General features: G+C 43.1%; 1 protein-coding gene and 1 long non-coding RNA gene across 6 annotated transcripts; one reads left to right on the top strand and one right to left on the bottom strand.

The window, feature by feature from the left end:
- Window positions 1-7,472: 7,472 nt before the first annotated feature.
- On the top strand, window positions 7,473-57,346 carry PLAT (plasminogen activator, tissue type). 5 transcript variants are annotated; one of them, XM_087875800.1, is made up of 18 exons: window positions 8,459-8,680; window positions 8,799-8,865; window positions 9,143-9,266; window positions 17,496-17,613; window positions 25,880-26,157; window positions 39,119-39,214; window positions 40,353-40,404; window positions 42,537-42,674; window positions 43,645-43,758; window positions 45,236-45,410; window positions 46,467-46,558; window positions 47,797-47,968; window positions 48,670-48,755; window positions 50,269-50,458; window positions 51,185-51,324; window positions 51,529-51,669; window positions 54,196-54,344; window positions 55,645-57,346. In XM_087875800.1, exons 6-18 carry the CDS (start codon window positions 39,149-39,151, stop codon window positions 55,801-55,803), a joined length of 1,674 nt encoding a protein of 557 aa, XP_087731926.1. In that variant the 5' UTR covers window positions 8,459-8,680; window positions 8,799-8,865; window positions 9,143-9,266; window positions 17,496-17,613; window positions 25,880-26,157; window positions 39,119-39,148; the 3' UTR covers window positions 55,804-57,346. The 5 variants fall into 5 exon arrangements, with proteins under 5 accessions (XP_087731927.1, XP_034291085.2, XP_034291086.2 ...); XM_087875801.1 differs by having other exon boundaries at window positions 7,473-8,865; window positions 9,143-9,257; window positions 25,880-26,153; XM_034435194.3 differs by having other exon boundaries at window positions 7,473-8,865; window positions 9,143-9,257.
- Window positions 15,028-26,022, bottom strand: LOC148112457 (uncharacterized). The gene is made up of 2 exons (XR_015729385.1): window positions 24,866-26,022; window positions 15,028-18,891 (listed from the first exon to the last, which is right to left on the bottom strand). It is a non-coding gene; the product is annotated as an uncharacterized LOC148112457 (long non-coding RNA).
- Window positions 57,347-62,125: the final 4,779 nt, after the last annotated feature.

Raw genomic sequence — 62,125 nt, 5'->3', positions numbered from 1 at the left:
CCACCCCCCAAAAGCATTCTGGGACTTAAATGTGACCCTCTTTCTCTAGGAATCCAGAAGTAGAGGTAGCAACCCTTCAGATTCCGATCAGCACATATCTTATGCAGTTGTCTTCCTTGATTCTTTTTTATTTTAATAATTTTCCATTCTACTCATCCGTTTAATGCCTTCCACTCTGAATAGGTTCTTATTAAGGGTAAGCGGGAACCACCCATCCCATTGTTCTGCCTTATCCTCTCAAGTTGCTTCTGATGTCATTGTGTTTGCTGCAGAGCTTCTCCAGCCTTCTTACCAGCTGCAATGTGGGTGCTCATCCGCCAGCTGGCACTCTTGCACCCTTCCAGGGGCTCCAAATTAAACACGCTAAGGATTTTGATCTTTTTAAGCTCTTCCCAATTCTTCTGATTTCATCATAAATGGCCTCCCTGCAAATGCATTGAAACAGGAAGGAAAAGAGAATATATAAAAACAAAGCACTTTCTCAAACTTTGCAGTTTCTAAAATTTGCTCAAATGTCAGGTAAAAACAGTTTTAACAGACTGCCATACAGAAGACCGTTTCTAAGACAATCTCTGTAAAGACATTTTTGGAAATATCTGTAGACCAAAGAATTGGAAGATCATTATTTATTATGAAGGACTAATGGATTTTTTAAAAATATAGTAAAGACCCAGAATTATATACTATAAATACAAGCTTGGTTCATAAATGATTCTAAAGTATATGGTTTAATTTTGGCTTAGTATGTTGCATGAATCCAGTCACTGTGGTTTGTAAACTATAATTTATGGTTTACTATGTGGTGCTAAGGATGGTCTAGTGAAATTTCAGTATTTTTGTGATATTCTAAAGACTGGATGAGTCACTCTGTGAGGAAGATGGGCACTTTAATAACAAAATAGCAGAATAACAGAATCAGAAGGGATGTTGGAAGTCTTCTAGTCCAACCCACTGCTCAAGCCCTCTACACCATTTCAGACAAATGGTTGTCCAAGCTCTTCTTAAAAGCCTCCAACGATGAAGCATTCACAACTTCTGGAGGCCAGTTGTTCCACTGATTAATTGTTCTAACTATCAGGAAATTTCTCCTTAATTCCAGGTTGCTTCTCTCCTTGATTAGTTTCCATCCATTGTTTCTTGTCCTGCCTTCAGGTGCTTTGGAGAATAGGTTGTTCCCCTCTTCTCTGTGACAGACCCTCAAATATTGGAAGACTGTTATCATGTCACTCCAGTCCTTGCTTCTCTTCACTAGACTAGACTTTTATTCAGTTCCTGCTTTCTAAACCCGCTAAATAAATAAAGTACCAAATGGCTGGAGGAGGACAAATGTTTCTAATTCCAAAAGGGGACATTCTAGAAAAGATTCTCCTGCAAAATGATTACATTCATCACAAGTTGATCCATTAAGTTGCATTTCTAATGCAATATATATCATAAAACAGTGCTACTGTTGTGAAAAAAATATCACAGAGCTGGTGGGAAGACCTCTTTTCAGCTGTATATTTAAAACAAAAATGTTTTCCTGGTTTGAAAATGACAACAATTTAAGATGAAAAGTAAACTATTCACAGAATTATATTCTCCCATTATATGTCTTTCCTATTATTCATATACCAATTTGTGCCCAATCTGAACAATTGGTGTAACCAGAGTGAGGTTGAGAAAATAAATCCCAATTCTATTGGTCAGCATTCAAAAATCAAACATGGTAGATTTTGATCTCACATTCTTTCCCACTTTAGCTCCTTTCCCTTCTCCTGAACTCTGAATCCAGAAAAAAATTTTTTGAGTTCAAACAGTCCACAATTTACGACCATAATTGAAGCCAAAATTTCTGTTGGTAAGTGAGACATTTGTTGAGTTCTGCCCCATTTTACAATCTTTCTTGCCAGTTGTTAAATAATTCACTGCATTTCTAATTTCTCTATTAGAGAAAGTAAGATTATGAATGTTAGTATTGAAAATAGAGATGTATATAACTATCATCACAATAATCGATAAAAATGTAAATAATCTAAGAAGAAACTTAGTTAAAGCTTTTTGGTTATATTATTATTATTGCTATTATATTATTATTCTTATTAGTTTGTGTGTTAATATTTACTATCACCCTTTCTCTGGTCTTTTTTATTTGTAAACAGTATACCCTGACAATGCACTGTATTCAAAAATGTTTATGAATAAAATTTAAAAATAAATAAATAAATGATTCACTGTAGTTGTTAAGTTAGAAACATAGTTGTTAAGTGAATCAGGCTTCCCCACTGACTTGTTAGAAGGTCACAAAAGATGACCACATGACCCGGGACACTGCAACTGTCATAAAAAAGAACCAGTTGCCAAATATCTAAGTTTTGACCATGTGACTATGGGGATGCTGCAACTGTCATAAGTGTGAAAAATGGTCATTAGTGACTTTTTCAGTGGTATTGTAACTTTGAGCAGCCACTAAATGAACTGTTGTAAATCGAGGACTACCTGTACCAGAATAGCATGGAACTTATTGTCCTGTGTGACTGCCCAGGTGTTCTTGGCTATAATCTTTCAACGCAAGCTATGTCAGCCAGCAATGACAGGCACTGACATTCATCCCCATCTATAGCATCATCCTGTCATAATTTAGTCACCAGGGAATTTTATTAGGGAGTGGAAGTGTATTTTTATTGGCACTATTAAATTATCCCTGCCTCTACCGCAAATGGAAATATCGTCAAATCACTTGGTAGATTCAGTTGTATTTTTTGCCCATCCCTAGTCTCGAGGAATAATATGGGCCCCTTTTAAGACCTTAAGAGGCTCTGTAGCTGAATATTTATTTGATTTTCTCCACTTCTCCGTATATTGGTCAATGCCTGTTTTTCCTTTTATTTTTGCCTTTTGAATCCAGTGGCCAAATGAATGGAAGCATGAAGTAGGAAAACTCAGAATACAGAACTAATTTGTGAGGTTATTTTTTAACTGAGCAGAGTGCCTGCCTTAAGTCTCAGTTTATTGGATCATTTCATGCTTTCTTTGGGGTGGGGGCAGTGGTGGGATTCAGCCAGTTCGCACCACTTCGGGAGAACCGGTTGTTAACTTCCTGAGCAGTTTGGTGAACAGGTTGTTGGAAGAAACTATTAGGGCAGAGAACCGGTTGTTAAATTATTTGAATCCCACCACTGGGTTGGGGGCTTCCATGTTTGGGGCCCAGACAAATTGTCCCGTAGGCCCTTCATCTCAGGCCTTTTTTCTTTTTTTTTTTTAATTTGATTTATATGCCGCCCTTCTCCGGAGACTCAGGGCGGCTTACAATGCGTTAAGCAATAGCCTTCATACTTTTGTATATTTTTATACAAAGTCAGCTTATTGCCCCCACAAACTGGGTCCTCATTTCACCTACCTTAGAAAGGATGGAAGGCTGAGTCAACCTTGAGCCTTGGAGAGATTCGAACCAGCAGAAATTGCAGGCAGCTGTGTTAATAACAGAGTGCGTAGACCACTGTACTATCAAGGCTCTTGTATCTATGATGTGCAATCCCATGCCCTTTTTCAGTGTTTTGCCTGGCCTTTTTTTCCTTGTTTATGTTGTTCCTAGAAATTAGCTAGTGGTCCCAAACGCAGCATCTGAAACTACAGTGCTCCATTGTCCTTAGTTTCAAAAGGTTTTATTTTACACCCCTGGTTGGTTGATTAATTCTTTCATTAACTGAACTGAGTGACTCAGTCCTAGCGTAAAAGCACTACGATAAACGAAGAAAACCGACACTGAGGAAAAGCATAACTTTAGATCCCCGTCAGTTGCAAGTCATGAATCTAATTACAGAGTGAGTAGTCACCAAGGGACCGGAACTTATTGGGTAAATTATTTTGATAAGTTCCTGAGCTTTGGGAAACGCTGGCTGGATTGAAGAATTGCTTGGAATATAGGAAGTGAAATAGGAAACTAGAGTTTTATCGTTTTTCTTTCCGTATCAAAAATGTTAACCTGATAATGAGAGCATTAGTGTTTTAGAATCCCAAGAGTAGATTTCTCCATCCTGTACAGGTAGTCCTTGACTTAGGACCACAACAGAGCCCCAAATTTCTGTTGCTAAGGGAGACATTTATTAAGTGAATTTTGCCCCATTTTATTACCTTTTTTGCCACAGCTGCTGAGTGAATCACTGCAAGTTAGTAACATGGTTGTTAAGTGAATCTGGCTTTCCCCCATTGACTTTGTTTGGTCAGAAGGTTGCCAAAGGTAATCACTTGACCTGGGGACACTGCACCAGTTGCCAAGTGTCTGAAATTTGTTCATGTGATCATGGGGATGCTGCAATAATATGTGAAAAATGATCATGAGTCACTTTTTTCATTGCCGTTCTAACTTTGAACAGTCACTAAAATAATCTGTTTTTAAATCAAGGACTGTACATTCTGCAGGTGATGGAAAACTCCCCTGACTTCAAGAGCTGGTTCCAATTAAACACCAGGAACAGGGGACCTGTATCCCATCAGATGTTGCTCAACTTCAATTGTCAGAATCTTTCCCCATTAATGATACTGTCTGAGTCTGCAATGCATTTGACTCAGGAATATCTGGAATGCTCCCTCGTTCCGGAGGGAAAAAAAATTAGATTTGTCATACAGTATTTTATCTGGAATAATGTGCCAGATGACAGTTCCAAAGGATGACAGGACTTTCTTGGGGTTTTTTTCCTTGCAAACATTTTGCTTCTCATCCAAGAAGTTTCTTCAGTTCAGTTTTCAAGGGACCCAAGAAAGTTGCCTTTTGGAAAAACACCTTTGGGACAACTTTGACCTGGATGATTGAGAATCTCCATAGACATTTGTGCCATACAGTATCAGAAAAACTGGTGTTTATTTTGCTTTTGTTTGTTTATATTCTTAGTTGTTCGCTAAGTTATTGGCTGCATTGACACTTTTTAACCTGGTTACCGATTTAACTCATTGGCTGGGCTTGCACAAAGCACTTAACAGTCTGAATTCACAAACTATGCCAGGGGTCTGCAACCTTAAGCACTCAAAGAGCCATTTGGACCCGTTTCCCACAGAAAAGAAAACACCGGGAGCCACAAAACCCTTCCCGTGCCTGACTATTTCTTGAGCAGCCACAAAACTAGCATATGTAATTGAATTCAATGTTCTGTTTTCTTCTGAAACTTTTCTTTTCTTGGCCTACCAGGGATTGGAAAGCTCAATAAATCATGTGCCAGCGGGTGTTGCACATTGATGGTTGTGACACATATTTTGAGTGACAGGGAGCCGCAGCAGAGGGGTGAAATAGCCACATGCGGCTCCATAGCCGCAGGTTGCTGATCCCTGAACTATGCTAAGCCATGAATAAAAGAAAACCAAAGTAAAGAAAACCCCACTGTGCTTAAAATTAATCCAGCCTGGCATATTTAGGCATGCAGTTCCAGTTCCTTTAACTGATCTGATTAAGCATGTTAACACTTCTGTCTATATCCCACTTTTCATTTGAGATTGGACACTCAGGGCAGCTTAGATGCTAAAACAAAAACTTAGATCTGATAAAGAAGCTTATTTGATTCTTTATACATACAGAACTATAGAACCAGAATGGGGAAATGCTAACCTGCAGGCAAGATCCATCTCATAGTGTTCCTTCCTTATATTCCCCAACATAGCAGATTGCCTTAAGAAGAAATACTAGGGGGGAAAATGTACAAATATACTTTCAGAAAACCTAGTTGCTGTGTGGGAGATTTTGAGGGCTATTGCATTGTCCCCCTGCCTCCAAATTTCTCATGCAATAATTATTATTTTTATTCTAAATTACTTTGAATTTTTAAAAATTGACACAGTCCAGGTACTCCTCAATTTATGATCACAATTGAGTCCAAAATTTCATTCCTAAGCAAGACAGTTGTTAAGTGGGTTTTGCCCAATTTTGCGCCCTTTCTTGCCACAAATCTTAAGTAAATCGCTGCAGTTGTTAAAGTGAATCTGGTTTCAAGCACTGACTATGCTTGGCAGTAGGTCCCAAAATGGAATCACATGAATCCGGGACACTGTGTCATAAATATGAGTCAGTTGCCCAGCGAGTTTTGATCACATGCCTATGGGGATGTTGCAATGGTCGTAAATGTGAAAAGCGGTCAGATTTTCCAGTGCCGTTGTAACTTCAAACTGTCACTAAATGAATGGTCGTAATTCAGTGAACACCTTTATACAAATGAAAGGAAAAGAGAAAGAAAGAGAAAAGTGGGAAGTGGAGACAGAAAGTATGGTGTGAGTGGATGGCAGATTAATGAAGTGTGTGAATAGGATGTGTGTGTAAGAAAAAGAGTGCAGGGAGGGCTCCATTCCATCGCACCGTTGGTATGTAGCCTCCAACTGGTTAACCCCCTGAAAGGAATGCAGTTCCTCGGGTGAGAAGGACGAGGAATTTTCTTACCCCTCCAATGGACTTTGGAATCATTCTAGTTTTTCTGCCTCCTAGTAATTGCTACCATCCTGGGGTAGGATAACGGCATAGTTATCTTTGTCAATAATTCCAAAAGCATGTGCTGGCACGGAGAAGCCTACAGCTTGGCTCCTGCCTGCCAGAAATTGCAGGAATGTCTCTAATTAGATGGTTGATCGGGGTGGGGGTGGGTGGGAGTTTGACCCTTGGCTTTGGCTGCTATGGGAAGGAGTTGTTGAAATAAGAAAATGGGAGAGAGGTGCAGAAGAAAGAAGCCGAGAATATAAATGTCAACTCTCCAACTCAAACTTGGCAGAGGGCTCAGCACTGGCAGCTAAATAAGAATCCTTAATCCCTTCTCAGAAGCAGTCTCACTGATAAGAGAACACAGTTATTTCTTATACCTACTCTGGATGAAATTGGGTGTTTTAAGTCTATTTCCAATGGCTTAGAGAACACCTTGCGATGTGCTTTCTAAGGCTTAATAGAACATTGAATAATAGGGCTGGAAAGAGGTCATCTAGCCCAACCCTGTGCCCAAGGCAGCAGGCCTTATAACATCCAGGTCAAATGGCTGTCCAGTCTCTTCTTGAAAACCTCCAGCGATGGAGTACCCACAATTCCAGGAGGCAAATTATGCCATTGATGAATTGTTCTCACTGTCAAGGTATTTCTCCTTAGTTCAGAGCTGGATTATAACTCTGAGAATCGCTAGCTAGCAAAGCCAATGATGATGGTGCATAATAATTATGGGAGTTCAAATCCAATAGAGCTGGAGAGAGAGGCATTTGTTTGAGAAGTAGCATCTTGGTACTTCTTTCAGTAAAACTGCATGTCTCATACAATTAGTGCCTATGACATGACTAGTCCTGTTGGTAACAATTGAGAACATCCTAACATTCCAGTGCAATCTCTGTTAAAGTACAAAAAGTTAACACACAGTGCCACGGCTTCAGGAAACTCTTCGTGTACCCCTTCCTACCTCCACTTCCGCTTTTTAGACTATTCACTGTGCTGATGTGTCACTCTGAGCACACATACAATGGCAAGTCATGGCTCCAAATTTTGGGGGTGTAGGGATGTTACCTGCACAATATCCTGTTCTCTTCTATGAAATTGCAATGATTATTTGACTGGATCATCAGATTAGAAGCAAAGGTCACAATGCAGAACTTGGCTAATATTTTCTAAATTAAATACGGATGAACTAGTCTAGTTCAGAAGAAGGACTAGGGGGAGAAATGATAGCAGTATTCCAGTATTTGAAGTGGGGGTCAAGTTGTTTTTTCAAAGCACCAGAAGGCAAGACAGAAAAGAAACAATGAATGGAAACTAATCAAGGAGAGAAGAAACCTGAAATTAAGGAGAAAATTCCTAACAGTGGGAACAATTAATCAGTGGTTCAACTTTTCCCCAGAGGTTTTGGATGCTTCATCACTGGAGGCTTTTAAGAAGAGACTGGACAGCCACTTATCTACAATGGTATAGGGTCTCCTGCTCGAGCTGGGGATTGGATTAGAAAATCTCCAAGAACCCTTCCAACTCTGTTATTCTGTGTTCTCTCTATGACCTTGATCGATACAATAACAGAGTGAGTAGAGGAAAAGTTTAACCTCCCCACTTTAACACTCTGAATTGATTAAAAACTGAGCACTGGTTTCTTTCCAGTTACAAATATTGAAAGATATGTTGATGCAACTTCTACATCATAACCAGTTTAACCCTCATATATTCATTGATTCTTTACTGATTGTATTAATGTTGCATATAGCTTGGGACTGGATTACTTATGAGACCATCTCTCTCTCTAAATGTATCTACACATCCTATTAAATCTGGCAGGAGAAATATGTTTTGGGTCCTGTCCATCTGTGGGCGTCGTGGTGGCTCAGCGTTTAAGACACTGGGCTTGTTGGCTAGAAAGCTGGCAGCCCAGGTTTGAGACTGTTGTCCTTGTCCTAGCTCCTGCCAACCTAGCAGTTGCGAGTAGATAAATAGGTACCATTTTGGTGGGAAGGTAACAGTGCTCTGTGATGTCATGCTGGCCACATGACCGTGGAAATGTCTTCAGACAGTGCTGGCTCAAATGGCCTTGAAATGGAGATGAGCACCGCCCCCTACAGTTGGCAACGACTTGCAGAATTAAATCCGCAGGGACACCTTTACCTGTCCGTCTGGCAAGATCCAGTAAGAGATCCTGGCCATCATTTCTCTGGAAAACAAGCTGCAGGCCTTCCATATATCTGAACATGTAGTTTTGGTCCTGGAGATGTGGGTCAGCCCATTTCATGATTGTATTAATTTTTAATTGTTCCTGGTAGTTGTTTTCCTGGCTGCTGTTTATGTTCTTTGTAAACTCATTATATTGTTTTTATTCTGTCTTTGTTAGCTGCCCGGAGTCATATAACTGAGATGGATGGCCATAAAAAATAAATATAAAATAAATTCAAGAAAATGTAAGTTTCAAGCAACTTGTACATGTATACATCTGAACTAGACTCTGTTGTTTCTCTGTGTCACATAATATGTATATGCATAATTTTGTATTTATTTATTCTGTCATGGTTATGTAGTGTATATTGGGGGTGGTGACCCTTTGAGAGTTGTATGCAATGAAATTTCATTTTAATTTTGCTGATTAGTGTACATTCAAAGAGAGAATAGAGTTATTCTATTCTATTTTATTCTAACTTAAAATTTTCATTTTATATTGATTTGAAACATAAAATTAAGTGTGAAGAAACTGAGAGTTGAGGTGAACCGGATTCAGGATCATCCAGTGATGCAAACGTTTGCTGTATCTGCTCTTCCCAGAATGAACATTGACAAGGAACAAATAACAAAATGGGTGTGTGTGGTAAGAACATTTTTTCGGATGTGTCTGTCTGTATCTGCCCGGGAAATGCCCTATGAGATGCTCTGTGTTGCAGAGATAAAAGTGTTTGATATCATCCAACTTCATTATGGAAAGAGAACTTCTGAAAATATCACAGATTACGTAGTTCTAAATTATGTGTTTCTTTAGTATCTCTTCTGAATTGGGAATAGAGTCATGGAAATTTTATAGCGCTTGGTAGTGATGAAACCGATTAGAATAAAGTACATTTGTGGGCAACTAATAATTTCCTTGGTTCTGTTTTTACAAAAAGCAGATCGGAAATAAGCAATAAAATCCAACAATGCCGCCAAGTGTTTCAGCTATAAACTCTTTAATTTAAAATACGCCTGTTCTGGAACAGTTTACCATTCTAGATTGCTGCCCTGTTTTCATCCCTCTGACACATTACAGGGTGACTTAGACATTGCCTGTGCAATTGGAATGGGATTTTTTTTACGTTCTTACGTAAAATGGCTGATAGAGAGGATTGGCCAACTTCACTGCCTATTTTCTCCATCATAAAGTACTGTATACGCTTTAATCAACGTAGCTCTATCCTGGACCTTTGTCTAGAATGATCTTCTTAAGTCAACATGGCCATTGGGATGAGGTGTGCAGTCCAAAACATCCAGAAGCCACCAATTTGGAGATTATTGAGGTGCAATGTGAATTCATATTGAATTTCCAGGGGAATGCCTATGCTCTTTTGTTGCGGCAAATGTAAAAAGGACCTAAAAGGTAAAGGATAAAGATTTTCCCCTGCCCAGTCATGTCCAACTCTAGAGAGAAGTACTCTTCTCCGTCTGCACCTGACAGACCCCTCTCCCAATTAATGAGACAAGTATAGAATAGAGTAACAGATTTGGAAGGGACTTTGTAGGTCATCTAGTCTAACCCCCCACTGCCCATGCAGGAGACCCTACACCACTTAAAAGTAAAAGTGAGGATGGGAAAATTCATATCTTCAAACTTGGAAGATTCTTCAATGAGCCTTAGATAAAATAGAATTAGCTCAACTGGTTATATTTCCTGTTTGGTCTACCTGGCTGGACTTTTCCGTTTGAAGTTGGGTGACCACCCATTAGGGATGCTGACAGGAATGTCCACAGGGACAGGTTAAAGAATGGCAGCTATAGTCATGCCATCAAAGCCCCACCCCTTTTTAAAAAATGCTGCATGCTGCACAATGGATTTCCTGCATCGATACGGTCTCAGAATAGCTACGCAAACCACTGTTTTGACTATGATTTTGTCCAGCAGTATTTAGGAAACTATCCTTGACTCTTAGTTGATAACAAACTTTAATTGTGGACATGACATACGTACCTTACTCCTTGTGTTATCAACATCTGCCAGTTGCAGGCTCTCTTATTTCTCTTGAAAATTCCGTAATTCTAACATTTTAAAATCTGCTTTATCTGTTCCTTGTACGCTGACCTTTTTCATAAGTAGTATTGAAAACATTTGTGGGAAGTGGGGTATCTCTCGTTGTTTATTCTACAGTTTTAAGTCAGAGATGTTTCAGTTAGCCAAACAATTTATCTTCAAATCTCAGCTAACCTCAAACAGATGTGCAATCACTGTCCATTAGATGCATCAACCACATTTGGCAATGTTCTGTGCCTTTCTAGAAAGCATTGCTTTGTGACTTCTATCACAATGATACAAGAGAAACCCAAGGACTGACGTGGGTAAAACTTTAGAAGAGTAGATATGAAAGGTTTGCCCTTTTTAGAGATTCACCAGGATTTCTTTCTAGCAAATGCTGGTGTGTGAAGTTGCCAATGTGGGATGTTTCAGTTTTTCCTGACGGCAAGACCCTTTTTCTCCTGGACTTCCTTGGATGAACAACTAAATTATACTTTTGGCATATACAAATTGTGGTCTAGGCTGAATCAGGCTTCCTGTCATACTGATGAAGTTACCGTTACAATAATGATTTCATCAGCAAAAATGTAGATTAAAAAATAAGGGCTAAACAAGGAGTTTTTTATGCAGTTCTAGACACAATACAGGAATAGCTGCCCAAGAAAATTTAGATGAAAATCGAGGCTTTCTTGTACACTTGTTGCTGTATTTTCATTATGTAGGAAAAATAATTTCAGAACGTTCCCGTATTTCCCAATAAAATATCATTAAAGACTTTTTATCTCTGTGGTTGAGCTTGGCAATAGATGGTTCTGGAGGCTAAAACAACAACGGTTGCAGGAATTGGGTGTGTCTAGTCTAATGAAAAGAAGGACCAGGGGCAACATGATAGCAGTCTTCCAATCTCTCAGGGGCTGCCACAAAGAAGAGGGACTCAAGCTATTCTCCAAAGCACCTGAGGGTAGGACAAGAAGCTGGTCCTGATGATGGAAACTCATCAAGGAGAGAAGCAATCTGGAATTAAGAAGGAAGTTCCTAACTGTGCGAATAATTAGAATAGAATAGAATAGAATAGAATAGAATAGAATAGAATAGAATAGAATAGAACAGAGAATGAAGTAGAGTAGAGTAGAGTAGAGTAGAATAGAATAGGAAATAGAATAGAATAGAATAGAATAGAATAGAATAGAATAGAATAGAATAGAATAGAATTAACCAGTGGAATGGCTTACCTCCAGAAGTTGTGGGTGCTCCATCACTGGAAGCTTTTAAGAAGAGATTGGCCAGTCACGTGTCTGAAATGATACAGATATAGGGTCTCCTACTTGAGCAGTGGGTTAGACTACATGACCTCCGAGGTCCATTCTGACTCTGATCTGTTGTGTGAGTTGGTGCCAGGATTTATATAAACCACTGAAATGAATTCAAGTATTAATCCATTTTTAAATGGTTGAAGTCTGGCAAGATCCCATACAAAAGCACATTTTCACACACACACACAGATTGCCCGTTAGAACTGATTGGTACTGGATTTTTTTTAAAAAATGATTTTACTGGTTGACTTTCATAGTTCTAAAAATGATTTTATATGCCTTTTAGAATAGAATAGAATAGAATTTTTTATTGGCCAGGTGTGATTGGACACACAAGGAATTTAATGTTCAATTGGCAGCCTCCAAGAGTTGGCTAAAAGATGGGTGGCTATATCAATGTATGTATGTATGTATGTATGTATGTATATATGTATGTATGTATGTATGTGCATGTATGCATGTATGTATGCATCCATCCATCTATCTATCTATCTATCTATCTATCTATCTATCAACCAACCTAAGTAGCAAATAACAATACAAGTATGAAACATGTTCTAAGGACTATGAGCATGTCTTTAAAATCATCTTTTAACATTACTTTTTAAATCAGAAATCCAGTATCATGTTTATTTCCAAAATGCCTTTAAACCTCATATGGGCCCCCTCGCACAATGTAGGTAATAAAAATGGCATTTGGCTGCAGCTCAGTGTTTTGATTGGAACGGCCCAGGGAAAAAGACTCCAATTACTAATTTTACAGCATTTCTTGGCACAGCTTATCCATACAGCTTTTTAGATAATACAGTGCAGATCCCAATTTTGCAGCAGGCCAGCTTTTTAACCTCTCCATCTTTTATTGTCATGGCCACTTCCCTTACAGATTTTAGACAGATTGTTTGCATGCTACAGTTGTTGGTTTTGCATATATTTTTTTTCCTTTATGCAGGTGAAAAATTAAAATAAAAACAGTGTATGGCATTGTGTACGATATTAAGCCATAATGGTGGCTTAGCATATTGCACTAAGGTAGAAGCAAAGGAATCTCATCAGATGGCGGCTCAAAAATTAAGCAGTTCAGTACTTAGAACACAGAATGATCATAGGGCTGGAAGGGAACTCAGAGGTCTTCTAGTCCAACCCCTGTTCAAGGCAGGAGACCTTATACCATCTCGGACAAATGATTGTCCAATCTTTTCTTGAAAACATCCAGCAGTGGAGCACCCACGATTCTGGGAGGCAAGCTGTTCCATTGATTAATTGTTATAACCATCAGGAAATTCCTCCTTAGTTCTAAATTGTATCTCTCCTTGATACGTTTCCATCTGTTACTTCTGTCCTGCCTTCAGGTGCTTTGGAAACCCACCCTGTCTTCTTTGTGACAGCCTGTTAAATAGTGGAAGACTGCTATCATGTGCCCCACAGTCCTTCTCTGCGTTAGACTAGACATACCCAGTTCCTGCAACCATTCTTCATATGTTTTAGCCTCCAGTCCCCTAATCATCTTTGTTGCTCTTCTCTGCACTCTTTCCAGAGTCTCCACATCTTTTTTATAATAAGGTGACCAAAACTGGATGCAATATTCCAAGTGTGGCCACACTAGTGCAGTGCAGGACGGTAGCATCACTTCTCATGATCTTGATGCCATCCCTTTGTTGATGCTGCCTAGGACTTTCTGAATGTTCTTCCATTAGAATTTCACCCATTCCCTACTCAGTTTCCCAGCCTTCGTCTTATCAACGAACCCATTTCATAATCAGTATCATAATGTGGAGAGAAAAACCCTGTTTAATTTCATCACTTTTGTAAGCAATGCACATTTTAAAAGCCAAACTGCTTGCACAGAAATTTTGAAACATTTAACAGTATTTGTCCACCCTGCCCCACCCTCATTCCCTAGAAATATTAAAAACTATCCAGGGGAAAACAGAGATAGGGAGAAGGTTTGGCCATTGCATGCTCACTGAATGAGATAGTTGACCCAGCTGGTGTGATATAACACCCCCAGCACACAATAAATTCACAAGGTTTCCTTTGGAAGAATAGCTGTTGATTCAAAATCAGATTAACTGGATGAGCAGCTTTGAAATACGTTTCAATATTAATCCTCAGAACAAAACAAAGAAGCAGATTTTTTAAAAGGATAGGTGTGACAAATATTTCTAGGATATGGAGAACATATTGTATGAACATTGTTTCCCCATTTCCCCATTACTTCAGAGTCACTCCTGTCCTACAAAGTTATTTTTGTAGTTTACCTTATTTACTTATTATTTATTTACTTTTATTTCAAATCTACCTAATTGCAAAGCAACTCATAGCAAATAATTCCGTGTTTAGATTCTACATTAGCGTAAAATCCTTGTAAAATAACAGTTCTATAACTTACGTATGAGAAATCAGGAATCAGTTCATTGCAAATAAGTGTCCTCCCACAATCTATCCGTGGAAAACTATTTTTTCTGTCTGTCATGTTTTTTTTAAAAAATAGTTGCTAGATTTGTGGTGGTTCCAAAACAGGAAAATAAAAAATATTACTGAAGCTAACAAAGCTTCTTTTTATCACAATATAGTAATGTCTGGTTTCTTAGGTTCAGAATTAACCATAGAACGTAGAATAATAGAATTGGAAAGGACTTGGAGGTCTTCTAATCCAACCCCCTGATCAAGCAGGAGACCCTACACCATTTCCGACAGATGGCAGTCCAGTCTCTTTTTGAAAGCCTCCAGTGATGGAGCTCCCACAACTTCTGAAGGCAACTTCTGTTCCATGGGTTGATAGTTCTCACTGTCAGAAAATTCCTCCTTATTTCCAGGTTGCTTTTCTCCTTGTTTAGTTCCATTCATTGTTACTTGTCTTGCCTTTTAGTGCTTCTTGGGCATTAAACTACTTGTGTGCAGGATTTCAACAATAATCTAATTTTCTTTAAATTTTTTATTTTTTTCTGTGTGTTTATTGTAAAAGTTTCATGGTTAATTTACAAAGACATGGTTCTTTTTTTGCTTCAAACCTTAAAAGAAAAATATAATCATGAATCAAAAGACTGTGATTTTGATAATTTATCTTGGGCAACAGATTTATTTGAGATTTACATACCTTCTTATTACAGTTAAGCATAAATATGTCAAGATGCAAGTCCTAGCCATGATTAAGCATGACTAAGAATAGTGTATATGTTTAGTAAAATAGACATTTTCCTGGTTAGTACAATTTCTGGCTACAGATGTGGAGCTGAGTGTTTAAAAGATTTGGAAAGCAGCCATACATCTGCAGGTTAACCCATCAAGAAAATGGTTCAAAGCAGTTTGCTCACTAATGAGCTTTTTCAAAGTAGACAATCATTAGGAACTAGGGCTCCTAATGGGAATTTGGGAACGTTTGGTGAGGTCTCATTGCCAAACACTGGCCACAAGAGTTGCTGCTCAAAATGGCTGACCTAATGGCCACCACTAGTAACAAAATCTCTACTTAAACCCTTTTATGACTTGTGGACTTCAACTCCCAGAATTCCTGAGCCAGCCACGCTCATGGGAGTTGAAATCCACAAGTCCAAAATGGGCCACGGTTCCCCACCCCTGATTTAAGGAAGGCAAGCCAGTCTTCCTGCATATTCTTGGATACCGAGCTGGACTTTTGGAGGTACCAAAATCATTGCTTTAAGAAGCTGTTGCTTTATCTTTGCAGCATATCACTTTCCAAGTCAATCCGTTTTATGAAAACCATTTTATTTAATATAGAGCGGGACAGGGAACTTGGTAGGCACCAAGAAAGATATGTAGGAAACGTTAAACCCTGCTTACTGTCCCAGTCAATTTTATTCTGCAGGCAGGAATTGGATCTGCCATTATGAAGATCCTCACATATTTGGAGATTCAAAAGATGCATCCTAGAAAAAGCTTTACAGATACAATCAGTCAAATTGGCAACACAATCAACCTTTCAATGATGTTAAAGCATTTAACTGAGCAAAGATGTGAAATGTGTTTCCTCAAAGTGTTTTTCCATATTTATATCCCAAAGGTGCTTTTTCCAAAAGGCAACTGGACTTTCTTGGTTTTTTTTCCCTTTGAAAACATTTTGCTTCTCATCCAAAAAGTTTTTTCAGTTAATTTTGGAAAAAGCATCTTTGAGACAATCATGACCAGGATGATTGAGAATCTCTATGGACATTTTTCCACATTTACTTTTGCACCGTACTTAATATGGCCTTTGTCTCAACCCTCATCTGTATTTTTCATCAAGAACTGTTGTAGGTCAGAAAAGTTTAAATGTGTAAAATTAAGCCTTCAATGGGGCCAGAGGCATCACAGCTTCATTCAGACATGAAGCTCAAAAGGTGTTTTGGAGCCAATCTCCTCTGGCTCTGCTTGTATAAGTTTAACCAGGTCAAGCAAATACCTAGCGACAACATTTGCAATCACAATTTAGTACTAGCCTTGTGGCTTTGTACGTTGTGCAAATCCAGCCTATTCAGTTAGCATATGGTTTGGTGTTCAACCAAAACACATTTTGTTCAAAAATGTGTCAGGCTGTTGTTTGAATGTAGCATATTGATGGCTAAACAGAACTTTGGAGGAAAGCCAGCATGCTGTTATAAACAATAATATTATAAATACAAAAAAACCTATTTGTTTTTATTCAAGTGATATTGGAATGCTTGGAATCCTCTGAAGCCAGAATAAACCATGTTAGGTTAGCAGCAGATAAATGCTTGCTTGAGGCTTGCTTGAGCCACAGGGGATAATGGGGTGCAGTGATGGTACTGGTGAAGGAGAACCAGCATTTGGGTAATATCCTAACTGCCCCAAAATGCTGCTTCTCCTTCTGTCACTACCATCACTCCCTCCCCATATTATAGGGTTCATATCCCATTTTAAAGTTTAATGATATATTTTCAAGAGGGAAAAAAAATATGCTGCCCAAAACTGGACAGTTGCTATTGAATTTCAGCAGTTAGTTTTGTGTGGGGAGTCATAAAAAGGAAATTTGGGGCTACTGCCAATTCTGTTTGTAATCCAAAATATTTTCAGTTAAGGAGAAAGACAACTCAGCTTTCCCTATATTTATTTGGGAAAGAAATCTGTATCTGTTTCGTTACAGATACACCCAAACCCACCTACCCACCCACAAACACACACATAAATCCTTGTATTTATCTGTGTGCAGTTGTCAAAGAGTGCGTGAACAAATCCACTTAGTTTTCATGAAAAAAGTTTTCAGAAGTGGGCTGCCATTGCCTCCCTCCTAGGGCTGAGAGTGAGTGGCCCAAGGTCACCCAGCTGTACTTGTGCCCAAGGTGAAACTAGAACTCACAGTCTCCAGGTTTTTAGGCTGATGCCTTAATCACTATACCAAACTGGCTTATATAACATAAATGTACTGTATATGTTTATAAATATTAAGTGGAGCATATATGATATATTTGTTGAGGTTTAAGAGATGGCTTCTGTTCAGTGCTCCTTTTGGCTAAATTCACAAAACATCACTATCCAATCAATTGATACAATCCGTTTTCTGGATTTGCAGAATACAAGAAAGCACAAAGAGATCAACTGGATCGTGGGCTTCTGCGACACGAAACAAAAAGCTGGGTTTGTGGATGCAACTTCTAGATCTTGACCTGACCCGTGTTTAACAACACTGTGTGAGCACTGTCCGTTGTTTTATTCTCGTTTTGTCTCTAATAAATAAGTACCATTGGGTTTCTACAGTGGGACAAATATTTATGTATCGTATGGAAAACAATCAAAGCCACCAGTTCTCTTTAAATCAGTTTTCCGTTTCCTGCCTTAATTCTGGAGTAGAATTTGGTTCGGTGCCACTTACCTAAATGTTATGCAACAAGTTATGGTAACGTAATAGAAGTTTCTGAATTCATGAGCAGGGGGCCTCCATGGATTGTGATGTGAAGCCAGCCCCCCTCGCACAATCAAGGAAGGGCAAGAGATCCATCAGTCAACAATGGACTTCCTTGTCAAACTTTGTAGCGCTCATAAGATGTTGTTAGTGTAAACTTTCCCAGACTTGGTTCCAATCAGTCTCTCCCTAGGGGTAGTAGGCTAGGCAGAAGACAATGACATGAATTTTGAGTGACCCGATCCAAGGTCATGTGTGAGGTCACCCCCATGCTAGTGTAGGTTATCCTTGGCTTATGACTACAGTTTATTTATTTATTCATTTATTGGTTCGATTTATATGCCGCCCTTCTCCGGAGACTCAGGGCGGCTTACAATGCGTTAAGCAATAGCCTTCATATTTTTTGTATATACCTGCTTAGTAGGGCTTTCGGCCCCCCCTAAGCGGTGCTCTTTTTTATACAAAGTCAGCTTATTGCCCCCACAATCCGGGTCCTCATTTTACCTACCTCGAAAGGATGGAAGGCTGAGTCAACCTTGAGCTTGGTGAAATTTGAACTTGCAGTAATTGCAGGCAGCTGGTGCTACTTAACAGCACTTTAGTCTGCTGCGCCACCAAGGCTCTCTCACCATGATTTACCATGAGCACCATGATGGAGGAAGGACTATTTTCCCCAAATACATGAAGCTGTCTATCGGCCTATTTAACCCAGCAATGCTGCTTAAGTCACTGGGTCGGTTTACTTCCATTGCTACAGCCTACAAATCTGTAATACTGCTGGAAATTGAATCCAAAATCAGCCCTTTGCCTGGAAATAGGATGGATGCCAAGCCTTTGATGATTATTTCGTTGGCTAGCCTTCGGGCATGCTTGGTTGCTTTACTTCTCCGGATGCACATGTTGTTTTCAATTTGATCTTTCTTTGTGTGTATTGTAAGCCGCTCAGGGTCTTTGGGGAATCGGGCAATCTCTAAATCTAATAATTCAACAATAATAAAGATAAGGCAGTGTGTCTAAAACTTAAATCAATTGAGGTACTGTGGCTAATTCTGTGCCTTTGTTGAGCCTGTAAAGGAAGGGAGAGACATATAATAATCAAATTTACAATCAAAGAAGCTCACAATTTTCGGCCAGTCATTATTCCTCAGACCATCCTGCACCATAGGGTTGTTGTTACAGGAGGAAAAAGTAGGGACGGAGGGAAGCAGGGCTATGAGTTTACTATGTGTAAATCAATGCATAAACAACTTGAGTATGAAAATAAGTAAATACAGGTAGTTTTGACTTTGACCGAAACCAGAATTTATGTTGCCAAAAAGGATGATTGTTAAGTGAATTACAATCTCTGCTACGGTTGTTTGTTTGTTTTTTAATTGAAAAGTTTTATAGGAAATACAAACATTTTCTCCCCCCCCTTTCCCCCTCAACCCCCTCACCCCCCCTCCCTCCCACCCCCCCTTCCCCTCCCTACACTTCCCAGAACAGGCACAGGGTATAGCATTCACAAACATAAAGCTAAAATATGCTAACAAATTATTGCATTCATATTCTCCCTAAATCTTTAACTCCTTATAACTCAAAAACTATAAACATAAACTACTTAAAAATATTTCATTCATAAGCTATATGAATCTTCTTGTTCGGATACTCTGCCACGGTTGTTAAGCGAATCCCTACAGTTGTGAAGTGAATTAATTGGTCATTAAGCGACTTTGCCGGCTGGAAACTGGCCAAGAAGGTTGCAAATGGCGATCGTGTGATTTCTGGGATGTTGCAACCGTCATAAGCACCTGCCAGTTGCCAAGCACCTCAGTTTTGACCACATAGCTGTGGAGATGCTATGACAGTTGTAGGCAAGTTCAGTGCTGCTTTAACTTCAAACGGTGGCTAAACAAATGGTTGTAAGTTGAGGACTGTGAACAGTTAAGGGAAACTGGGAATGACTATTCTGCATGATTTAGAAAGTGAAAGTAACTATGATTAATGGCAAGGTTTGGTATCAGCCAGATTTCCCCTAAACCCTTTTCATTTATTACTTGCCCAGAAAGGTGAACACCAATTCATGCTCTGTCTCTATATTACATGGCCAACTGGTCATTTAAAATCTAGTGCCTATATCTGCCACATGCTAAACTTGGTTAATATTAATCTTTGTTTATGGCTTATGGTGCTGGCTTGGTCATTCTGAGATTACAATTCAGTGCAATGTATGTTTGTGGGTCTGTATGTTGCCCATGTTCACCACCTTGGGCTCAGAAAAACACGTAACTCTAGCTTTTAGTATAAGATGTAGTGCTTAAGGCGCTGGCCTAGAAACCAGGAGACCGTGAGTTCTAGTCCTGCCTTAGGCTTGAAAACAGACTGGGTGATTTTCTCTCTCTCTCTCTCTCTCAGCCCAAGCAATCTTCCTCATAGGATTGTTGTTGTAGGCAAAATAGGAGGAGGAACAAGTATTAGGTGTGTTTGCTGCCTTGAGATACTTACAAAGGAAGAAAGGGGAGATAAAATCTAATTGATAATAATAATAAACAGCAGTTTAATGCAACTGGTCTGATGATACCAGTGTGAAAAACAACTTGAAGAAATTGTTTGAAAATACAGTCAAGAGCCAAGCGCCACCTAGTGCCGAAAGACAGTCACTACACCCCCTAGCCCTTCTCTGCTTAGCCTTAGTTGGTGACTGGGCAAAAACGGGATATGTATACAGGTAGTCCTTGATTTACAACAGTTCATTTAGTGACCCCTCGAAGTTACATCGATACTGATAAAAATGACTTTTCACACTTACAACCATTGAGATTGGCAGAATGGGCACCAATGGGACCTTGCTTCCCTGGATTTCTAGCTCCTCCCTGAATTTTCAGGTCCGTGTAATTAAAACAATGCATCAGTCAAAAGCTGGCCTTGCTGGAAAGCAATGCGCCATTCTATAAGCCCTATATTCCAAAACATGAGAATGTCATAGCAAGTGGCACTGAATGATACTCATTTCCAATTCTTGTCCAATGATGCTTCTGTGGTCCATGTGACAGGCATGGCTATATACAGAGGCACACGGAACGCTGTTACCTTCCCACCGAAGTGGTACCTATTTACCTACTTGCGTTTGCATGCTTTCGAACTGCTAGGTGGGCAGGAGCTAGGGCAGGAACAGGAACTCAACCTCTTGTGTGGCACTCAAACCAGGCTGTCAGCTTTCCAGCTGAAAAGCTCAGCGTCTTTAACCACTGAGCCATGGCGCCTGCACTGCTCACTGTTAAGAATTCCACCCTAACGCAGTGTCCTAATTCCAGGAAAATCATCTCTGTGGGGGAATAACCAAATTTGCATGCAGAATTTCAAAAAAATTCCCATGATTAACATTTGAGTGCGTTGAGAGCCTTGGAATTAATTCAGTCAGCACCAGAGTTGCAGGGAGCTCACAATCCATTCCTGGTTGCTTCATCTTCTCTTCTTTTTCAACAAAAATAAACATTTTGCTGTTATTGAACTGTTGGAAGTCAGAAAGCCTTGCTAATCTACTGCCACCCATGCAGAGATTGTCAACTCAAATCAAAATTGTATTTATTCTCGTAAATTGATGAGGCTGCAAGGGAAGGAGGGAGGAAGGAAGGAAGGGCTCTGTAGAATTTCAGCTATCCTATGCCACAATTTATAGTAGCTATAATAATATCATAATCATAATCATAAGTTTATTTGTCAAGCATATATAAGATAACAGATAAAAGTATAAACATAATTTGAATACATGAAAAGAGTAAGTAAAAAGGAAAACATTAGGACAGGGACGGTAGGCACGCTGGTGCACTTAATGCATGCCCCTTACAGACCTCTTAGGAATGGGGTGAGGTCAACAGTAGACAGTTTAAGGTAAAAGTTTTGGGGGTTTGGGGAAGAAACTAGAGTCAGGTAGTGCATTCCAGGCATTAACAACTCTGTTACTGAAGTCATATTTTCTGCAATCGAGTTTGGAACGGTTTACCTTGAGTTTGTATCTATTATTTGCTGGTGTATTGTTGTGGTTGAAGCTGAAGTAGTCGTTGACAGGAAGGACATTGTGGCAGATAATTTTATGTACTCTGCTTAGGTCAGACTGAAGTCGGCGTAGTTCTAAGTTGTCTAAGCCAAAGATTTGGAGTCTGGTGGCATAAGGTATTTTTATTGTGGTTAAAAGGTAATGCACTCCTAGGTTGCATCAACAGAAAGGTAGTTTCAAGATCACGTGAAGTGATAGTACCACATTATGCTGCATTGGTGTACTGCATCCAATTTTGGTCACCACAGTACAAAAAAGAGGCTGAGACCCTAGAAAGAGTGCAGAGAAGAGCAACAAAGATGATTAGGGGCCTGGGAGCTAAAGCATATAATGAACAATTGAGTGAACTAGGTATGTCTACTTTAAAAAAAGAAGGACTAGGGGTGCCATGATAGCAGTCTTTCAATATCTGAGGGGCTGCCACAGAAAAGAGAGAGTTGACATGGGGTCAACTTATTCTCCAAAGCACCTGAGGGCAAGACAAGAAGGAACAGAGGAAAAACTATCAAAGGGAGATCCAACCTAGAATTAGGAAGACATTTTCTGACAGTGAGAACAATCAATCAGTGAAATGGCTTGATTTCAGAAGTTGTGGATGCTCCATCACTGGAAGGTTTCAAGGAGAGATTGGAGAGCCATTTATCCAGAATGGAACAAAGTCTCCTGCCATGGGCAGGGGGTTGGACTAGATGACTTACAAGGTCCCTTCCAACCCTATGATTTTATGTTCTGTATTTTAGTACAGAGGAAGAACAGCAGAAGGTCTGTCCTGTGAGAACACAGGAAGCATTCTTTAGAATAATGTGTTTCTTCCTCCTTGAATTCTGTTTGGTCAAACCAATAAAATGCACCCTAAATAATGTATCATTTGTGAGAAAACCAAATTGTTAAAAGAGTGGAACCATGTTAGCAAAAGAGAAACATAGAAGAAACATGTCCTATTAGGGCGACCTTGAACTGCCTGGTTCCCAGTAAGCTTTATCAAAATTTCTATGGCAACATAACTGGTGTACCGTACTTCTTTTATTAAGACAATAACAATGAAAAGATGGGGAGTAACAAGGTTTTCTAATTATGAATATTTACCCTTGCATCATGTATGCATATGTGTGACTGTATCATTTTCTCCACCTGAAATGAAGGTAGGTAGGAAGGTGGAGGTAGGAATTACTCCAGTTTGATTAAATGCTGAGTGATGTATTGCAGCCTCTCTTCCACTTTGCTCTGTCATTTTGCCTGTACTAAATGGCTACAGATCCTTTAAAGAGAATTTAATGTTTAAAGAGTGCAGAGAAAAACTACAGAGAAGAGCAACTATGATGATTAGGAGGCTGGATGCTAAAACATACAAAGAACAATTGCAGGAATTGGGTATGTCTAATCTAGTGAAAAGAAGGACTACAGGGGTGACATGATAGCAGTCTTCCAATATCTGAGAGGCTATCACAGAGAAGATGGGGTCAACCTATTCTCCAAAGCACCAGAGGGCAGGACAAGAAGTAATGTGTGGAAGAATACTAAAGAGAGAACCAATTTAGAACTAAGGAGGAATTTCCTGACAGTGAGAAAAATTAATGAATGCAACAGCTTTTCTCCTGGAGTTGAGAGTGCTTCATCACTGGAGGCTTTTAAGAAGAGACTGGGCTGCCATTTGTCCAGAATGACATAGGGTTTCCTGCATGAGCAGAGGGTTAGACTAGAAGACCTCCAGGGTCCCTTCCAACTCTGTTATTCTGTTATTTCTCCCTTAACTTTTTCTTTAGTACAGCTCCCATGTCCTTTTAGGAGTGTATGGCCCACAGAAATTTATTCTTAATCTCTTATCTGAGAAAGCAAGAGCAGTACCATTGGCAGAGGGATGCTACACAGCACTAGAGCAGTGAGTGGCTAGAAAAATACGTAAAAGTAGAAGTTCCATATTATATGGTCCACACAACACAAGTAGCCCCATCTGCCACTAACCTGGGATAAATATTGACCCTGGGATAAACATTTACCCAGCAGGTGAACAGAGGTGACTCGATCAAATGCAAATAACCTAACACATGTTCAGCCACGGCAAAGGCAGTGAGAATAATGGCCGCCTACTGCCATGGTCCAAAAGTATACATTGAAAATAATTAAAAGTCACAGAGATCCAATTATTGATAGCACTTCCAGACACTTATCTGCCTTCATCCCCTTTGACCCCCCTCCTGCTCTCCCCCACCTCTTCCCCCAATGCGGCTAGGGAGTGGCTGGCTTTTTTACCCAGGGAGTGAAAAGTAAAATAAAGAGAGAGAAAGAAAGAGTTCCTAGAAGGGTCTCTGTTATGGGGCCATTCTAGGAATTCACTAGAAAGGTATTCCGCTAATAGACTTTCATCCCTATTCACTTGCCCATGGCTGAAATTACAACCAACCCTCCATAAGCCTGGAGATTACTGGGTTGGAGTGTTTGCACAACTTAACTCTTTTCTTAACCCAGTTAATGTGTTTGAATCATTTGCATCCAAACTAGATTCATCTCATCAAAGCATTTTTTTAAAGCTATAATGTAGCTGCTCTGGTTTTGGCTTCTTATATTTGGTAGATCTAGCTATTGTTTTGAGAAATAGATGCTTTAGAGCTTATGGGCTTACAAAGAAGTATCACAATAATGCAATGAATATTTGCTGTTCTACTGACCAACCATCCCGAAATAATTCCATTCACTTCATGGAATTGGATAGCAACTTTTGGGGTGGGGGTGGGGGTAAACCTTTGCACTATTGTTTAAAAGCCAGCAGAAACTGAGGAAAATCAAAATTCACACTTAAGAGCATGTTGAGCACATATTACACAATGTGACAATTCAACCTTTTTGCTTTCTCTGATCACTAACAGCATCTTAAGGGCTGCAGATATTTAGCTTATGTGTCAACCCAGATTGTTTAATCTCAGCCTTGCAGAAATTGGAATTTAAAAGCAAAGTTTAATATTTTGTTTCAAGCTCAGTTTAGGAACCAAAACTCTCTTGGACTCACACAATAGGTTGTTGACCTCTTTGGATGGAGAGGAAGTGCAATCCTGGCTCATTCGTTTGGCAGTGTGCAGGTGTCTTTCCCCAACCCATAGGACTCCACAGGTTTTGTTCCATTTGATAGGAGCTGATTTTTCTGGTCAAAACATGAAATTGATTTGGAAAGTCCACACCCAGATTGCAAAAGCCACAGTTGTGCTCAAAAGCCTCCAGATGAAAAGCTTCCCATTTGTTCACCTTGCTTTTTACTTTTTTAAAAACTTGCTTTTTTTACTTTTTGCTCTCCAAAAAGTGCATTGCAGATGCTTCTCCATTCAAGTTTTATTTCTCCCTTCAAGGCCCGTCACTTACCATCGTTTGTTTAAAAAAATGAAACACAGAGAAAGAGGGAGAAGGAGTATGGTAGAATTCTGTAAAAACCTGTCCAGGGGTTTCTTTGACTTGTGCCCCTTCGTGGCATATTCTGCAAAGCCTTTGCAGCTTGATCACCATCCCAGGCTCTCCTAGGTGGAGGGAACAGTGTTGACATTCATTTACAGTTGGAAGGGAACTTGGAGATCATCTAGTCCAACCTCCTACCCAAAGAAAGAGTCCTTATATTGAACTGAACTGAACTGAAGAAGCTTCTTGGATGAGAAGCAAAACATTTTCAAAGAAAACACCAAGAAAGTCCAGTTGCCATTTTTTTGGGGGGGAAAAAACACTTTTGGGACAACCATGACCTGGATGATTGAGAATCTCCATAGACAATGATTCCTTATACATGGCTGTCCAATCTCTTCTTAAAAGCCTCCAGTGATGCAGCAGCATCCACAACTTCTGGAGGCAAGTCGTTCCACTCGTTCATTGTTCTGACTGTCAGGAAATTTCCCCTTAGTTCTAGCTTGGCTCTCTCTTCCCTAAGCTTCTTCCATCCCTTACTTCTGGTCCCACCTTCGGAAATTCGGGGAAACGGCGGAAAGAGGTCTCCAAGGACCTGGAGTCGACCCACTCTCATCTCCGCTCTTCCTTCTTCCAGCTGCTTCCTCTGGATCTCCCCCGGCCTGCTGGGTATCCTGGAAGAAGCTCCCTGCGGGGGCGCTGCCCTCATCCACGGCGTGGCCAGTTCCTCCGCCCGGAGAAGCCCCCCGCCCACCTTCACCGCCTGGTTGCGCGGACTGCGGCAAGCCCGCCCCTTCGCAGAGAGCCTCCGCCCTCCGGCAGCAGTTTTAAGCCGGAGCCCCGGCTGAGCTCCGGCATCCGAGCACCGGCAGCCAGCGAGCGAGCTTACCGGAGGCATCCACGGCAGAAAGGCAGGTAAAAAGGCTGTTGCGCGCCGGCTACTTTGCAACCCGGGCCCGGGCAAAAAGAAGAAGGGGAAGGCGGACGGGATCGGGGATGGGGCGTCTCTTGCCTGCCACTGGCGGCCTGAAACGCCCCCGAGCCCCGTTCCCGGCTATGGAAGATGGGAGAAACAAGCTTGCGATTCGGGTTTAGCGCTGCGCGTTGGCTGGCCGATGGGGGGGAGGGTGTGTGTGTGCGAATTGCAGGCAAACACAACGCGGGGAACCAGAGGTTGGGTCAGGTTTGGCTTGAGCGTGGTCTTTCCTCCGAAAAGGGGGTGCCGGTGCTTCCTTTCCTGCTCCATCACTGGAGGGTTTCAAAAAGAAATTTGAGAGCCATTTATCCAGAATGGAACAGGGCAGGGGGTTGGCCTAGATGACCTATAAGGTCCCTTCCAACCCTCTGATTTTATGTTCTGTATTAAAAATGTTTATGATGGCAGGTGCAGTAGTAGAGCCAATGCCCTTTCTTCTTCTTCTTCTTCTTTGGCCACCAACAGGTGAGGTTGAGAAACCAAGGGTCTGCTAAAGGAAGTAAAGTTAAGGAAAGCACACCATGGTTTAGATTTGCACGATTAATCCAGTCTTAAATAATTTGAATAGGGGTGTGCGTGTGTGGGGGGGTGGGGAGGGATGCAGCATGCAAAAGCTAGAACAAAGCTGTCCGGTTTTGTCCATCTTGGCTGGGGAATTCTGGGAGTTGAAGTCCACAAGTCTTAAACTTGCCAAGGTTGGAGACCCCTGACCTAGAGCCTCACCCAGGGTCATCCTTAGATCTTCACTTGATCTGGTTAAGTCACAGCTTTGGCTACCTATCACAATGGAGGGAGATGAATGCAGCCTCTTCCACCTGAGGCCTTCTGGATTCAGTGGTACGAACTGGGATGGGTAGGAAATAAATTCTAACACATCTAAGAAGAGAAGAGAAAAAGAGTTTGGGACCCTTAACCAGCCAAGCGGTCCATTTATTGGCACAACTGCCAGATTCATCTCTATATGTCTTTTTCAAAATAGTGTGCATTTTGTGCATGTGTGTTTAAGACTGCCACTGCCCAATAAGAAGAGAAGGAAGGGATCTGGAAAAAGCACTAGAGAGAACTTATAGAAACAGGAGAGTATATTGATTGATTGATCTATTGATTGATTTTTATTCCAACTCTATTACTTTATAAGTAATTTAAGGCAGTGAACATAGATAACATCCCTTCTTCCTCCTATTTTCCCCTGTGAGGTGGGTTGGGCTGAGAGAGAGTAACCAGCCCAAAGTCACACAGCCAGCTTTTGTGTCTAAAGCAGTACTAGAATTCACTGTCTCCTGGTGATTGGCCCAAAGTCACCCAGTTACCTTTCATGCCTAAGGCGGGACTAGAAGTCTCTGTCTCCTGGTGACTGGCCCAAACGTATCCAACCTGGCTTTCATGCCTAAAATGGGACCAGAACTCACCATCTCCTGGTTTCCAGCCTGATGCCTTAACCACTAGACCAAACTGGTTGTGAGAATGGGTGGGTCTCCAAAAGGCATCTTTCAACCCTGGAAGAAATATGATCCTGTATTTCCTGTAAGTGTGACTTACGTTGACTGTCCATGCGACGGATGGAATGTCCTCTCCAAATCCTTTTACAACTGGCCCAATGACTTCAGATTGCAAAATAAATCAATTCAGGAATGATAGCCTTAGTCATATTCTGTCATAGTCAGTTGGTGTCCAGAAAAGAAAAGTCACTGAGTATTTAAGTAGTCTCTTCCATACATTTCTTCTAAACTCTTCCTTGTTCCTGCGTGAAACCCTTAGTAATACCACACTTGATACAGCTCTTTTATAGAGGGTAAGTAAGTCAGCCAATCAACCAACCAACCGAGCTACGAAACAGGAGTGGCAAGAAGCAACTTACTCATAATTAGAAAAAAAAAATAATATTCCCAGTGAACTGTAATTTATTGAATTTCCTGAATTCTGAATTTGCACAACAGAAGCATAAATTAATCACAAGGCTGAACATATTATATAGGGCTATAAATGTATTATATAGGCTGGTTTGCACGAATTCTGTAAAATAAACCATTTAGGTGTATAGGGAAAGCCCGTTCAAATCCCTACTTATCCTGCGAACTCTCTGTATGATACAAGGCCTTTTAATTTAATTAATTTAATAAAATTAGTTAATTTGATTCATATTCATCCCTAGCCAGGTGAGACGTATAGCCGGTAATATCTCAACCGTCCCAAATGGTCTAATTCTAAAATAACATGTCTTGGATAAAACTGTGGAGGCTAAAACATACGATGAATGGTTGGAGGAGCTGGTTATGTCTAGTCTATCAAAGAGAAGGACTTGGTAGTACAGTGGTCTAAAGCACCCTGTTATTAAGACCAGCTGCCTGCAATTACTGCAGGTTCGAATCTCGCCAAGGCTCAAGGTTGACTCAGCCTTCCATCCTTTCTAAGGTAGGTAAATTGAGGACCCGGTTTGTGGGGGCAATAAGCTGACTTAGTATAAATATACAAAGTATGACGGCTATTGCTTAACGCATTGTAAGCAGCCCTGAGTCTCTGGAGAAGGGCGGCATATAAATCAAATTAAAAAAAAAAAGTGTCTTCCAGTACTTGAGGGGATCTGACAGAGATCCAACCTAGAACCTAGAACTAAGGAGAAGTTTCCTGACACTGAGAACAATCGGTGAAAAGGCTTACTACCTCTGGAAGTTGTAGGTGCTCCAACACTAGAGGTTTTCAAGAAGATAGCCATTTGTCTGGATGGTATGGGCCAGGGGTCTGCAACCTTAAAACACTTAGAGCCATTTGGACACGTTTCCCACAGAAAAGAAAACACTGGGAGCCACAAAACCTGGGTGGGCGTGGCCAACTCGATGTCACTCATTTCCACCAGTCACATGACCTCCTAGTCATGCCTACTCAGCCAGTCATTAAGGCAGAGAGTTGTTAAAAAACACCGGGAACCATAAAACCCTTTTGACATCTCTCCCTCTCCCCTCCCTCCCTCCCTCCCCCTCCCTCCCTCTCCCTCTGTATCTCTCTATGTCTCTCTCTCTCCCCCCTTCTCTTTGTATCTCTCTGCTCCAGCTGTTTCTCCATCCCCCGCCATCGCCCTTACCTTCTCAGGCCAGGCAAGGAGTGACTGGGAGGGGAGGATGAGAGGTGGAGCCAGCCAGTGGTGGGATCTCCCGACAGGGCCCAAAGAGCCGCATGCAGCTCCAGAGCTGCAGGTTGCTGACACCCGGTATACGGTCTCTTGCTGAAGCAGGCGGTTGGACTAGAAGACTTTCCAGGTCCCTTCCAATTCTGTTTTACTGCTACTATGTCAGGAAACCAGAACACCTGGGAGAAATGGTGGAATGCCAAGTGGGAAGTCAAGAGGGGGATAGAAAGAGATTAAATTAGATATCTAAAGAAATTGCTTTCCTTAAGAAGTTTGAAGGGTGCTCAGGATTGTGTTCTCATATATAATGGAAAAAGGTGAAGAGAGGTTTTATTTTATTTGGCAGAAGGAGAATCACACCTAGTCCTTCTGGGCCCCAAAGGTAGTTTTAACCAGGGAGGGGGAGCTTTGGGGGGGAATCTTTCTCACTCTTTAATAATAGTTTCCCTCTGGGTCATGTGAGCAGGAAGAAGCCAGGAGCAGTTGGAGTAGCCTTATGAGCTAATCCTGCTCAGGTCAGGGATACCCAGGAGAATTTTAAAAAATGTTTTTTTATGCATTTCTCCTGGCAGTTTTCAAGCTTGATCTTCAGTCCTTTATTTTATTTTTTATTTATTTATTTTATTTTATTGAATTTCTATACCGCCCTACTCCCGAAGGACTCAGGGCGGTGCACAGCCGTGAGATAAAACACATAGATATACAAAATTTAAAATCGAATAAAATGAATTAAATAAATTTGGCTGAATTAATACCAATAATTTAAGATACCCATATTTTAAAATACATTAAAAATTTAGAATTTACACTTAAAAGGGAGAAGATTTATTTCATTTCTCCCACCCAGTCAAATTTGGTGGCAGTTCCTTTCTTCCTTTCTTTTCTTCCAGAACATTATCCTGTTGTGGGATGGACAGACAGACAGGATCCCAAGGCCCTTTACATCATTTCTTTCCAAAGTTTTGCTGGAATGGAAATAATAATAATAATAAATAAAGGGGAGACAGCAAGCTCGCCTCCCACAGCTGGTTCCTGCGTTTTCTGGATTCCTACAATGCACTGAATTCTAAACCCAAACAAAAATCAGAATAAAACCCCGAGGCCAGGTTTACCCAGCACAACGAGCCACAAAAAAAATAGCATCTCATTAAATTTCATCAGGGCTGTGGGAGTTCCTGCTTAGTTCTTCGCTAATCTGGTTAGATACGTTCTGTGAATGCACCCTGTGGCTGAACTGCCCAACAAAAGAGCCCCTAAATCTGGATCAACAAAACCCACTTGCTTCATTCATAGAACATAGGCTGCCCAGATTGCACCGTGCTTCAAACAACACACTAAGGAGGGCGACAGTGCCCGTGTGTGGTTGTGTGTGGTTGTGTGTGTGTGTGTGTAGTTATCATTTCTTCCATGGTCTTTTTGTTGAGTTTGTGAACTTTCTGGTAAGTTATATTCCTAATATGAATAAGGTCCCTCCGTTTACTTTTAACATGCAGAGAAACAAAAGATCGACCAAATGAAATGATCAAGCAATACGTTTTCCATTGTGATACCTAATTGATGCAACTTTTTGCCGAAACGTCAATTGCAGGAGAAAATTTGGCTATGTGAACTAAGTCAGTCCAGCTAAGAATGATGGGCTTCCTGCAGTTCCATGCACCCGAGTTTCCTTTTATTGAAACATGTACTCAACGTTTTAATAAGTGGAATAAATGAAATATGAAGGAGACCGGGGCGGGGAAAGCAGTGACTGCTGGAAGCTTCCTTCTCATCCTGCATATCAAAACGGGAGAAAGGTCTGGCCAAGATCAGGCAGCGGCTCATTTGGCCTTTTGTTGATCTCGCTAATCTGTTATATTTGCCAAATTCCCCGCTATGCCGGTGGAGAGCAGCACGGTTTTGGTTTGGTTTGGTGATGAAAGCAAGTAACAGGACAGCTTGAGGACAGCTGCTTCCTCGGCATGAAAGATAGCCTGGGGAAGAACTAAAGGAAAAGTCAGCGTGCTGATTGTCACTTTTAAAGTCCTGCATGGCACAGGGCCAGGTGATTTCCCTCTGGTGGTTTTGGCCCATCCCACCAGATTGGACAGAATGGGCATATTCAGGGTCCCTCAGGGTCCTCTGTCATGGGGTACATCTTTTGAGAGACCCATTACTCAAGATAGAGTTGACCTCCAATCTTATTTGTTTCTTTATATCCCACCCTTATTATTTTTATTATAATAATTCAGGGTGGTTATGTCCAATTCAAGAAAGAGTGCAGAGAAGAGCAAGAAAGAGGATTAGGGGACTGGAGGCTAAACCATAGGAAGAACGGTTGCAGGAACTGGGTATGTCTAGTTTGATGAAGAGAAGGACCAGGGGAGACATGAGAGCAGTCTTCCAGTATCTCAGGGGTTGCCCCAAAGAAGAGGGAGTCAAGCTATTCTCCAAAGCACCTGAGGGCAGGACAAGAAGCAACGGGTGGAAACTAATCAAGGAGAGAAGCAACTTAGAACTAAAGAGAAATTTCCTAACAGTGAGAACAATTAACCAGCGGAACAACTTGCCACCAGAAGTTGTAAATGCTCCAACACTGGAAGTTTTTAAGAAGATGTTGGATAACCATTTGTCTGAAGTGGTGTAGGGTTTCCTGCCTAAGCAGGGGGTTGGACTAGAAGACCTCCAAGGTCCCTTCCAACTCTGTTATTCTATTCTATTCTATTCTATTCTATTCTATTCTATTCTATTCTATTCTATTCTATTCTATTCTATTCTATTCTATTCTATTCTATTCTATTCTATTCTATTTTATTCTATTCTAAGGTACATATTCAACACACCCTTTTCCTCCTATTTTCCCCATAACAACAACTTTGTGAGGTGCTTTGGGCTGAGAGAGAGGGATCGGCCCAAGTAACCCAGCTGAATTTCATGGCTAGGGTGGGACTAGAACTCCCCGTGTCCTGGCGATTAACCTAAAGTCACCCAGCTGGCTTTTATGGTTAAGGTGGGACTAGAATTCACCGTCCCCTGGAGACTCTGGGTCATTGCGACCGTCATAAATATGAGCCAGTTGCCAAGCATCTGAATCCTGTAAGCGTATCCTTACAGTTGTTAAGCGAATTGTGTGATCGTTGAACAACGTGGCTTTTTGGAAACTGGCTGGGAGAGTTGGCAAATGGCGATCATGTGACATCCGGATGCCGTCATAAATACCTACCAGTTGCTGAACATCTGGATTTTGATCACATGACCACTGGGATGCCGCAACAGTCATAGGTACGAAAAAACGGCCAAAGGTCACCTTTTTCAGTGCCGATGCAACTTTGGTCACTAAGCGAAATCTGGTGAGATTTTTGACTTGGTAAAGCCATCGCCAAACGGGACAAGCCAAGATTACGACCGTAGGGATGGAGGTGATCTTGCCTGGGTACCGATTCTACTTTATAGGGTGGATCTTCTTAGTGGAAAAACTTCATTAGTAGGACCGACTTTCAAGCTGGAAGGCTTTTGGTACGGGCGGGCGGGGCAGGGAACATTTTGAGCGAAGGGCAGTTTTGATGTCTTTCTTCTAGCTGTTTCCTCTGTTTACCAATCTATAGATTTCTAGGCATGTAAACACTTCTGGGGTTTTGAGATCCCTTCGGCCATCTGGTTTCAATAAGATAGCTTATCTTCATTGAACGGCCTTTTTACTGGGTGGAAAACAGGACCACGTCTTCAGCAAGCTGCTGGCAATCGAAGTATCTGGTGCCGTGAAGAGAGACAGAATAACAGAGTGGGAAGGGATGTTGGAAGTCTTCTAGTCCAGGGGTCAGCAACCTGCGGCTCTGGAGCCGCATGTGGCTTTTTCCCCTTCTGCTGCGGCTCCCTGTCACTCAAAATATGCCTCACAACCGCCAATGTGCGATACCCGCCGGCTCGCGATTTATTGAGCTTTTCAACCCCTGGTAGGCCAACCACAGATAAATCCAAGAAAAGAAAAGTTTCAGAAGAAAACAGAAAGTTTAATTCAACTACATATGCTAGTTTTGTGGCCGCTCAAGAAATAGTCAGGCACGGGAAGGGTTTTGTGGCTCCCGGTGTTTTCTTTTCTGTGGAAAGTGGGTCCAAATGGCTCTTTGAGTGTTTAAGGTTGCAGACCCCTGTTCTAGTCCAACCCCCTGCTCAAGCAGGAAACCCCAGATCATTTTAACCGATGATGGGATGAATTTGTCCCTTGGTGTCTTCACACCCTGTCCAGAAAAGGGACAGACGGATGGATGGATGGATAGATCGAGTTTCCTTCTTTACAGAGTGAAGGAATCCTGCAAATAATTTATGTGAGACAGAAAAGAGAAAGGATGAGTTTTTTTTCTTTTTTCTTTTAAAAAAAATCCAAGCACATCCCACTTCATTCCTCATCTTAGGAAGTGAATTAGCAGCCAGGGCAACAATTGACTTCTTTAAATTGGTTCTTAAAAACAAGACTTCTTTGTTTGAAACAAAACAAAGACAAAATCGCCAAGTTACTGGAAAACGAATTAGAAGCCCTCCCTCTGCGTCTCCAATTCAGTGGGGATTTCTGACTGCAAATCACTGGAGTTATTTGCTTCAATGCTCCCTTATTCCTTCTGGAGCTGGAATGAAAATTAACCAGATCGGTTTTCATCAGATTTATAAAACATTCCAGAAAAGATACTGGCAAACCACTTCTTTCCTTTTTTCTGTTGCCAAGAAAACTGCAGGGATGAGTTTATGAAGTCATCAGGAGGTTGATTGTGTTTCAAGAAGTTTTGGTTTTAGTCATGGTAGCCTTCTTTGCATTATTAATTCTAAGATCCTTCCTTCCTTCCTTCCTCCCTCCCTCCCTCCCTCCCTCCCTTTCTCCCTCCCTCTCTCCCTCCCTTTCTATCTTCTATCCTCCCTCCCTCCCCCTTCCTTCCTTCCTTCCTTCCTTCCTTCCTTCCTTCCACCCTCCCTTTCTATCTTCCATCCTCCCTCCCTCCCTCCCTCCCTCCCATCCCCCTCCCCCCTCCCTCCCTCCCTTTCTATCTTCCATCCTCCCTCCCTCCCCCTTCCTTCCTTCTTTCCTTCCTTCCTCCCTCCCTCCCTTCCATCCTCCCTTCCGCCTTCCTTCCTTCCTTCCTCCCTTCCTCCCTCTCTCCCGCATACCTGCCTTCCTTCCTTCCTTCCTTCCACCCTCCCTTTCTATCTTCCATCAATCTTCCCTCCCTTCCATCCTCCCTCTCTCCCTCCCTCCCTCCCTCCCTCCAGCCTTCCTTCCTCTCCCTCCCTCCCTCCCTCCCTCCCTTCTACCATGCCCATTTGCTTTCCTTTTAAAAGAAGACAAAATGATAGTACTTCACCAGAAGAGAGAAGGAAAGATGACTGGAGCTGTTCCCGTTTTAATTCCTTCCCTGGACATCTGAAGCCTCTTCCATCTGTTGCCCACTAACAGTGCTAGAAAGCCTTTGCTGACTGGGCATAGTTGGGTTGTGCAATCTATTGGCCCAGCTTAGGGCAAACCTAAAGACAGACCCACAACGGATGTCCGTGATTTCAGATCATGGCTGAAAGGGTTGGGAGCATAGACCAGAATGCCAGGGCCAGTTTTAGACTTTCATGGGGAGCCGGTGCAAATCTTCACATGGGCGGGAGGTGGCGCCATCCATCAATGCAGCCTAAGGACATCATGCACCTTTCACCACAGAATCTGCTCCTGTTCTAAATCCCTCATTTGTTGCTCTGGAAAGATTGTTAAAACAATCGGCTGGATTTGTATAACCTGCTTGGATAGAACGGGGCTCGGTTATTTCGGGCACAGCCTGATGTGTGAACCCTAACTAAGGGGGGGTTGACCTAGAATAGGGTTCTCCAACCTTAAGACTTGTGGACTTCAATTCCCAGAATTCCTCAGCCAGCAAAGTTGAAGTCCACAAGTCTTAAAAGTTGCCAAGATTGGAGACCCCTGACCTAGAAGACTTCCAAGGCCCCTCCCAGTCTGTTATTCTCCTATTTCTGTTAGCTTCCCCAGCCTGTTTAGGAATGTTTTGCAAAGAGGCTTGCTTGGTGTTTCCTTAACCTTGGGCTAAGCTCAGCCAGAGAGTCTTAAAGCTCCTTCAGTTTCTGAGCGGCAGAAAACAGCATCTCTCTGGGATTTTGCATTGACTGGGACAGTTGTTTAATTGCGCTCACCCCGCCCTGCTCCTTCTCTGGGCTCTTCTGCGTTCCTGCGAAACAGCTTTCCTTTGAGGCTTGTGCAGCTGAGCCTGCTTGCTTTTCAGAGCAACTGGATTCGGGGCCAGACCGTCGTCTCTTCTTCTTGTTTTCTTTGTTAATTTCTCTCCTGTGAGTCATCTGTCAAAAACACACGGCCATGGAGGCAGTTAAAAAAAATTGGCTTAGGCTTTTTCACACTTACGACCACAGCGTCCCCACAGTCACGCAATCAAAATTCAGATTCTTGGCAACCGGCTCCTATTTAGGATGGTCGCAGCAGGGTCCCAGCCTCACGTGATCCCCCTTTTTGCGACCACCTGACGAGCAAAAGTCAACGGGGAAGCCAGATTCACTTAACAAGCGTGTTGCTAACTTGACCTCTGCAGGGATTCACTGAACAGCGGTGGCGAGAAGGGTCATAAAATGGGTCAGAATTTGCTTGACTGTCTCGCTTAGCAACGGACATCTGGGGCTCAATTGTGATTGTAAGTTGAGGGCTGTTTGCAGTTAGGTGAGAGTCGGCTGGGAACACCCCTCTTGTCAAGAAGACCCTTGGCTCCCAAAGGGCCATCAATGCTTCACCACCATCTGAAGTTCTGCCTTGGGTTCTGTTGGAAGAAATATCCTTCTGGGTTCAGCTCCAAGTGGGGAAAAAGACACTGGAAACATGGAGACTGCTTGGAAAGATGGTTTAATGGTGGACAGAATCACATGGTTTGAGTTCCTGAACAGAAAAAGGGGGCCGAGATGCAGTGAGTCCCTGGATTTTATGCCCTCTCTGGCTTTGAACTTCCTGGGGCCCAGAAAGAGTATCCTGACTGGTTGTCAGACTCCCAGGGGGTGGGGGTCTCAGCTAGCCTTGCTGGCTGATGTAATCTTCCCAGGTGCCATGGGATGAGTTTCTGTTGCAGGTCCTATTGTGTTGCAGATGAGTTTCAAAGATTGAAAGATTGAGTTTCTGCCTCTGGCCCATTGACAAAGAGTGAGGGCAGGAAGATGGGAGCTGCTTCATCTTTAAAACATGCTTCTCTGTTTCTCATCCAGGGAAACATAACATTCTGCCTTTTCAATATTCCCCAAATATTTCATCCCTCTAGGAAAGGGCTGGGTGCTAACTTCCTACAGTTCCCATTTCATTTGAGCTCTTGGTATCTTGCATTGAGGTTATGTGGAAACCCTGAGTCAGCTCTGTATTTCCTTTATTTATTTCATATTTAAGAACCCACATCTCCCTCACAGGGGGAGGTTTTTTCTATAGGAGCTACTAAACCTATTTTCCAAGCACCGAGGGCAGGACAATTTCATTTTCATTTCATTTTATTTAATTTGTATACCGCCGTACTCCCGAAGGACTCAGGGCGGTGAACAGGCACAGAATAAAACACGTAAAGTACAAAAATTAAGAACAGAAGTAAAATCGAATCATTAAAGAGATTCCAATCTAGAACTAAGAAATTTCCTGACAGTGAGAGCAATTAATCAATGGCACAACTTGCTTACCAGAGTTGTGGGTGCTTCATCACCTGAGGTTTTCAAGAAAGGACGGATAGCTATTTATCCAGAATAGTTTTCTGCTTGAGCAGGGGGCTGGAGCCTCCCAATCCTTTTGTTCTATGTTCTAAAGAGCATGATCCAGTTTTGGGGTTCTATGGTGAAAAAGAAGTGAGCTATTAGGATGATCTCCAACCAATGACCCCATACTGTAATCCCTTAATTTGGGGTAGAATTAGGATGACAGGATGGAGCTGAACATTTACTGGCCAGATGCCCTTCCTGACACCATGCAGAGTTGGCAGCAGATATCTGCTGCTGCCTAGGATTGAACTCTCAACTTTCCAAGTGGGAGGTGAGAGTCTTCACTGCTAGGCCACCACGCCACTCTTGATAGAACCTCACTTATAGGTGGTTAGTTTCACGTTAGCATTTGTCCTGGCCTCACCCATACTCACCTTTTTGGAGAATAGCCTAGCCATTCAGACCAACTGCAGCTTAATCCCAAAAACTTTGCATCTTTGATGTTGAACAATGGAGATGGCAATACGAGCCAGTTATATCAAAAAACATTTTATTGATTGTAAGGAAGATGAGCTCAGTTAGAGAGGAGCTATCCTATTTGGGTTATCTAGTCTTGGCAACTTAGCTATTGAAATTTGATATTGTAAAATTTTAATGTCATCTATCATATATTTTTAGATTGCTATTTTTGTAACTGTTTTATCTTTTTCCCTTTTTCTTTTCTGTTTTGTTTGAAAAGGCCTTCGGGCTATTCAATAAACTATACTAAATACAAATACAAACAATGGAGAATTCAAAATCCTGTGACTGTTCTTTCCCCTCCTCCTATTTGACTTTTGAAAAGCTCTTGAAATTGTTAATTTTCACTTTGTTTACTTTTGCTCAAAGCCTATTTTTATTTGAACCCAAAACTTTATCTCTGTTTTTTCTGTTTTTGGTTTCTGGCTAAGTGACTCATCCATCAGTCATCTCCCATCCCTCCGTTTCTCAGTTGGTCCCACCAGCTTCAAATTTCTTCAGGGTGTTGCTTGGTTATATCCTGGTATGCGCCATACAGAACTGTAAGAAGATTTCCACGGAAGATTATTTTCACATTGGGAAAAATAGGATAGGATAGGATAGGATAGGATAGGATAGAATTAAGAATGATAATAGAATAGAATAGAATAGAATAGAATAGAATAGAATAGAATAGAATAGAATAGAATAGAAGCTGGAAGGGACCTTGGAGGTCTTCTAGTCCAGCCCCCTCTCAAGCAGGAGAACCTATATTATTTCAGACAATGGCTGTCTAGTCTCTTCTTGAAAACCTCCAGCAATGAAGACGTACCCACGATTTCTGAAGGCCAGCTGTTCCCCTGGTTAATTGGTTTCTCCTTAATTCCAAGTTGCTTCTCTCTTTGATTAGTTTCCATCCATTGTTTCTTGTCCTGCCCTCTGGTGCTTTGGAGAATCATTTGACCTCCCTCTTCTTTGTGGCAGCCCCTCAAATACTGGAAGACTGCTGTCAGGTCACCCCTAATTCTTCTTTTCTTTAGACTTTGAGCACTAAATTGAGCATGAGTAAAAGTTGCCCCTCCAAGATCAGAAAAGGTTTAGTTTTGGGAGCTGACTTAAAAGACCCTGGACGTCTGTTATGGCTGGGATGAATGAGTCACACAAGCAAAGCCCCAGTGACCCAGACCAACAGAAAGCCAAAACCACAACCCCAGGTTTTCAGGCCAAGGAAGCTCCTTTCCACACCCAGAGCCAAAGGACCAGAAAGGAAGCAGCACAGATCTAGGGCAATATTATGGGATACGGAGATAAGCTGTGCCAGCAGATCATCCTGGCTGCCTTAAACTAGGTGTCCGTGTTGCTGTCGTCCAGCTGCCGTTGCCCAGTCTCCAGCTGACTAAGGAAGAAATCCTCCCCCAGCCATCTGTTCCCATTAGCCCTCTGCCAGAACCAGCTTATGTGTATTTTGCTTGCCGTCCCGCACGCCCCCTGCCTTGCAAACGAAGCTCCGAGACTTTTGCATTAAATCTTCCCCCTGTCTCATCTCCTCCTTACGCTAACGTCTCTGCTTGGTTGCCTTTTAGGGGTTTTCTTGCTCGCTGAAAGGGAACAAAATGAGCCTGAGACAGACCTTTCTCTTCTTTCTTCTGGCGGGAGCCATCGCCGTGCTGCAATGCCAGGTAAGAGCCCAGCGTGCCCCATCGGTGGGCTTTTTATTATTAATTTATTATTAATTTATTTATTAATTTTATTTCTATACCGCCCTTCTCCCGAAGGACTCAGGGCGGTGTACAGCCTGATTAAAAGCACAAAGACAGACAAAATTTAAAAATAATTAAAATTATTAAATAATTGGCTCAATTATAAAACCCCCACATTTAAAATCCCACATTTAAAACCAATTAAAATCTTTACATTGATAGCCCGGCCTGGCGGAACAACAAGGTTTTGAGGGCACAGCGAAATACACGGAGGTCGGAGATCTTACGCATTTCTGGGGGCAGTTCATTCCAAAGGGCAGGGGCTTCCATAGAGAAGGCCCTCCCCCTGGGTGTCTCCAGCCGACATAATTTTGGCCGATGGCATCCTGAGGAGACCCTCTCTGTGGGAGCAGACTGGCTGGTGGGAGGCTACTGGTAGCAGAAGACGGTCTCGAAGGTACCCAGGTCCAATTTTTCTCTGGCTTTGATTGACAACCGGGTGTGGTGGGTTTTTTCTTTTTTTTTTAGGGGCTCGTCTGAAAACAGATGGGGGTTTGTTTTGTAAGCTTGGCTCGAGTGGTGTCATCGATCAAAAGGATATTTATTCGGGCCTTGGGAACAAAAGGGCTCGCGGCCAACTTCCCAAAGCTTGAGAAGGGAGATGGTTTCTGCAGGCGGGCTTTGAGCTTTGAAAGAGACAAAAGGAAGAGTGATGAGAGAATGATCCAGTTCTGCAAATCTCTGAGCCGGATTGAAGTCCGATCGCAAACCGCTTCCTAAAGAGGAGGAAGGCTCTCAACAGAATAGCAGAATCGAATAATTGGGAGTTGGAAGGGGGAATAATAGAGTTGGGAGAAGGTTCCTGCTCAAGCAGGAAAACCCTATAGCTTTTCAGACAGATGGTTGTCCAGTCTCTTCTTAAAAGCCTCCAGGGATGGAACGCTCACAACTTCCGGAGGCAACTTCTGTTCCAATGATGTCTGGAATGGTATACAGTGTCCTGCTTGGGCAGTGGGTTGGACTAGAAGACCTCCAAAGTCCCCACTTTTCTAATCCTTGGAATCTGGTCAACTTTCTATATTTTTGATCCTTTTTCTTTCTCTTTTTCTCTTTCTAGGAATGGCTTGTACGCATTACCCAAAGTGGCCAAGCAAGTCAACTAAGAAGAGGTAAGTGCCCATTGGAATAGAATAGAGTAGAATAGAAATGGAATGGAATGGAATGGAATAGAGAATAGAATAGAGGATAGAAGAATAGAATGGAATGGACCTGGAAGGGACCTTGGAGGTCTTCTAGTCCAGCCCCCTGCTCAAGCAGGAGAACCTATACCAGAGATGGCTAATCTTTTTGTCATTGTGTGCCAGGAAGGGAGGGGCGGGGGAGGTTTGTGCACGTGCCCACACCCATAATTCTATGTGCCCCGCCCTGTGCATGCGAATGCAACCCCTTCCCCCCTGTTCCTGGCACATGATGGCCTGGTAGGCCCGTTTTTCTTTCTCACCTGGCTCCAGATCCTCTCTATGCATCTGGGGAGGGCAAAAACAGCCTTCCCCACCCCCTCGGAGGTCCTCCAGAGGCCTGAAATGGCCCATTTCCCAATTCCCAGTTGGACAGGAAGTGACATTTTTTGTTGTCCCCAGCCTCCAGAGCCTCTCTGGAAGCTGAACTGGCGTGCCCACTGATATGGCTACATGTGCCACCTGTGGTACGCGTGCCATAGGTTTGCCATCACGGACCTATACCATTTCAGACAGTGGCTGTCTAGTCTCCTCTTGAAAACCTCCAGTGATGGAGCACCCACAATTTCTGGTGGCAAGCTGTTCCACTGGTTAATTGTCCTCACTGTTAGGAAGTTTCTCCTTAATTCCAGGTTGCTTCTCTCCTTGATCATTTTCCATCCATCGTTTCCTGTCCTGCCCTCCGATTCTTCTTCTTATTTATTTATTTATTTATTTATTTATTTATTTATTTATTTATTTATTTATTTATTTTTCGTATTTCTATGCCGCCCACTCTCCGAGGACTCTGGGCGGTTTACACCAAAGACAGTATACTAAATAGCATCTTGCCCCCAACAATCTGGGTCCTCATTTTACCCACCTCGGAAGGATGGAAGGCTGAGTCAACCTTGAGCCAGTGAGATTTGATCCACTGATCATCTGAACTAACAGTCAGCTGAAGTAGCTGCAGTACTGCACTCTAACCACTGCGCCACCTCGGCTCATGTCTCTTCCTATGTCTTAGTCTCCAGGCCTTTGATCATCTCAGTTGCTCTTCTCTGAACTTTTTCCAAAGCCTCAACCTCTGTACGGTGACCAAAAGTGTTTTCCTTCAACCCTCTACCCAAGGCAGGAGCCCTCAAACTATCTCAGGGAATCTCCATTTCCACCCCACTCCAGGGGAAGGATACTGCAAAATCCCCATTCCCTCCCCACTCTTTGAAACCTTCTGACAAGCAAAGTCAACGGAGAATCCAGGTTCCTTTAACAACCGTGTTGCTAATTTAACGACGGTGGCAAAGAAAGGTCATAAAATGGGGCAAAACAACACATGTCTCGCTTAGCAACAAAAAATTGGGTGCATTGTAGCCGTAAGTCAAGGACTATCTGGACTTGCAGATCCTGTGAACAGCAAGCAACTGCCTGCCTGGATCTTCCAAAACCGTATTGGGTTCCAGTTCTTTCCCTGCAGCTTCTGCGGTTCTACTAGATTCTTGGAAAGATTCTTAGGGCTCCTCAAGAGAGCCAGGAGATTCGCGCTTTTCAGTGCAAAAAGAGGGCTGGGGATTAGCCAAGCTTTGTGCCTACAAACTAATCTGATAAGTATGTTCCTTTCACATTTGGCACGCCCTTCGCTCTTTCTTTTATATTAAAATAGGTGTCTATCTGCCTTTCCCCATAGAACGCCAGACTGGTGTGCGAAATACCGTGAAAATAAATAAAACAGTACAATAAAGCATGCCAATAACATAACCGCGGCAGGATAAAAGCAGGAAAAGCGTACAATTGTTCACTCATGTCAACCAGCTTTATCAAAACAGCTCCCGCTGCCCAAGCAAATAAATAGGTTGTGAACTGGCGCAGAGAACACTTATCGGATGAGGTTTTGAGGGGGCTTGCCAAATCTTTGGAAGAAGAAAAGTCCTCCTTTTGTGGGGGGGCGGGGGGGGAATGAGGCTCGGAGGGGGAGAGTTGATAAAAGCTGTAGATTGTTCTGTGCGGCGCAAACACACAATGGTGACGGGAAAGGCGGAACCCGCTGCCCTGCCATCGAAACCAAGAAGGACTTCCTGTCTTTTCAGTTACAGGCAGATGCAGAGACCCCTACACCAGACAGACCTACAACCGGAAGGAGAGTTGGCTCCGCCGAGTCAAAGAGAGAACGGAATATTGCCGGTGTGAGAACAGTCGCGTCCTCTGCCATGCAGTACCTGTCACAGGTGAGTTCCAGGCGGGGCCTCTAAATCCAGCGATGGCATTTATGATTAGGTTCCTAACCCACCTTTATTTTGTACGCGGTACATACAGAAAGCGTCCTGTACGCAACTAAATTGCCAAGTTTGGAGCTCAAACCAACAGCCCAAAAAGCTTCCGTTGTCCTATATTCGTCACAGCAGCAACTCTGTCGGGCGGAGAGGGAGGCTGTGGCCCACAGTCACCAAAAGGGTTTCTGTGATGTCCTAGGACAGTGGGGGCCAACCTTTTCGGCACTGAGTGCTCAAACCGGAACGTGTGTGCCAGAGCGCCGGAAACCCGAAGACCAGCTGGCCGGCAACACACACACTGGATTTTTTGGCCATTTTTCGGGCCATTTTCAGTCTGTTTTCTGGGCCATTTTCAGGCCATTTTTCGGGCTGTTTTAAAGCCATTTTTGGGCAGTTTTCAGGCTGTTTTTGGCCTAAAAAGGGCCTATTTTTTGCCATTTTTTGAGGCATTTTCAGGCCATTTTGGGGACTTTTTCCAGCTGATATGGGGGGCATTCTCCAGCTGTTTTTGGCCCATTTTCAGGCTGTTTTGGGAGCTATTTTCCAGCCATTTTCTGGCTGTTTTTTGAGCTGTTTTTCGGCCGTTTTCCAGCCATTTTCAGGCCATTTTTCAAAAACCAGAAGAACAGCTGGTGAGGGTGTGTGTGCCCACAGAGAGGGCTCTGCCTGCCACCTCTGACACACATGCCATAGGTTCACCATCATGGTCCTAGGACATCCTAATGGACCACCACTTAAGTATTCCAGTATTTGAGGGGACTCAAATTGTCCTCCCCAGCCTCCTCACTGTCCGACTCTGCTGCCAGCTCCACAGCTACTGGCGGACCACAACACATGGTTCTCCTCCTCCTCCCGCAAGGAAGGGAAGGCAGCGGGGTCACGGAAGGGAGAAATTAAGGCGCTCTTCTTATTTTCTGTCCCACAGGCTGCATCAAGCCACTTTGCCTCAATGGGGGCCGTTGCCAGAAAGCCTTGTATTCCCCCAACCTTTTCATTTGCTTCTGCCCGCCAGGCTTCTCGGGGAAGTTCTGTGAAATTGGTGAGTATGTGACAGGAGGATGAACTGATAGGTGGATCAGGTTATCATCTTCATATCTTGTATCTTATATCTCATCTCATCTCATCACCTTGTTCAAACGAATAGAAAGGTTTATTGTAAGCTTGAGCTCCCTACAAGAATCTGAACTATTAACGGTCAAAACAAATTGGCGATAGATAAGAGTCAGTGGAACTCAAGGTGGGCTGGACTTAGATCTCTTGTGGGCACGCAGGGATTCCAGACTGATGACGCATTTGACCCCTCCCTCAGGCTCAGCCTGGTCATCTACAGTGTGCCCTCTAGGAAGCCAATGGTGGATTTTCAGCCGTGCTGCGTCCCCTCTCTCTAACTTTGCAGACTCCACTTTTGTAAGTGCAGCACTCGGACTAAATACATACAACGGCAGCCGCTTGCTCCAGATCATATTTAATTTTAGCAATAGAAAGGGATCAGGCCAGAGGAGCTTATGGAAACTTAATGTCAGATCTGGTCTGTCCTCAGCGACAATATTATATCAGTTGTTGATGCTAGTGTTCAAAAGAAGAAAAGGAGGATCTATCTCCAGACTCCAACTGCAAATTTGTCCCTTCTTCAAGGGACGCTTGCTTTGAAAAGCAAGGAAACTGTCAGTTTCATGCTTCTCAACCTTGGCCATCTTTTTTTTATTTTTGAAAAAAAAAATTATTTTAAAACAAAAAAAACATAAATCCATCATCCATACAATTGCAAACAGTGTGTCGGTCGGTTACAAATCTTTTGTGCTTCCTCACCATATTCATTACTTACTAATTATCTAATTTCTCATATTACCAATCTAATAAGTATCTTTATAGTATAATCCTCATTAAACTCTTTTCATACAAATTATTTTCAAATATTTATCTTATAACATTCATTTCTTCGTCCTCAATCAACAATAGTCATCACTTTGCATTATATTTTGTATATTTCTACCATTCTTACGTTCTAATAGTCTCAACCCTATTTCATTTCCATGTTTTATTATCTAGCCATTGATAAAATAAGTCCCATATCTTATAATATTGATAATCTTCTTGTTCTCTAATTTCAAATGTCAGTTTGCTCATTTCAGCACATTCCATAATTTTCTTAGTAACTTCATCCTGTGTTGGTATTTCCTCATTTTTCCAATTTTTAGCAAACACAACAGTTTCATGCTTCTCAACCTTGGCCATCTTATGATGGGTGGACTTCAACTCCCAGAGTTCCCCAGCAAGCATGGCTGAGAGTGGACATCCACCCATCTTAAACTTGCCAGGGCTGAGAAATACTGCTCTACAGCTATGCTGGTTGAGGAATGTTGGGAGTTGAAGTCCACAAGTCTTAAAAGGGCCAACTTTGGAGACCCCTGTTCTACAATTTGAATTTCCTGCCCTGCCACCAGAAGGTGCACGGAGCCTTCTCCAGAGGCAGTTTGGGAGAGACTCCGAGGAATCTTTGTTCTGCTCCTCTTCAGATACCAGAGCTGTGTGTTACCAGGATACAGGGGACACATACAGGGGGACATGGAGCACAACAGAGAGCGGTGCAGACTGTGTGAACTGGAAGACCAAAGCTTTGCGCTTGAAACGGTTCCACGCGGATAGTCCAGACGCCTTGCAGTTGGGGCTTGGTGATCACAATTATTGCCGGTAAGAGGTTGAATGCAGCAACAGGCGTTGTGTGTCTTCTTCTTCCTTGTACTGTATCGTGCACATTTTTGGAGGGGAGCGGAGTTGTTTTACAGCTTTATTTCTCAGTCTTGGGAACATGAAGCTGTGAGGAACTGCAGCTCCTTCCGTCCCACAGCTGGCTGGGGGATTCTGGGAGCTGACATTCACAGAGGTTGCCAAGGTTGGGAAACATTGCTCTGCAAGAACCAAAAATGTTTGATAGCATCTTTTCAGACGAACAGGTTTTATTAAAAAGCATTAAGCGTAAGCTACTGCAGACAAAATTGTGTTCTTGGAATTCAATACATTGGTCGGAAAAATGCTAAGATAAATCTTTCTCTGCTTTATGAACTGGTTTAGAGATCAGTAAAAGTATCTTAAGGAAAAAGAGACTTTGGAAGACACTGGAAATTTTACAATACTGGGATATTGTGTTTTCTTAGGCATAGTCCTTAAATCCACCTATGAATTGCTTTTTTAAAAAAAATAATTTTTATTGATACATTTAATTTTTATTTTACATTTTAAAACCAAACACACAATAGCAAAAGAAGTCAAGAGACAAAAAAAAAATACACTTACATCAAATGTTAAAATGCAATACTAACAACAGATATATACAATTTCACAACTTTCTGCATCGACTTTTGTCTTTACTCTTAGCTTTTATCCTCCCGCTCCTTCTCTTTATTTTTAAACATTCATAATTAACTGTTTTGTTAGCAGGATCATTATTTACATTTACATCCAGTATGTTAATATCAAATTTCACCTTATATTCTTATTTCTTAATTTGATTTCTGTTTTCTAACTGTGTATAAAACCTATTCCACACTTTGTAATAATCCGAGTCTTCTCTTTCTTTGATCTCCATCGTTAATTTATCCATTTCAGCGCATTCGAGGATTTTTTAAAATTATTGTTTCTGTTGCTTTATTATGCATTATTAATTCTACGATCCTTCGTTCCTTCGTTCATCCATCCATCCATCCAATAGACTCACAATCCTGAATGTTGTATCATTGTCTTCTTTAGAAATCCAGATAAAAGCTCAAAACCCTGGTGCTACGTTCTTAAAAAAAATATGTACGTCTGGGAATATTGCAGCATTATGTCCTGCACCGACGGTAAGCTCAAAGCATTTATCGTTGTTTACTGAGCAGGGCTAAAAATGGGATTTGTTACTCCGAGCTTTTCTTTTTAAAACAAACCACTGTTTTTCCCTACTTCTCTTCTGGAACTGCAAATCCAGATTTGGAAGAGGTTCCATTTTATGGTTTATTTATTCATAGCTTACTTAATAATTGAGTAAGTCATGAGTGGAGGGGTATAATATGGCTCACGTCACATATGTCGGTGGGGCAGGTTGGGGAACTTTTGAATTTTCCGATGGACCTGTTTTAGGCTATTTCCCATCTCCAGTCGTGTCCAAGTTGGGATCTCTCTGATCGTTCATGTATTGGCCCCCCAGCTTCATCTGGGGACCTGTTGGGAAGTACCCAGCCAGGCAGGGTGGAGGGCTTAAGCAGGAAACTAGTCTGGAATTGTAAAGGATCCAAAATTGACACCCCCTAAGCTCCATGGAACCTTATCTAACTATTCCCAAGAGAAGGAATGGGCCGATTCCTATATTATTGGCAGAATACATTAAAGTAGTTGCCATAGCTTGAACCAGGGGTGAAATCCAGCAAGTTCTGGAGAACCAGTAATGGAGATTTTGAGTAGTTCAGAGAACCGGCAAATACCACCACTGGCTGGCCCCAGAGTGGGGTGGGAATGGAGATTTTGCAGTATCCGTCCTCCAGGAGTGCGGAGGGAATGGGGATTGTGCAGTATCCTTCCCCTGGAGTGGGGAGGGAATGGAGATTTTGCAATATCCTTCCCCCAGGAGTGGGGAGAGAATGGGGATTTTACAATATCCTTCCCCTGGAGTGGGGAGGGAATGGAGATTTTGCAATATCCTTCCCCCAGGAGTGGGGAGGGAATGGGGATTTTGCAGTATCCTTCCCCTGGAGTGGGGAGGGAATGGAGATTTTGCAATATCCTTCCCCCAGGAGTGGGGAGAAAATGGGGATTTTACAATATCCTTCCCCTGCCATGCCCACCACGCCACGCCCACCAAGCCACACCACGCCACGCCCACCAAGCCATACCCACAGAACCGGTAGTAAAAAAAATTGGATTTCACCACTGCCTTGAACTCTACATTTGCGTATCTGGGGGCTTGCATCTGACAGGATCTTCCCTTATATTCAGCCTGGGGCAATACTCCTCAACATCTATAGAAGGGGGTTTCCAAACTAAAGAATGAAAGCAATGGGGCTTCCTCTATCCAACCTATCCCTTTTCCTATTCTTTGCCGCAGAAAAAAATTCCTGTGTTTTGGGAAGAGGCACCGACTATCGGGGCAGCCATCACCAAACAGCATCTGGGGTGACGTGTCTCAGATGGGACTCCCACATCCTTGACAAGAAAGTTTACAACGCCTTCCACCCCAATGCCCATATTCTGGGCCTCAGCAGCCACAACTACTGCAGGTAAACCAAAAATGTATTTATTCAATCTCTAAAGCTGCCCAACTCAACCAAGTGGGCTTTGGATGTCGGAATCTCTGTTCAATATTCTTTGGAATATGGCACCCTTTGGGCCAAAGTGGGTGAGATTGGGGCACGGGGATAGTGGTTCTGCCTTGTCCTGAGTACCCCTGGTCACGAATGCTTCTGAACACGACCAAATCAGGTTCCGACCAAAAAATTCACATTTTTTTCCCGCGGCCTATTTCCCCTTCCACACCATTTTTTTTTTTTAAGTGCCAAATTTCCAAAATTAGGTTCAGGTCACGACCAAATCAGTTTGCGACCAAAATCATGGAACGAATGATGGTTGTGACCCGAGCTTCTACTGTATTGAGATGTGGAGATATTACTTTGGCTCATCTGGATGCTTGGCAACTGGCATGTACTTATGACGGTTGCAGAATCCCGGGGTCATACAATTCCCCTTTTTGCAGACTTCTGACGAGGGGAAGCCAGATTCACTTAACGATCATGTTACTCGTTTAACAACTGCAGTGATTTACTTAACAACCCATTAAGTGGTTGTAAAATGGAGTAAAACTCACTTAACAATTGTCATGCTTACCAGAGGAAATTTGGGGCTAAATTGTGGTCGTAAATCAAGGACTGCCTACATTAGATCTTACAGTCTTCCCAACCTTCCCACTTCTTGTGTGTTATAGGAATCCTGACAATGACACTCAGCCGTGGTGCCATATATTCAAAAATGGAGTGACAAAATGGGAACGTTGTGACGTGCCAGCCTGCTGTAAGTGGTTCCTTTCCCTGATTTATCTGAGACTTTTCTTCACAGGGATTATGACCAAAGATTTATGGTGGGAATGGAGAACTAATTGATCTCAAGATGTTGCTGAGCCACAAGTCCTAACAGCCCCTGATGGCGGGAGCAAGATTGGGAAGAGTGGTTTAGCAACATTGTGCAGTCTATAGCAGGGGTCTGCAACCTTAAACACTCAAAGAGCCATTTGGAGCCGTTTCCCACAGAAAAGAAAACACCGGGAGCCACAAAACCCTTCCCGTGCCTGACTATTTCTTGAGCGGCCACAAAACTAGCATATTTAGTTGAATTAAACGTTCTGTTTTTCTTCTGAAACTTTTCTTTTCTTGGATTTATCTGTGGTTGGCATACCGGGGATTGAAAAGCTCAATAAATCGTGTGCTGGCAGGTGTCGCACATTGGCGGTTGTGACGCATATTTTGAGTGACAGGGAGCCGCAGCAGAGGGGTGAAAGAGCCACATGCAGCTCCAGAGCCGCAGGTTGCTGACCCCTGGTCTATAACCCATCTTATTATACTGACTACATTCAGCATCTGAGGAGCTTGCAACAGGTCTAAGACACCATATAAAAATGCTTCAATAGCAATAGCAATAAGACTTATATACTGCTTCACAGTGCTTTGCAGTGCTAAGCGGTTTATAGAGTCAGCTTCTTGCCCCCAACAATCTGGGTCCTCATTTTATCCACCTCGGAAGGATGGAAGGCTGAGTCAACCTTGAGCTGGTCAGGATTGAACTGCTGGCAGCGGGCAGAGTCAGCCTGAAATGCTGCATTCTAATCAATGTGCACCATGGAAGGAAGGAAGGAAGGAAGGAAGGAAGGAAGGAAGGAAGGAAGGAAGGAAGGAAGGAAGGAAGGAAGGAAGGGCTAGTAAGGGGTTTGCTCTCAGTTTATATTCCAGTGGCTTGCCATCTCAGTGTTGGTGCAGGTGGTCTTAGGGCTTTCTTGGTTGGGGTGTTTACTGGTAACATGCTTGGCAGTTCCTCGATCGGTGTATTGTTCACTTTTTGATTGTGGGTCTGGTGTTAATCTTGGAGTTAATCTATGCTCAGCTGGGTGCTGATTGCTGGTGGGAAGATGTTTTGCTCTTTTTGTTCCCTTTTTGACTTGTTGATTGTCTCTTTTGCAATCTAAGTGGATATTGTTTATATCTATGACTCCATTGATGGCTAATTTGTCCGAGTGCCAGGCTTATAATGATTTTGCGAGACCTGGCCACAAATTGGAATGCATGCGTTTTAACGTTTTTAAAGTTTTTAATGTTTTAATGTTTTTCTTTTTAACATTTTTTATGGGATTGTTCGCATTGTTTTATTCTTTGTTGTAAGCCGCCCAGAGTCCCTAGGGAGTTGGGCGGCATAGAAATGCGACAAAATAAATAACAAATAAATAATTCTAGAGTGACTGTAAATCAAGATGTTGATTTTCACTGCTTGGTCGCCTCTAAATCTCATTCCTTGGCTTCTTCCTTCCCTTGGGCAGCCACTTGTGGGCTAAGGAAGCACAAAGTGGCGGAGATCCAGATCAAAGGAGGTGCCTACTCATATATTGAGTCCCACCCGTGGCAGGCGGGCATTTTCGTGAAGAACCGAGGTGCCGAAGGTTATCACTGCGGTGGCATCCTCATCAATTCCTGCTGGATCCTCTCAGCAGCTCACTGCTTTACAGGCTGGTAAGAGATCAACGTGTGACTCACTCTCTAGACTTTGGCTAGTCAGCAAATTCCTGGATAGCAGAGGAGTTTTTTTTTTTTTTGCTTTAGGGGCAGATGATCAAACCCATCTGACCCCACATCCTCTGCCTTTGCTCAGTGTTCACAGCTGTTTGGCAGGGATTCTTGCTATTTCCATGGTGACTCCCTGGAACTGATTTGGGACTTTCTCTTGCATGCAAGAAAGTTAAAAGCTCCTTCTCCTTGCAAAATCTTCACAATAAGGAGGTTATGTCTCAGGAAGCTGTGGAAATCCAGACCTTCCAAATGATCTGGGGTCCCAAAGAAACTTCAACTTGCATTCCACCCCCCCCCCAATTTCCTTCTGACTATGATTTAAAAGCTCCCCAAAGAGTTTGCAAGCACAGCCATCATCCTCCAACTCTTGAGCCTCCCCAGTTTTTGCATTTGCATTTGTTAAAATATCGCAAGCGTCTTTCAAACTCTGGAAAATACACTGGAGGATGTGCTAGGGCTGTGTAGATGCCTTGGACTGGTGGGTGTAACTTCAAAGTAACAGTAACAGAGTTGGAAGGGACCTTGGAGGACATCTAATCCAACCCCCCTTGCTGACACAGGAGACCTATACGAGGGATTCGAACCACCGAGCATTTCACTCCTGGTTGCATTAGGATGGAAGGCAGGTTGCCCCAGGCAGCTGGCCATCACCTGTGGTTTTCTGTACAGGAGCATTGACCCCCGACGCCTCAAAGTTGTCCTGGGCCGGACGTTCCGTGTGAAATCATCCGTCACAGAGCAGATCTTCCAAGTGGAGAGATACATTACACACGAGAAGTACAACTCCAGGACTTTGGATAATGACATCGGTAAGCCTTTTTTCCTGCCTCCTTCTCTCCCTCCTTCCCTCCCTCCCTGGAGGCACAGCTTCTGCCTGATCTCCTGCTCAAGCATGGGGTTGGACTAGAAGACCTCCAAGGTCCCTTCCAACTCTTGTTATTCTGAATTCTGGTTCTCACGGGCCTTTTTTTTCCTTTCCTTTCCTTTTTTTCTTTCGCTCTCTGTTTCGACAGCCCTGCTGAAGTTGAAAAGCCAATCCGAAAACTGTGCCACAGAAACTGACAGCGTCCGTCCTGTTTGTCTCCCCAATGCTGGACTCCAGTTGCCCGAATGGACGGAATGTGAGGTGTCCGGATACGGCAAGCACGAAGTGTGTACGTGAGGGTCTCTTTGAGAGTTGGAGGACAATCTGGCTGGAGATGGTTTTGGACAGGGTTTCCAGGGCAGAATTAACCCTTGCTGGAAAGAAATGCAGCCAATGTTCATTCTTCCCTCTAAATACTCTAGAAGGGAGCTGCAGAATATGTTTATCTTTTAGGGGTCCTCAAACTTTTAAAACTTTTTAAACAGGGGGCCAATTCACGGTCCTTCAGACTGTTGGGGGTCCGGACTGGCTGGGTGGGCATGGCTAGGTGGTCATGTGACTGGGTGGGTGTGGCCAATTTAGCAGTCCATTAAACAATACATTTGTTACGCTCCTGGAGGTGGAAAGCAGGTGAGTGAAGGGATGTGGCTGCCTTGGGGTGTGTGTCTTTCTCGCTCTCTCCCTCCCTCTCTCTGGAGGCCAGGGAGGCCAAATATGGACCCGGTTTTGGCCTACTTGGCCTCCAGAAGGCAGGTGGGGGCCGACAGGTAGGTGGGGCGATGTCGGCGGTGCAGCCTCATGGTCCCGCGAGGGCCGGATTAATGGCTTTGGCGGGCCGTATCCGGCTCATGAGCCGTAGGTTGAGGAACCCTGTTTAAAGGGCAAGGGAGTCCAACCTTGGCAACTTTAAGATCTGCGTTGCTGGGGGATTCTGGGAGTTGAAGTCCACATGCCTTAAAAGTTTCCCAGATTGGACACCCCTGTTTTTTCTGGGTGGAGGGGAAGAGAAATAAAAATCACAATTTTGTTTTAAAAGTCTGGTCTGTTTCCAGCAATCCTGGGCTTTGGGGAGAAGAAATTTCTCTGGTTGAGAAACTTCTGAGGCCAACCTTGTGGGTCATTGCCCTCAACTTTGCTGAAAATGGGCTGGGTCAATTTATGGAGAAACCAGACCTCTGGTTCTGCCCTCCCTAAACAAACAGCTTCCTTCTTCTGAATTTGATGCTGCAATCATGCCTGCGACTTACATTCCTATCTGGTTACTAATCAGTTGATACGCTGTGTTTACACCCGAAGACATCTGCTTTCTATTAGAGCACATCACAACTCATAACCTCCTCCTCCTCCTAAGCCTTCCTAGAATTCCCCCTTCTTCTCAAACCCCCTGTGCTGTGATTGTGGCAGAGGTGGGGTTTCAGCAGGTTCTGACCAGTTCTGGAGAACCGGTAGAGGAAATTTTGAGTAGTTCGGAGAACCGATAGTAAAAATTCTGACTGGCCCCGCCCCATCTATTCTCTGCCTCCCAAGTCCCAGCTGATCCGGAAGAAATGGGGATTTTGCAGTAACCTTCCCCTGGACTGGGGTGGGAATGGAGATTTTACAGTTTCCTTCCCCTGTCACGCCCACCAAGCTATGCCACGCCCACCAAGCCACGCCCACAGAACCGGTAGTAAAAAAATTTGAAACCCACCATTAGATTGTGGGAATTCAGCCTTTTGATTTGGGGGAATACAGATCAGGTTTACCTTTACAGGTACTCCTCAGCTTACAACCTAGTGAGCCGCAAAAGGAAGCCCTGTGCTTCAATTCATTCAGAAGATTTGCATTCACGCAACGCTCTAGACATGCAACATTTTCTGGGAAACATTGTTTTTTTGACTTGATTTCACAAAGCACGCTATCACACATTCAGTCATAATATGGTGCCTTTTTTTCCCTCATTGTTTTTTTTCTTCCCCCCAAAAAAGTTTATTTTTATTTCTCATAAACACATTTACATGTACAGTCATTTATCCATCATTTTTCATTCATCTCATCTTTTAACTTTCATTTTTCATTTTTACTTTTTCGGGGCTGCTCTTTTACCCTTTATTCTTACCGCAACGTTTCTTCTTCTCCTCCCCTTCTCTTCCTTCCTCTTTCTCCTTCTACTTTCTTCGTTCTTCTTCTCCTTTTCTTTCCTACTTCCCTTTCCCTTCCCTCACTCCTCTCTTCTTCCCCCCTTCTAACCTTCTCTCTACTCCTCTTTCCCCTCCCCTTTCTTCCTCTCCTTTTCCCTTTCTTTCTCTCTTTTCTCCCTTCCTCTCTCTCTACTCCTTCCCCTCTTTCTTGTTGTTTCCCTTTTCAGTTCAATCTAAAGTGGTATTCGAGCAGCCCTGATTTTCTAATTATCTTTATTCTCATTTCAATTTCTTATTCAATTAATATTTATTTTTATTTCATCATTTGCGTACATTTTTATAATATCTCACTTTTTTTCCCTTTTACCCCCCCCTCCCCTTTCTCCTTTTACTTGGCATCATCTGGGTATCTATTGTTTTTAATTGTTTTCTCCCATCTGTTCTCTATCTATTTTATCTCTATACCCTTATTCATATTTCCTTTTTAACCAATCACAAAATTTTTCCCATGGCTTGAAATACATCGACTCCTCTTTATCTTAAAATATAGCATTCAATATCACACGAAGGTGGTTATATAGTTTGTTAACGAAGAAGAATTAAGGTTGAGCAAACCATATGAACTCAAAAAGGATATTTGTGACCCAGGAGAACCTTTTCCCTCTCTTCACAAGGTTCCTTTTCCCCCACAACAGCTTCGCCTTTCCACTCAGAACGTCTGAAGGAAGGACACGTGAGGCTCTATCCAGACAGCTTCTGTACCTCCGCACGACTTGCAAACAGGACTGTCACCGAGAATATGTTGTGCGCAGGGGATACCCGACAACTTCACGACGCCTGCCAGGTAAGGTCCAAAATTTTTAAGAATTAACCTTGTAGGATCGGTCTGAAGGTCCAGCATCTTCTGAAGGGAGATAACCAGGCCCCAGGGATGCTGAAGGCTGAATGTTCCCAGTGCAGAATTTCTCTTTTTCCTCCTGGAACACAAGGATTCAAATTTTCTAGGGTAATTGGCCATTACTGGAAGTAACTCCAGAAGAAAAAAGAAAAAGTTTATGATGCTTTAGGCATGCACAAGTCTTAAGTAGTCCTCGGCTTATGGCTACAATTAAGCCCAAAATTTCTGTTGCTAAGCCAGACAGTTGTGAAGTGAATTCTGTCCTATTTTTACTACCTTCCTGGACGCTGTTGTTAAGTGAATTGCCACAACTATTAAGTTAACACTGTTATTCTATGAATCTGGCTTCCCTGCTGACTTTACATGTCAGAAGGTCGCAAAAGGCGATCACATGACCCCTGGACATCACAACTGTCATAAATACATGCTGGATGCCAAGCACCCGAGTTTTGATCGCATGGCCAACGGGGATGCTGCAACGGTTGTTAAGTGTGGAAAAACGCTCACGAGTCACTTTTTTTTTAGTGCCGTTGAAACTTTGGAGGGTCACCAATGGTCCTTTCCTCAGAAAAGAAAGCCAGGCATTATGGAGAGCGGTGTTCTGACTTAAGCTTCCTGAGTCATTAAAACACACGAGTAGTCCCAAAAACCTCTTATTGCAACAGCTGTGAATTACGTTCATTCACAGCTGAGTCCCAATTAGTTCCAAAAAGTCCTCTGGGAGAAGTCCTTCAGGATAATCACCAACATTTATCTCACTTGACACTCTGCCAAAGACTTACTTGGCAAAGCCACACAGAGTCCAGAATCAAACAAAGATGCCGACTTGGAACAGAATTAACAACGCTGCTTTCCTGCAAAGGGCCCACGTGCCTTTGCTCCTCTTTTAAACCTTATGGGAGGGGCCAATCATCTCCAGGCCTTACTCCCGAGTCATCCCTTTTGTTTTAACTGTTCTTGCCTTCTGGCAGCTTTGCGCATGCATGCACTAGGACCAGGCTCCTCCTGTTCCTCTGCCTCACTGACGTCAGACTCTGGAGCTCCGGAGTCCGCACATAACTCCCAGATGGCCCTGGCCTCATCTCTGCCTCCGACGCAGAGCCCTCGTCCAAGCCTTCCCTAGATTCCGGGCCTGGCCCATATTCCTCCCCAGCCTCCTCACTGTCCGACTCTGCAGGCTGCTGGCGGACCACAACAAGCGACTGTCTCTCACTCGTTCATTCTCCGACTTCTCTTCCCCTTGCAGGGTGACTCCGGAGGCCCCCTGGTTTGTCTGAACGATGGCCGCATGAAGTTAATTGGTATCATCAGCTGGGGGGTGGGTTGTGGCAAGAAAAACACGCCGGGGGTTTACACACGAGTGGTTCGCTACCTGAACTGGATCCAAAAGAACGTGCGTAACTGAGTCCTTTGGGGCTTCCTTGCATCAGGGAATCACACATTGGAAACTGGGCTGGGAAGCCGGTGTCATTCATGAGGAGGACACACCCTTTGCGCGGTGCCTCTCTCCTGCAACAACGAGTTCGAGGTCTGTGCGGCTGTGCTTAGGAACCAGACCAAAACAATAGCGTTGTGTTTTTTCAAGCAGCATTTCTACACCTACCTAAGACCGGATGCTTACAAGTAATCCTCGTCTTGGGACCGCAACGGAGCCCGGAATTTCTGTTGCTAAGCGAGACAGTTAAGTGAATTTTGCCCCATTTTAAGATTATTCTGGCCACGATTGTTAAGTGAATCATCCCAGTTGTTAAGTTAGTAACCCAGTTAAGTGGATCTGGCTTCCCTCCCCCCCTTGACTCTGCTTGTCAGAAGGACACAAAAGGGGATGCTGTAACTCTGGGACACTGCAACCGTCATAAATATGAGTCAGTTCTGAATTTTGATCATGTGACCATGGGGATGCTGCAATGGTCATGTGAAAAAGAGTCAAAAGGCACTTTTTTTCAGTGCTGCTGTAACTTTGATCATTAAACTAATTGTTGTAAGTTGAGGATTACTGTATTTTTCGGAGTATAAGATGGACCTTTTCCCCCAAAAAATGAGGGTGAAAATCTGGGTGTTTCTTATACTCCACCCAGTATGTAGCCCCCCCCCCGGCTTCTCAAATGGAGGTTTTAGAGGCTGAAAAAAGCATCAGAAACGAAGCTTTAGAAAAAAAGCTCCCAGAGCTTCAGAAAAAAAGCCTCCAAACAGAGCTTCAGAAAAAAAGCCTCCAAACAGAGCTTCAGAAAAGAAGCCCCCAAACAGAGCTTCAGAGGCTTTTTTTCTGAAGTTCTGTTTCGGAGGCTTTCAGAGGCAGGAAAAAAAGCAAGGCACAGAGCTCACAACCAAGGAACCTGTTGCTAAAATTCACCTCTGGGAACAGCTGATTGGGGGTATTCTGGGAGGCCGATCCACCTGCCAATCAGCTTTTTTCTTATTTTCCTCCCCAAAAACTAAGGTGCGTCTTATACTCGGAAAAATACGGTACCTGTATTTGTTACAACATCTGAGCATTGCTCTGCCTCTATTCTTCTTGAAAAGTCCTGCTTTGGGAGACTTTGAGTAGATGGGCCCTGGGCTGGCCTTGGGCTCCCTCACATATGCCTCCCCTAGTTGATTTTTTGAAAAAAAAATCATCTTTCTGTAAATTAAGGGAAGCATTTCAAGGTCTTTTCTACAAAACTGAAGAAATCCTTGAGAGGAAATCAAATCGTAGAATTAATTGCTAACATTTTTATATATATATATATATATTTAAAGGAGGAATCGCTAATCACTTTGAGCACCCCTCTCTCCATAAAACTTCAAAGACTATTTTTATACTCTGTAAATATTCCACGTTTTCTGTATAAAATCAAAACTCCACTTCCCGATGTGCAGAGTGACAAGAGGTGTCTTCTGCTATCCAGAAGACTATTGGGAATCATCTCCAGTATGTTTTAATGCATTAAAACTATTTTAAGTTACTTGAAGTTATCGTTTTGCTAGTTGTGCATCACACCATACCTGACACGCACAGAGTTTGCCTGCTGTGTTTCTGTATGGTTTACTGGACTATGGCATGGGCATTTGAAGCGGGACAGGGGTAAAATGCTCACAGTTGCTTCATGATATTATCAAATAAATGATCTTATTTACATGCGTCTGATACACATTTGCAGGATATTCTCACGGCTTGTAAAAGACATTTATGCACGGAGCAGCTGGCTTTAATGGAAATGGATGTGATTTTGTGTGATTTTGTGTGTGCATGTGGTTTTTTTATATCTCTATATAACAGGGGTCTCCAACCTTGGCAACTTTAAGCCTGGCGGACTTCAACTCCCAGAATTCCCCAGCTTTTCTGGCTGGGGAATTCTGGGAGTTGAAGTCTGCCAGGCTTAAAGTTGCCAAGGTTGGAGACCCCTGCTATATAAGATGCAGTTTTTACGTAAAATAAAATATTTTAGTTTGCAATATACAATATGCTGTAGAACTGAGCCTGCTCTGTGAATTCCCTTTCTCCAAGTCAGTCCTTGAGGGCTGCAGTTATGTACAGGTAATCCTCGATTTACGACAATTGAGCCCAACATTTGTTGTTAAGTGAAACGTTTGTTCAGTGAGTTTTGACCCATTTTACCTTTCTTGCCAGTTGTCCAGCGAATCACAGTTGTTTAGTTAGACATATGTTTAATGAATTGTTCAGTGAATCTGGCCTCCTCGTTGACTTTGCTAGTCAGACAGTCACAAAAGTGGAACATGTGACCCCGGCACTCGGCAGCCGTCACTTCCTTTTAAAGATGATCTCCTGCTCTCCAGCAGAAACAGGCATCGCACCCAACCCAGTTCACAAAGGAAGGCAGGGAAAAAGAAACCTCAGAGATGGAAGTAATGTTGGTCTTGTACAAACAGGGCCCAAAAGGTGCATCATTGCATGAGCTGCTTTGGCAGGGGTCTGCTGGCAGCCAGCATTTGCAAGATACGCTTGGATTTTGTGACGGTTTCCTCTACTGTGAGAGTAGGGTGGAGTCAGGGGTGAAATCCAGCAGGTTCTGGAGAACCGGTAGCGGAAATTTTGAGTAGTTCGGAGAACCGGCAAATGCCACCTCTGGCTGGCCCCAGAGTGGGGTGGGAATGGGGATTTTGCAGTATCCTTCCCCTGGAGTGGGTGGGAATGGAGATTTTGCAGTATCCTTCCCCTAGAGTGGGGTGGGAATGGGGATTTTGCAGTATCCTTCCCCTGCCATGCCCACCAAGCCACACCATGCCCACCAAGCCACGCCCACAGAACTGTTAGTAAAAAAAATTGGATTTCACCACTGAGTGGAGTAGAGAGTAGAGTAGAATCAGAGTTGGAAGGAACCTTGGAGGTCTTCTAGTCCAACCTCCTGATCAGGCAGGAAACCCTAGACCATTTCTGACACTCTAAAATTAAACACAGCACAATATGTGTCATTGACCAATCCAATCTCTTCTTAAAAACTTCCAGTGTTGGAGCATTCACAACTTCTGGAGGCAGGTTGTTCCACTGATTAATTGTTCTCACAACTTTCTCCTTAGTTCTAGGTTGCTTCTCTCCTGGATTAGTTTCCACCCATTGCTTCTTGTCCTTCCCTCACGTGCTTTGGAGAATAGCTTGACTCCCTCTTCTTTGGGGCAGCCCCTGAGATATTGGAACACTGCTATCATGTCTCCCCTAGTCCTTCTTTTCAGTTCCTGCAACCGTTCTTCATGTTTTAGCCTCCAGTCCCCTAATCCTCTTTGTTGCTCCTCTCTGCACTCTTTCCAGAATCTCAACTTATTTTTTACATCATAGCAACCAGAATAAAGGGTAGATGTGGAGGCACAATCAAAGACAAATCGTCAAATTTAATCCACAGAGTAGATCAAAGCTGTGACATCAGGGCCAAGTACTCTGCTTTGACGCTTTTAAGCTCACACAGAATTTGCACTTCATGCTGAGCTACCACTCAGTTGTGGCTTATTGAACTACTCACAACTGACTGAAACAAAGACACCGACTAAAAGTATGGCTTACATGCCACCGTGGTGTGGCTTGCACACATGAACTCTAAATTAAACACAGCACAATATGTGTCATTGACCGGGCACCAGGAAGACTCAAGCTCCCCTTCTCCCACCACCCCAGGAGACCCCTGGGGACACTCAAAGTCTCACAGCTCAACCTTCCTCACAGAATGGCTTTTGTCAGGAGATGTGTGCTGTGATGGTGTGCGGGAATGACCTTGAGAAACACAACCAAGGCAATAGAATAGAACTGGAAGGGACCTTGGAGGTCTTCTAGTCCAGCCCCTTGCTGAAGCAGAAGAACCTATACCAGTGATGGCTAACCTTTTGGCCATTGCGTACCAGGAAGGGGAGGGGTGGGGGAGGTTCGTGTGCACACACCCATAATTCTATGCGCCCCACCCCGCCCCTGTGCACGTGATCCCTCCTCCCTCCACTCCTGGCATGTGATGGCCCAGTAGGCCCGTTTTTCTTTCTCACCTGGCTCCAGATCCTCTCTCTGCATCTGGGGAGGGCGAAAACAGCCTTCCCCACCCCTCGGAGGCCCAAAACGGCCCGTTTTCCAAGTTTCTGTTGGACAGGAAGTTACTTTTTTGCTGTCCCCAGCCTCCAGAGACTCCTAGAGAGGCTGAGAGCTGAGCTGGCGTGCCAGGTGACATGGCTCCGCGTGCCACCTGTGGCATGCGTGCCATAGGTTCGCCATCACGGACCTATACCATTTCAGACAAGAACTTGTTATCCCTGCAAGGTACTTTAGACAAGAAGCATGCCTCAATGAGAAAAATTCTACTTTACTGTAAAGTTACATGAACACAATTTTGCAACTAGGGTGGGTCGCTTCTGAGACGTTTGCTCATTCACTCTGCAGATTCAACTGTTTCTCATCTGACTATTGTCTAGTCTGTGGCTCTTTCTTCAAGTTCATTCCTACATACCATTATACAGGACTACTACGTGCACTCATTTGAACTCCTAGAACTTCTGGAGCGCCTAGAGATGGGATATTAAATTTAATAAACAATAAGTCTAGTACAAGGGCATCCAACCTTGGCAACTTTTAAGACTTGTGGACTTCAACTCTCAGAATACCCCCAGCCAGCAATTTTGGAAGCCCACAAGCCTTGGAAGTTGCCAAGGTTGGATACCCTTGGTCTAACTCAGAGGTCTTCAAACTTGGCAGCTTTAAGACTTGTGGACTTCAACTCCCAGAATTCTCCAGCCAGCTGCGTCGTCACTGCGTCACGTTGCAGTCATGTGACGTTTCGTGACGTTTTTCCCATTCGCGGAGCTGGGGTGGGTGTGGCCTGCGCGTGACCCATCTGCCCCGTAGGCCATCAGTTTAGACACCCCCGGTCTAGTAAGTTGTAAGTTGCAGGCTGACACTTATGTGTGGATAACTATTTCATCTGGACTTGTTAGGTTACACGAAGCCATGGTTTATTGGATTCGTAAGTGTGGTTTGCACAACACAGCAAGCTATGGCTAGTTTTAAGCTAGAGAAGCTGAATCTGCAGACTAACGAGTAAACCACAATTGCACATAGGTGCATAAATACATAAATGCACGAGTAAACCGCATAGTACATACATTAATTTTCTCATGATTTGGAAGCAGTCAAAGCTCAGCCAATGGAGGTTACGGTGAATGAGCAACCTTCTCGCACCATCACTGCACATACCCTGAAGTAGTTAACTCAAGCTCTGGTTAATGTTGGGGGCCACTACAAGTTGGTGGGCCGGAATCAAGATCAGCTGTCCTTCACACATGCGGCAGTGCTGAAACCCGGTGTTTTCGCACACCGGTCAGCTGATCGTCTGGTGCGCATGCGTGCCAGAATCCGGAAGTTTGGCTTTTCCGGAGCGCGATCCCTTCACATGCGTGGCAGTGCCAAAAACTGGCCTGCACATGCACGGCAGCCAGGAGATCATCAGGCACGCATGCGCGCTAGATCCCGGAAGTTCAGCTTTTCCGGAGCACGCCCCTGACGACCACGCAAGCACAATGTTTCCGTGTGAATACCGAAAAGGTTTGCCATCACTGGATTAGAAAGAAGGGGGAAAAATATAAGTTAGATCAATAGATTGGCATAATTTAGAGGAAGCTGGTTAAGGACAGGGCGGAGAGAGAGCATTCAGGGTGCTGAGTTAAGATGGGGCAGGGAGCGGAGGATTCACACCAGAGATGGGTTTCGGCAGTTTCTGACCAGTTCTGGAGAACCCGTAGCGGAAATTTTGAGTAGTTCGGAGAACCAGTAGTAAAAATTCTGACTGGCTCCGCCCCCATCTATTCTCTGCCTCCCGAGTCCCAGCTGATTGGGAGGAAATGGGGATTTTGCAGTATCCTTCCTCTGGATTGGGGAGGGAATGGAGATTTTACGGTATCCTTCCCCTGCCACGCCTACCAAGCCACACCCACAGAACCGGTAGTAAAAATTAGGTCTTCTAGTCCAACCCCCTGCTCAGGCAGGAGGCCTTATACCATTCTGGATAAATGGCTGTCCAATCTCTTCTTAAAAACCTCCAGTGATGGAGCCCCCACAACTTCTGGTGGCAAGCTGTTCCACTGGTTAATTGTCCTCACTGTCAGGAAGTTTCTCCTTAATTCCAGGTTGCTTCTCTCTTTGGTTAGTTTCCAACCATTGTTTGTCTTGCCTTCAGCTGCTTTGGAGAATAATTTAACCCCCTCCTCTCAAATACCCTCAAATACTGGAACACGTCTATCTTGTCTCCCTTAGTTCT

The sequence above is a fragment of the Pantherophis guttatus genome, chromosome 9 (assembly GCF_059756535.1).
Source record: "Pantherophis guttatus breed Tessera chromosome 9, ASM5975653v1, whole genome shotgun sequence".
NCBI classification, from domain to species: Eukaryota; Metazoa; Chordata; class Lepidosauria; order Squamata; family Colubridae; genus Pantherophis; species Pantherophis guttatus.
The sequence above is the reverse complement of the archived record's forward strand: the minus strand, read 5'-3'. Positions and strand labels throughout refer to the sequence as shown.

Excerpts from the sequence above, each read along its gene's own strand:
- PLAT (XM_087875801.1), top strand. The coding sequence starts at position 39,149 with ATGAGCCTGAGACAGACCTTTCTCTTCTTTCTTCTGGCGGGAGCCATC. Across the intron at positions 46,559-47,796 it reads CATTATGTCCTGCACCGACG|AAAAAAATTCCTGTGTTTTG; the intron begins GTAAGCTCAAAG and ends TCTTTGCCGCAG. Across the intron at positions 51,325-51,528 it reads GACTTTGGATAATGACATCG|CCCTGCTGAAGTTGAAAAGC; the intron begins GTAAGCCTTTTT and ends CTGTTTCGACAG.